Raw genomic sequence first — 72,089 nt, 5'->3', positions numbered from 1 at the left:
ATTCAAACACTGATCTACTTGGATGATGGGACTCAATGATGTTCCGCAAAAACATAACAGAAAACAGTTTTTACCAGCCAACAGAACTGATGTTTGGACGCATTAACCTTAAGCTGTAGATGGTCCACTCATCAATGAGGTCCAGAGTCATAAGATTAGGCAATGTTTTTTTATGGTTTCTGCAGTGTTTGGGTTCCCAGCCCATTGCAAACCCATCATCTTGCTTCTCTCTACAGGATTAGAAGTTGGTTGGGCTGTTGGCTACCCTCACTGGTGAGGTACAATAAGCCACTTTAGTAAAACTGAAATGAAAATTATTGTTTCCTAAGGACTCGTTCACACTTCCATGTTTGAATGAGTGCTTTTATCTGCTGTTGTGTAATGCAGGTAATCGTCTGAACATCTGTGAAATCGATTCTATTTATGCCTCTCATTCACATCATCATGGATTTCCAGTGCATTTTTTTTATAAATACGACATGCTGCATATTTTCCTCACAAAGACACACAAAAGCATATCATAAAACATTGCTGTGTGTTCTCTGTAGGAAAACTTGTTGCAGGAAAGCCACTTAATTTTCCCCTACTGATGTTACCTAGCAACCAGCATTTCCTGTTTCTTGATTCATGCAGATGATGGCTCAGATGCTTCAATATGCCTTGGCACTTCGAGTTTCATTTCTATTTCTGATGCATTTTTCAGACTGCAATGTCCAGGACTGTTATCATAATTGTCGAAGTGAACGTTCTCGTGTCAGTATAAAACACAAATTATACAAATGTCTGACTGTGCAACACAATGGCTATAAAATAAAAAAAAATGAGTGCGGTGTTTTTTATTTCTTACTTATAATAATTAAATAAAGATCTTATGACAGGTAGACACGTGTGAAAATAATGAAAACGCTTACAAAATCAAATAAAACACTTTCCCTCTTGTGTCATTGAAACTTATTTCACAGGAAGTGAAACGCAATTTGTTTCTCAATTTTTTTTGTGAACTAGATCAGTGAATTTCATGGCAAATTAAATTTCACACAAATTGTTTTGCTAATCACTATCCGTTATTGTACATAGGTTATATATGGCTCCATTGATTTTTCCATCAATTATCTGTTTCTGGCCACAGGACCACTGTTAATTTTGTACATGGTGGCCTATTTTCAGTACACCCATACTACTGTCATTTATGGAACCCCAGCAGGGTGTACCTCCTGGCACAATCAAAGCTACACAAACCCTTTCTCTTGCCACCCTTCCTCTACATTGTACATACAAACCACTCATTGGTATACCTGCGTAACTGCCTAAAATAGTGGTGTCTGTCACCGACTGGGTCAATTAACTGAAAAGGGCAAGTATACCTAACAAAATGGACATTAAGATTACAATAGCTACCTCCTACAGGCGGTCATCCATTTCCTGGCATCTCAGTGGAAGATGCTCAGAGAGAAAGGAGGTCATTGAGATGCACAAAAATGTAAAAGCAAACAATATGGATTCCAGTGAATATTTCAGTACTGGAGCTTACCATGCATTGGCATAGATGTCAAAGGCAAAGAAAATATGCCCTTCTAGGATCGTTTACCTCTTAGATTAATTTGCCAGTGTAGATGCTGGGAAAGTTGCCACATGGAGCATTGCCAAATGATGCAGTAGCCAAAGGACCTGCATTGTCACTAATTACACTGATATGTCAAGTGAGAAATGCGGTGTAATGTTTTATTGATCATTGACCTTTTAAACCTTGGCTTACACTCTCATTCCTTCTTTATAGTTAATAGGGTGTCCTTTTACACTACTGACATAACTGCTGGTTTATCACAACTTTTTGGATTCTGCATATTTCATTTTCTTTAACATGAACATTTCCTGAAGATGGCTTACAAAGTCAAATAAATTACAAATGCTTTCAATAGATTTGCAATTGAAGCACAGGCAACTTAGGGCAAAATAATAGAATGCAGGGATTAAATGAACCAGTATGATGCCCTAGCCCAGTATTTCACAACCATTTTTTCCCCATATTAGTTTCTTTGTAAAACACAGGGGGTAGTGACCCACTGTGACCCAATGCATGACCCACTCGTAACCCAACATGACTTGATTCAAAACCCCTCTAAACCCATTACCGCTATACACAATTGTAACCCAAAAGTAGGTCATGACCCAGTGGCTGAGAAACACTGCCCTAGCTCATTTGCCATAATGCCAGCATAAAATTTCAAAAATGTATTTAAAAATGAAGAAACTTTTTCTCTACAGCATACATTTGGTGTAGAATTATTTAGTGTCCATGTAAAAAAAATTAACAGATTTTACAAATAATCCATAAATACCCATGAACATGAGACCATTTGGAGATTCCACCGATGCCATGGACATATCCCAGATCACCTTATTACTTCCATTTGACTTTGTTGTCCTGTATTTGTTGTGTGAAGAGCCCTGCGCTCGTGCTCACTGTGAAAGGAACATCATCAAATAAAGGCTTATTGATTAAATGGTCCTAAAGAACATTAACTCTTTTAGGGCGAGTGACGACATAAAGGGTTGAGGGACAGAAAGTATTAAAAGCTGTAAACATTGATAAACTCACCTGGGTAGACCCTATTTATTAGGAGGACTGATAGAATTGTTGACAATGAATCCCTGCGTGTGGGCAAGTAGCGTAGAGTAAAAAAACAACGTCTAAAATGGCATCAGCATCAGACGAGAGAGTGAAGTGAATGCACAAAGCAAAATACTCTGCATTACGTATTTATTTATTGTGCATTATTGCTGAATTGGACTCTGACAAATTGCACTCCGATTTTGATGCAAGTGATCTGGAGCTTGAAAACAAAAGTCAGGTATCTGCATCAGCTGATCGGCTCCCAGCTGATAATAGTGATGAACACGCTCGTGTAGCGGATGCACCCATGACAACGTAGATCCATGGGAGGCAAACTGGCAACTGGACTTCATCAAGCAACACTGCCTGCTAGTGGACACTGCGGTTTACCAGCTCGACTACTTCAAGCTGTTTTTTTTTTTTTTTTTACAGAAAATGCCTTTCAGCTTATGAGTGATGAGACTAACAGGTTTGTAATAAGTACTGTATATGAATTTACATACTGTAGGGGCCCATAGAACATAAAACAAAGTGACATTTGTCATAAATAAGTATTTTATGTTGACTTACTGTATATATGAAACCATTGCTTTGTGTGCTTTTCAGAAAATTGAGTTGTTTGGAAAAATATTCAGCAATGGAACAAAAGGAATTAAAAATAATTAGCCCTAAAAGAGTTAAACCTCCAGTCTCTGTGAAAACATGGCTTGAAATGTAGAGTTGACAGACCAAAAATATTGTAGAACAGCCCAAAAATACTGCAGTGTCTTACACATATGCCAGAATAGGGCTTCATGGGTAGGACCATAATGAGTCTCATACAGAATGGGCTCCTTAGGTTTACCAGAGAAATGTAACCCTTTAAGATCCTTGAATGGCTCTGTGGTGCAGGAGACCAATGGAGGGAACAATAAGTTGCTTTACTGACCAAGAACCATCCCCAGGTGGGACTTCAAACATGTCTCCTTAAGAAAGCTAAAGATTACAGTACTCATGGCCATTTCCAGCCTTTTTGTGGATCAAAGTGGAGTACTATTTTGAGGCCTAAATCTACAAGCAAAATCAGCCTCAATCATGCAAATAAAAAGTCCTTTGTTAATAAGAACATTAATGCTGCTTGAAATCCTTTCTCCACATTTTCTGTCTTTCCTTTTTATTTGGTTTCCAGTGAATAATGTAGTTTCATTAGGGTCTGCAGATTCTCCATGAAAGAATATGGCTTGGCAACTCTGGGGAAGTGGGAACTTATTGGAGGCAGGGACTGGGAGAAATCATGGTTTTAAAATGCTGCATACAAACATGTTAGATTGAACTTTATTTGTCCACAAAGGGAATTTGGCTTTTTAGAGAGGCTCTTTAAATAATAAATACATAAAGAGTATAACAAATACTCAAGAATGACTAAAAAGGAAGAAAATGTAAAAAGAAAAACCTTCTGACTTGACTAACACAGTCACAGCGAGGCATGATACAGGCATATTCCTTTGGTATAAAGGAGCCCCAGCAGCATTTCTTGACACCCTTCTGCTGAGTAATTTGTTGGCTGAAAATCCTCAGTTGTTAGTGTGGCAGAGAATGAATGTGCAGCATTGCCCACAATGGCTTTCAGTTTGTATTCAATTATTTTCTTTGCTACTACTACCTTCAGGGGGTCCAGAGTACATCCCCTAACAGAGCCTGCCCCTTTACACTGATTATACACATGACAACATTAAAGAATAAAGCCACTAAAATCTAGCCATCAACGCCAAGATAAAGTACTTTATTAATTGTGTACTATAAACAATGCCTTATACACTTGCTGGGGGCATATCCTTGTGTCACAATGCTATCTTCACCCACTTTGACATGACATACACATACAGTAACTCAACTGAATTAAAAAGCCTAATACAACCACTCAGGCTTATTTATTTAGGTTGCCAGATGATATGAGAACAACCCAATGCTTGCATTAAATTGTGTCTGCTTCAAGTCCTGCTCTGCCTAGCACACTTACTCTTTTTGAAATGCTGAGTAATATCTCCTTCCATGGGAAACTGAACATCTACCTCCAAATGTTTGGCATATCAGTTCAATACTCTCTGAACCAAACACATCTTTTTTCAGAAATTTAAATTCTCTCTGAAGTTCTTCAGTAAACATGTCGTCATAACTGATGGCTTAAGCCATGAGTAAAATGAGCTATCATAGAACTGAGAAGATTTATATCGCACTTGCACAGTTCCTAGTTTGTAAGCTTCACTTCATTAATACCGAATATCTGATTGGTCTGATATTAGCTGTTTTAATTAGAATTGATAGGATTGGTGATGTTTAATGCATTGAAGGATATATGCTCCAAAGTACAGTCTACAATAACATGTATACTGCTTTGTCGATGAACTGAAAAATAAGTCATTTTTAAAATACAGGACAAATTAATTTTTTTAAAAAACAAAACAGGACACCAACATTTAGGAAATACTGGACTTCCGGTAACCTTGCCTTTCAGTATAATACATTTCTGTCTTTTCAGGTTTATGATATGGATCAAAACAATGCTTGTCACAGATAGCTACTGATGATACTATGAATATATGAACCTTTTTATAGATTTTAATCCATGGGCAAAAGTTTAATTTACTGATATTTTCAACTACAATTATATTTTTATTTTTTTAAATTACATGAAAATATAGTCAAATTTTCTGGATTTTTTTCCCCTAAACTGCTGTCTTGTTCTAAATAATAATCTGACTTGCTTTATAAATGAAAAATGGAAATATAGTCACAGTTCTTCTCAAAGAATGAAAAAAGTATAATTGTTGAAACCTAACAACTCATTGCATAAGTCCTGAAGTGCAACTGGAAAGAAGGAAAAAGATAACCCTACAGGTCAGAAGAAGAAAAGGTCAGGAACCAAGACACAGCCTAAGGAGATCTGAAGGAGATTTTCCTGGAAAACCACACTGTTTTGGGCAAGTGGACTAATCACCCCATCAATTTCAAGGCCCATCTGTGTAAACTAAGAGTGAATTTTGTTTATTTTTGTTTTAACCTACCAATGTCTTATCACTGCTATGGGAGTTTGGTTGCAGTCTGATATGAGCAGCTAGGCACAGGTCTCGAGGAAACAGAAGGCATATTTATATGAATGCTTATGTAGACTTAAGTTATTTGTTTTGTATTTCACAATGTTTCATCAACTGCACTGCAGTGCCCTCAGGTGGTGGTTCTTTAGGAATATCTGATTAGGAATTGTTTAATGCCATGACACTAATCTACGCCTCTCCATAAATTTATTGTGGAGGTCCAATGAGAGTTCTTTGTATCTGTTAACTGGAGGTGTATTAGATAGATAGATAGATAGATAGATAGATAGATAGATAGATAGATAGATAGATAGATAGATAGATAGATAGATAGATAGATAGATAGATAGATAGATAGATAGATATTAATAGATAGATAGATAGATAGGATACTTTATTAATCCCAAGGGGAAATTCACATAATCCAGCAGCAGTATACTGATACAAAGAAACAATTAACTTTGGTTATGCTGTCACCCACCTCTGTTCTTACATTCCATTTGCTTAACTTAGGCGGTCACATCTAATGGCAAAAAAAGAAGCATTATGGCAAGACGTCTGCATGTGTGAAGCATTGGTGCAGGGATGTTGATGCTTTCTTTAGATTAAGTCTTAGAAAATAGCAGGATTACATACTCAGGATGCAGTGTGCAAATTACTTTGTAAATTACGCAGCATATATAGTGAGTACATCTATGCAAATTACCAAGCAGTGGAGAGACGTGATCAGATAAACCATTCTTCACTAGGGATGACCTTGGATTAAATATTGACACTGGAATTCTGTCCAGTCTGACACACCACAATTAGCTGTGCACTAAACATTCCTTCAAAGCTCCCCATTGTTCATGTCCAGTTACACATGCTGTAGCATTTACTGCTGCTTTGTAAGTGGTCTACTACAGTGCTAACCAAGTTCAGATCTGACGGCATACTGTGGCTGCAGCTTTATGTCCCAATCAACTTCTGCTTTTAATTGGACTTTAAGTTTTTATTTCCAAGTTTCTACTTTGTGTGTGTCTGTCTCTAAAGGGGTTAAATAATGCTTATAACATTATGTGGAATTAACATTCATAATACAGTATTTAAATTTGTCTGGTGTGTTAATGTAGGAACACAAGAAAATGTAAATAAGAATAAAGCATAGGTTAACATTATTCATTTAAAAGGACGTTTTGTTAGCCAGAGTGCATATTGAATGTTTAAAGAACAGTCTGAGCACTGATGGGAGTTATGCAAATGCAAAAGCTTGTATAGTACCATGATTAGTAGACTGCACAAACCTTATAATATAATAAAATAATCGGTATGTATGTGATTGCAATGAAATTTGGTACACATATACTACGTGACGTCTGCTATCTGCTTTTGAGGGTGATGACTGACCTCCAAGGTTATTTTTCTTTTTCTTTTATTTTATTGTAGAATCAACTCTCGGCAGCAGCCAGAAGGGCGATCGTGCAGCGCATGCGTACGGGTGCCGTTCTCACCCCTACCACCTTCGCCGTCACTTTCCCTACCTCTTCATATCTTAAATCATTCTTGAGGCAGATTGAAGACTTTAGTGCCAGCTTAGGTGAAAAATTAAAGGGAGCATACTAAGTAATTGCAATACAAACGCTGACTTAATCAGTTTTAACGTGAAAAGATGCCAACGAAAGAAAAGAAGCAGCAGGCCACTAGGGTGGAGAAAAGAAGAGCTGCTCAGGAAGCAGCAAGTGCATCAACCTCTGAGCAAACGTACAGAGTAAGAGGATGAAAAGTATGAATGCTCAAGTCAAGTGTATTCACGTGCAATGTGTGGTTACTGGAAATAAATAATCAGTGTGTATGTGATTGTAAGAAGATGCAAATTAACTGATTGGTACCTTTTAGTTAGCAGGTCATTGCATCTAGCTATACTGTAATAATCAGAGCTGTTATGAAATAGAGTCTTACAAAGGAAAAAAGCAGTGCAAGGCCTCCAAAAGGCTTCACTGGCCTAGCCAGGTCTCCTTTGCATGCATGCAAAAGGCTTCACTCTAATTGGCTTACTCCCGGCTCTAGTGGCCTGCCTCATACTTAGACAAAAGTGTTTTAATCCTAGAAAGACAAAGACAGAAAATAACCTAGGAACAGAGCAGAAAAATAATTCAAATAAAAAAGTGAATCCACACAGAAAATTAAACTTACAAACCCCACAACAAAGGAATGATCTGAAGTTCCTGAGCCTTCTCAGCAGACTTATACAGACAGAAGGTGGACTTAGGATTTGTGATGTCAGAGTAGCTCTGCCTCTTGGGGAACCACCCACAAAGCACATTAGGACATTTATAGGGGCAGTACACAATGACAGAATTATAATTAATACCAACAGAAGTTACATCAAGACATGACAAATAACTCAAAAAACAAAAAAAATACACACAAATTCAGACTGATACATGACAAGAGTGGTTTCACGAAAAAGTAACAAGACCACTGACAAGTTATTAGTTGTTCACTTTTAGCATGACGAAACTCTTGCTTTATGTACAGCTATATGAGAATCTGTCATGCCATTTACCAGTACTTTTCCTAAATAATTACTTCATTGATGTACTGTATAAAAGATGCAATGAAGCCAACATCTTTGTTAAACTTGCCACTTACAACAACTCCCAGTGTTCACAAGTATTTGAAGTGGCTTAAGAACGAAGAATGTGAACATGGCTCAGCATGGGTCAGGCAGCTTAAGAAGAAAAGATTTAACTCAGTAACTGCTCAAGACTAACCACTACAGATAAATATTGCTGCATGCACATTGATTTAAAACAAACCGGATTGGATATTTTAATTTATTTAACTCAGTGTTTGACATGTCTTCTTTCTCTCCAAAATATAAAGATATGTTAAGGTAAAACAAAGTTTGTTATTACTTCATTTAAAAAAACATAGCATTCACAGACATTAGCATTCTCCAAGGGGTTTATTGTCTCTTTCCTACCTAATCCAGGTCTTGCTGGGACACAAGGAGACCCCTTTCTGCAGCACTAAAATTGGCAGAAAGCTGAGTGAGCCACAGGAAAGGTGAATGAATGTCTGTAAGCCACAGTCCCAGAAGTGTGCAGCACATCACAGCCGAGATTCCAACAAATGAGTATTGCGGGTGTGCATGTAACACAAGGTTAAAAGACCAAGGTGTTGTTTAGAGGCATTTCTTGTCCACTGACTACAAAAGAACCCAAAAGGCTTACATAGTGCCTTTTTGAATAAAAGTAACATACAGACTACGGGTTATATGCATAGTACATGTTAATCACACATGTAGATATTTGGTATGAGGAAAAGTCATTCATGATAAAATAGTGTTAGGTATAAAATTAACACAAACTAGACTAGCTAGGTTAAGTTTTAAATCTGTTATGTCATAAATTGTGTGTTTGATGGGTAACAAATCATTCATCGTAGTTTCTAATATCATGCAAGAAGGCATGACACTGAATAAGCGGTTGTATTTTAGCATTTACTGTTATTTGCCTTGAGGTTTGTGTTCTGCTCATCATTCATTTTCACTGTTCTGCGCAGTTAAAACAGTTAAGCAAAGGAAAATGAATTCAAAAGAAAATGGCATGGAGCTACAACAACAACATTTATTTATATAGCACATTTTCATACAAAAAGTAGCTCAAAGTGCTTTACATAACAAAGAATAGAAAAATAAAAGACACAGTAAGAAAATAAAATAAGTCAACATTAATTAACATAGAATAAGAGTAAGGTCCAATGGCCAGGGAGGACAGAAAAAACAAAACAAAAAAACTCCAGACGGTTGGAGAAAAAATAAAATCTGTAGGGATTCCAGACCATTAGACCGCCCAGTCCCCTCTGGGCATTCTACCTAACATAAGTGAAACAGTCCTCTTTGGATTTAGGATTCTCACGGAAGTACTTGATGATGATGGTCACGTAGACTTCTGGCTTTTAATCCATCCATCATTGTTGGAGCATCATGATGCTTTGAGTAGCGCCACCACCACAAAGAAACCGGAAAAAGAAACAGAAGAGAGAGTAGGAGTCAGTACGGATTTTAGAGCCACCATGAATAGTTATTATGATGAATTGAACATACAGAGTATCAGGATTAAGTTAAATTGAAGTTATAAGAAGGCCATGTTAAAGTAATGTGTTTTCAGCAGTGTTTTAAAGTGCTCTACTGTATTAGTCTGGCGAATTCCTATTGGCAGGCTATTCCAGATTTTAGGTGCAGCAGAAGGCCGCCTCACCACTTCTTTTAAGTTCAGTTCTTGGAATTCTAAGCAGACACTCATTTGAGGAACTAATGTTACGATTTGGAATATAGGGTGTCAGTCATTCTGATTTATAAGATGGAGTGAGATTATTTAAGGCTTTATAAACCATAAGCAGTATTTTAAAGTCAATCCTGAATGACACAGGTAACCAGTGTAGTGACATCAAAACTGGAGAAATGTGGTCGGATTTTCTTTTCCTAGTTAGGATTCTAGCAGCTGCATTCTGCACTCGTTGCAAGTGATTTATGTCTTTTTTGGGTGGTCCTGAGAGGAGTGCGTTATAGTAATCTAGTTGACTGAAAACAAATGCGTGAACTAATTTCTCAGCATCTTTCAGTGATATAAGAGGTCTAACTTTAGCTATGTTTCTTAAATGAAAAAATGCTATCCTAGTGATCTGATTAATATGCGATTTAAAATTCAGATCTGTGGTGGGTTGGCACCCTGCCCAGGATTGGTTCCTGCCTTGTGCCTTGTGTTGGCTGGTATTGGCTCCAGCAGACCCCCATGACCCTGTGTTCGGATTCAGCGGGTTGGAAAATGGATGGATGGATGGGAAATTCAGATTACAGTCAATTACCCCTAAGCTTTTTACCTCCATCTTGACTTTTAATTGTAATGTATCCAGTTTATTTCTAATAGCCTCATTGTATCCATTATTGCCAATCACCAAGATTTCAGTTTTCTCTTTATTTAACTTGAGAAAGTTACTATTCCTCCATTCTGAGATACAAGTCAGACATTGTGTTAGTGAATCAAGAGAATCGGGGTCATCAGGTGCTATTGATAAGTACAGCTGTGTGTCATCAGCATAGCTGTGGTAGCTCACGTTGTGCCCTGAGATAATCTGACCTAACGGAAGCATGTAGATTGAGAATAACAGCGGACCCAGGATAGAGCCTTGTGGAACACCATATTGGATATCATGTGTCTTTGAGATGTGATTTCCACAACTAACAAAGAATTTTCTCCCTGCCAGGTAGGATTCAAACCAATTTAGGACACTGCCAGAGAGGCCCACCCATTGACTAAGGTGATTTCTAAGAATATTGTGATCAATGGTGTCAAATGCAGCACTCAGATCTAAGAGGATAAGAGCAGATAGATGGCCTCTGTCTGCATTCACACACAAATCATTTACTACTTTAATGAGTGCAGCTTCTGTGCTGTGATTTGTTCTAAAACCCGACTGAAATTTATCAAGAATAGCATGTTTATTGAGATTGTCATTTAACTACATGACTGCCTTCTCCAGAACTTAAGAAAGGCAGGTTAGAGACGGGTCTAAAATTTTCAAGAGCCGAGAGGGGTCGAGATTATGTTTCTTAAGTAGGGGTTTAACTACAGCAGTCTTAAGACAGTCTGGGAAGACCCCAGTATCTAGTGACGAATTTACTATGTCAAGAACATTATCAATTAGCATGCCCGATACTTCTTTGAAATTATTTGTTGGTATTGGATTAAGGGCACAGGTGGAGAGTTTTAATTGAGATATTTTTTGTAAATCAGGTAAATCTATCCTAGTGAAAGAGTTTAATTTGTTTATAACAGAATGCTGGGGTTTAGGAGGATCCTTAGTGTTGGGGAGATATACTATGTTATTTCTAATATCATAAATTTTTTGGTTGAAAAATACAGCTATGTTCTCACAGGTTTTACTGGAAGTACTTAGGAGGCATTCCTTTGAGTTACCTGGATTTAGCAGACGATCAATCGTCGAGAATAAGACTCTGGAATTACTAGCATTGTTATTTATAATCTTGAAGAAATAGCAGCGGCTCTCAAGACGGACAGTGTTATTGTGTTCTGTTATTTTAACTTTTAATATTTCATAGTGAATAGTTAGTTTAGTTTTTCTCCATTTACACTCAGCTCTATGGCATGTTCTCTTTAAATCCGACACGCTTTGGGTCTTCCACGGTATAATAATGCTAGAAGATTTTTTAATTGTCTTTTCAGGTGCAACTATGTCAACAGCAGCTCTCACTTTAGTATTAAATCTTTCCACCTAAGCTAAGCATTTAAAAGTATGGAAAAAACACACATGATTGAATTTCTCATAAATCTCACTACAGTATATTTTTGAATGCAAAAATAAGGGAAAAAGTAGTCCAACTAGACAATGTAATCAATTAAAAGTAAAAATAACTGAATGTAAAAATTTGCATCCACAGGGGTGTCCAGTCCAGGACTAAACTTGATAACCACTGGTGTAGAATACTGAGTGACATAAAATACGCCAATGCACATGCTGCACCGGCCCCTGACTCTCTCGGACTCATCTCTGATACTCCTGCAAGTCTGTTGCTGTCCTTCTTAACAGCTGTGCTTTGCCACTCTGCAGATGTGGCACTTGACTGACCTTTGACTAAAAATTAGAAATGCCTGAGGGTCTGACACAGGTATAAATTTAGGTTTTAAAAACAATTACATTATTGTTTACTGCTTGCTGAACTGCAATGCTCACGTCTTTAAAAATGCCATTCTTGCAATATAAAATATGAAACAGCATACACATTAGCTATTTTGCACTAGAGGAAATAAAGCCAAAGAGAAGTTTTCTATTTGTGACATTGTCTTGTTTAATATCGGATATTAACACTGTGCTCCCAAACCTTCAATTTAAAGTTCACTACTGGGGTCGCTAGTTAATAAATCATGTGAAACTTTTTTAAACCTTAATTTTTGACTTGCACATTATTATAAAAGTGATCATACTAAACAGGAGAGTGAGCTGATCACTCTAACCCTACTACAGTCTAAAGTCTTAAAAAAGAAAAGAAAAAAACCTAAATCTCCTTTATACTTTTCTGCATCTTATTGTATTCATTTTATTTTTATATTTTTTTTTCAGTTTCCCCCAGACATTTTCGCTTTCTCTCCTCTGTCTCACCCGTGTCTCATGCTTCCCTAAAATGGTTAGGATGTCCATCCCAAAAGGCCTTCTACCCCCAGCCAGAACCACCCTGCAGACATGTTAAATAAAAATGTGTTATTCATCCAAATGCAGATGTATATTTGCACTTACAGGACATCAAGCATAATGTGGTAACTTCACTATACTAGCCGAACAGAGAGCACATACCACATGATTTACACAGCTATAGTCTGTGTTCAGATTAGTGTGCTTTTTGTAAAGCATTGATAATTGGTGAAAGGACAATACATTCTGTTCTTTCAATAAAAAATGGAAATATAGTGAAGCCCCCAATAACATGCACTGCAAATACCCCAACCTGGGCGACCTTTCTTCCTAAATCACAGTCAGTAGCTCACTCAAACTGAGTGTGGTGGCAAATACCCTGTTAAGTGTTATTTTAAGCAGGAACGAAGATTCTGATAAATTAAACCACTTTTAACTTGTTTCTTAAATTTTAAAGGAGTTTATTACATAATTTGGACCAAATAAATTTAATTAACATATATAAATCTAAACTGACCTGCTTTCCTATATGCATTATAAACGACATTAACCCGAAAAACTATTCAAAATATAATGGTGTAACAGTGCGGTCAGAAAACTGTTGCTCCATGTCCTGCTCAACAGTAACAAAATGGCAAACCCTTCCTTTACTGAAATAAGGCTTGTTGCAAGACAGAACAATGGAGCACCTATCTATTCCATCCAAAGGAATGATTAATTATGCAAAAAATACTTTATATTTCTATACTTTTTGTCTTTCAAACATTTTCAAAGATATATTTTTACTTTAACTATATATATTTTTTCTAGAACATACATTATAGGCAATTCATTTCATAGAAACAATTACACATGCAAAACATTTTTACACAAAAACTAGACAATTACACATTTTAATATGACAGCTGGCGGCACGGTGGCGCAGTGGTAGCGCTGCTGCCTCGCAGTTAGGAGACCCGGGTTCGCTTCCCGGGTCGTCCCTGCGAGGAGTTTGCATGTTCTCCCCGTGTCTGCGTGGGTTTCCTCTGGGCACTCCGGTTTCCTCCCACAATCCAAAGACATGCAGGTTAGGTGGATTGGCGATTCTAAATTGGCCAGTGGGTTGGCACCCTGCCCAGGATTGGTTCCTGCCTTGTGCCCTGTGTTGGCTGGGATTGGCTCCAGCAGACCCCCGTGACCCTGTATTCTGATTCAGTGGGTTAGAAAATGGATGAATGGAATATGATAGCCATCTTTGAAGACAAAAGTAATACTGACATTAAAGAGTTAAATTTTAAATCTGACAAAGTCCATCCATCCATTATCCAACCCGCTATATCCTAACTACAGGGTCACGGGGGTCTGCTGGAGCCAATCCCAGCCAACACAGGGCGCAAGGCAGGAAACAAACCCCGGGCAGGTCGCCAGCCCACCGCAGTCTGACAAAGTCTTACTATTTAAAGTTGTCCTTCAATATACCGTCAATGTTGTACTTATAAAAGTTTTAAATGTATCTTTCCAAGAATAAGGTCTCAAAAGAATGTCTGTGCTGGTCTGCAGTCGAACCTGTCCCACTTGACCCTTCTAATCCATTTTTCCTCCTCTTACAATTCCAGCAAATATTCCTTAGTCCAACTCTTCCAAAATATATCAGCTATATATTTTACTTTTCTTCATATGCATATAGAATAAAGACAGGTCTTACTGAACAGTCCAGGAGACATGGCTACATTATCCTTTAACAGTATCAAATGATTTGGATTTAAAGCTTCCATGTCATTACAGACACTAGAAATTCTAATGACAGAATGACTATTGATGATTACTTCAACCTCACATAAAAATGTCTGTAAACTTTGTGTCTAACAACAGCTGCCTTACAATGAAGTTAAGAAGTTTCCTTAAACTTATAATTTGCTGTTCCCATGCTCATTTGATAATTTGGTGCTTAAAAAAGGGTCAAAGATCCATTTAATGCCCTTAGACAGTAGCCATTTCTTGCATTATATATTTATTTAAATACTGAATAGCCTCACAAAGTGCCTTACAGATATATCGTCTTCTTCTGGCTGCTCCCGTTAGGGGTTGCCACAGCGGATCTCCTTTTTCCATATCTTTCTGTCCTCTGCATTTGCTCCGTTACACCCATCACCTTCATGTCCTCCCTCACCACATCCACAAACCTCCTCTTAGGCCTTCCTCTTTTCCTCTTACCTGGTAGCTCTATCCTTAGCATACTCAGCATTTCTCATTTGCACATGTCCAAACCAACGCAATGTCGCCTCTCTGACTTTGTCTCCGAACAGTCCAACCTGAGTGGACCCTCTAATACTAAACAATTAAAAATAACTGTGTATCTTAACTGAAGTACATCCTTGTATAAATTCAAAAAAATCCAGCCATTTCAAATGGTGATTCATCTGATGCGAGTCTGTCACTGGGGAGATCGGACATTATCTGACTCTCTATAGTTCCATGCAGCAAATTTGTGGTTGTCCACAATACGAAATCCCTAAACTGATTGCACTGCATATCAGCGGTCTCTGTCTTACCCACCTTTACTGCAAATCATGGTACAGTGACCACCTTTATTGGCGACATCCCTGCTTTTGCTACAATGAAAGCAGAATGCAGCTGACTCTGAAAATCCTTTAAAAACAGGTAACTGTGCCATTGCCTCATTAGTAAAATGATGCAACTGAGTTGAGAACATCTTACCAAAGTTAGATACATTCACACATCTATTAAACTTAATTTCTAACAGCTGATTTACGTTTAATAACCAGTTAACCATTGTTAAGCTAAGATTTCATCTTGCATATCTCTTGCAGAATCTGCTTTACTGGAAGAATCTATGATGCTAAGATTGCTAGAGAAACATAAATGAGACTAACCATTGAAAGATTCACCCTTCTTGTAAGTAGCATGGTAGCGCTGCTGCCTCACAGTTAGGAGACCCGGGTTCGCCTCCCGGATCCTCCCTGTGTGGGTTTTATCTGGGTACTCCGGTTTCCTCCCACAGTCAAAAGACATGTAGGTTAGGTGGATTGGCAATCCTAAATTGTGGGTGTGTGTGTGCCCTGTGGTGGGCTGGCACCCTGCCCAGGGTTTGTTTCCTGCCTTGTTGGCTGGGATTGGCTCCAGCAGACCCAACCCCCCCACCATGACCCTGTAATTAGGATATAGCAGGATGGATAATGTGGGATGGATGATTCCACCTACCACTGGACTCCTAAAAGTCTCTCCAAATCTATCCTGGTAAAAGTCTAAATCCTTGACTGAATTGGCTCTATCCAGTTCTTGTAATGGTACTGATAAAAGACTATTTGAAATCCATTTGGTCAATTTAAACTCACCTAAAGTACACAACTTGGATCTTTGATTAAAGTAACTGCATGAGCTTTGTATGGAACCAGCATCTACATAAATGTTCCTCAAAACTGTACCTCTAACTCCTGAGATGAAATTTGAATGCTTGTCGTCATCTGCCCAGTTTCTGAGTGCAACATTTTCACAACTTGTTAATGAACAGAGTTGTAAAAAGTACTTTAAAATGATACTGCAGTAGGTAAGGTACTTCAAATTTTTACTTTCAGATAGAAAACACTTAATTAAAAATATCTATCTGCTTTCAAAAGTACAAGTCCCAAAAGTAAATGTACATTTTATAATAATGAAAAGGTTCAAGGTTGTCTGGAGAACACAATATAGTTTATTTTTAAACAACACTCACACAATATTTTTGCTACAGAAGTGCACTACAGAATAAAGAATCACACAAATGCAGCCATGCCTTTGATCAGTACATACGGGTGCATCTCAATAAATTAGAATATTATCGAAAAGTTTTTTTTATATATATAAAATATATAGTAATTTATTTCAGCAATTCAATTCAAAAAATGAAACTCATATTATATAGATTCATTACACACAGAGTGATATTTCAAGTGTTTATTTCTTTTCATTTTACTGATTATGGCTTGTGACCAATGAAAACCCAAAATTCAGTATCTCAGAAAAATAGAATATTGTGAAAGTTCAATATTGCAGACTCATAGTGTCACACTCCACTCAGCTAATTAACCCAAAACACCAGCAAAGGTGTCCCGAGCTTTTAAATGGTTTCTCAGTCTGGTTCAGTAGGCCACACAATCATGGAGAAGACTACTGACTTGACAGTTGTCCAGAAGAGAATCACCGACACCCTCCACAAGGAGGGTAAGCCAAAAAAAGTCATTGCTAAAGAAGAAGGCTGTTCACAGAGTATCCAAGCATATTAATGGAAAGTTGAGTGGAAGGAAAAAATGTAGCAGAAAAAGGTGCACAAGCAACAGGGATAACTGAAGACTTGAGATGATTGTGAAGCACAGCCCAGTCAAGAATTTGGGGGAGATTCACAAGGAGTGGACTGCGGCTAGAGTCAGTGCTTCAAGAGCCACCACACACAGACGTAGCCAGGACACATTCCTTGTCTTAAACCACTCCTGAACCAGAGACAATGTCAGAAGCATCTTACCTGGGCTGGGGAGAAAACAGACTGGACTGTTGCTCAGTGGTCCAATGTCCTCTTTTAAGATTAAAGTAAATGTTGCATTTAATTTGGAAACCAAGGTCCTATAGTCTGGAGGAAGAGTGGAGAGGCACAGAATCCAAGTTGCTTGAGGTCCAGTGTGAAGTTTCTACAGTCAGTGATGATATGTGGAACAATGTCATCTGCTGGTGTTGGTCCACTATGTTTTATCAAGTCCAAAGTCAGCACAGCTGTCGACCAGGAAATTTTGGAGCACTTCATGATTCCCTCTGCTGACAAGCTGTCAAAAGTACCAATACTTGGTTTAATGACCATAGTATCACTGTGCTTGATTGGCCAGCAAACTCGCCTGACCTAAACCGCGTAGAGAATCTATAGGGTATTGTCAAGAGGAAGACGAGAGACACCAGACCCAGCAATGCATACGATCTGAAGGCTGCTATCAAAGCATTCTGGGCTTCCATAACACCTCAGCAGTGCCACAGGCTCATCACTTCCATGCAACGCCGCATTGATGCTGTAATTCATGCAAAAGGAGCCCCAACCAAGTAATGAGTGCGTACATGGACAAACATTTCAGTAGGCCAACATTTCTGCATTAAAAAAAATTTTTTATTGGTCTTATGTAATATTCTAATTTTCTGAGATACTCAATTTTGAGTTTTCATTACCTGTAAGCCATAATCAGCAAAATGAAAAGAAAAACGCTGTGTGTAATGAATCTATATAATATACGAGTTTTACTTTTTGAATTGAAATACTGAAATAAATTAACTTTTTGATGATATTCTAATTTAGAGATGCACCTGTAACTGCAGTCAGTGTCAAAGTGATGACTTGAGGTGTGGTACTAAGGAGTGTGGATATGAGTTACACTGTGCCTCCTCTATTTGGATACCTGGTAGTAATAGATGAAGTACACTCACTCCAGTGAGAAGAATAATAAAATAAAATGTAAAAATAGGAATACAAAATTAAGCGAACAACTCACAACTTTATCACTTGAATAGATATACAACATAAAAAAACTGAGTGAAAATCAACACATTCGGTTTATTAGGTTTCAATGAAGTAGAGATGGATTTTGGAGGGTTAATTATTATATTAAATAGTAATACAAAAACTTCAGAATTGTTGTTTATCATTAGTAAGAACTCTCTTAAGAAAGCTGGGGTTTCCTTTGATAAATTTGGTACCCAATTATATCTTTAAATCACCTGCTCGGACACTCTTGTAAACTACAGAATTAAAGACAATTACACTCAACGCATATTAACTTTCCAGTGCAACCAGATTTACACTAGTTGGTTGTCTAATAAAATAAATTAATATTTTAATGCAAATTCATATTTTAATGCATCCCCTCCTTGAACCGTCACCTTATCGTGGTGGAGGGGTTTGCGTGTCCCAATGATCATAGGAGCTACAGTATGTTGTCCGGGGCTTTATGCCCCTGGTAGGGCCACCCAAGGCAAACTGATCCTAGGTGAGGGATGAGACAAAGAGCGGTTCAACAAATCTCCGATGAAGAATAAAAACCTTGGACGACGTTTTCCCTTGCCTGGACGCAGGTCACCGGGGCCCCCCTCTGGAGACAGGCCTGGGGGTGGGGCTCAATGGCGAGCGCCTGGTGGCCGGGCCTGCACCCATGGGGCTCGGCCGGGCACAGCCCGAAGAGATAACATGGGTCCTCCTCCCCATGGGCTCACCACCTATGGGAGGGGCCAAGGAGGTAGGGTGCAGTGTGAGTTGGGTGGTGGCCGAAGGCGGGGACCTTGGCGGTCTGATCCTCGGCTACAGAAACTGGCTCTTGGGACGTGGAATGTCACCTCTCTGAAGGGGAAGGAGCTTGAGCTAGTGCACGAGGTTGAGAGGTTCCGGCTAGATATAGTCGGACTCACCTCGACGCACAGCTTGGACACTGGAACCAATCTCCTTGCCTCCGGTGAGAGGCGCCGAGCAGGTGTGGGCATACTTATTGCCCCCCGAGTGGCGGAGCTGTCAACTGATCACCACCTGGTGGTGAGTTGGCTTCAATGGTGGGGGAAGATGCTGGTCAGACCTGGTAGGCCCAAACGTGTTGTGAAGGTCTGCTGGGAACGGCTGGCAGAGTCCCCTGTCAGAAGTAGCTTCAACTCCCACCTCCGCAGAACTTCAACCACGCCCCGAGGGAGGTGGGGACATTGAGTCCAATGGGCCATGTTCGTGCCTCTATTGTTGAGGCGCTGACCGGAGCTGTGGCGCAAGGTGGTCGGTGCCTGTCGTGGCGGCAATCCCCGAACCCATTGGTGGACACCGGCAGTGAGGGATGCCGTCAAGCTGAAGAAGGAGTCCTATAGGACTTTTTTGTCCTGTGGGTCTCTGGAGGCAGCTGATGGGTACCGCAGGCCAAGCGAACGGCTTCGGTTGTTGCTGAGGCAAAACTCGGGCATGGGAGGAGTTTGGAGAGGCCATGGAGAACGACTTTGGACGGCTTCGAGGAGATTCTGGTCCACCGTCCGCGTCTCAGGAGGGGAAGCAGTGCAGTGTCAACACCGTATATGGTGGGGATGGTGCGCTGCTGACCTCACTGACGCTAGGGTCGGTGGGGGAGTACTTCAAGACCTCCTCAATCCCACTAACATGCCTTCCACGAGGAAGCAGAGCCTGGGGACTCTGAGGTGGGCTCTCCCATCTCTGGGACTGAAGTCACCGAGGTGGTCAAAAACTCCTTGGTGGCAGGGCCCCGGGGTGGATGAGATACCCGAGTTCCTTAAGGCTCTGGATGTTGTAGGACTGTCTTGGTTGACACGCCTCTGCAACATCGCATGGACATCGGGACAGTGCCTCTGGATTGGCAGACGGGGTGGTGGTCCCCTCTTTAAAAGGGGACCGGAGGGTGTGTTCCAACTATAGAGGGATCACACTCCTCAGCCTCCCTGGAAAAGTCTATTCGGGGTTCTGGAGAGGAGGGTCCGTCGGATAGTCAACCTCGGATTCAGGAGGAACAGTGTGGTTTTGTCCTGGTCGCGAACAGTGGACCAGCTCTTCACCCTTAGCAGAGTCCTGGAGGGTGCATGGGAGTTTGCCCACCGTCTACATGTGTTTTGTGGACTTGGAAAAGGCATTCACCGTGTCCCTCGGGAATCCTGTGGGGGTGCTCCGGGAGTATGGGGTACCGGACCCCTGATAAGAGCTGTTCGGTCTCTGTACAACCGTGTCAGAGCTTGGTCCGCATTGCCGCAGTAAGTCAGCCCGTTTCCAGTGAGAGTTGGACTCCGCCAGGGCTGCCCTTTGTCACCATTCTGTTCATAACTTTTATGGACAGAATTTCTAGGCGCAGCCAGGGTGTTGAAGGGGTCCGTTTGGTGGACTCAGGATTGGGTCACTGCTTTTGCAGATGATGTTGTCCTGTTTGCTTCATCAGGCCGTGATCTTCAGCTCTCTCTGGATCGGTTCGCAGCTGAGTGTGAAGCGGCTGGGGTGAGAATCAGCACCTCCAAATCCGAGACATGGTCCTCAGCCGAAAAGGGTGGAGTGCCCTCTCAGGGTTGGGGAGAGATCCTGCCCCAAGTGGAGGAGTTCAAGTATCTCGGGTCTTGTTCACAGTGAGGGAAGAATGGAGCGAGATCGACAGGCGGATCGGTGCGGCATCCGCAGTGATGCGGCTCTGCATCGGTCTGTCGTGGTGAAAAGGAGCTGAGCCGTAAGGCAAAGCTTTCAATTTACCAGTCGATCTACGCTCCTACCCTCACCTATGGTCATGAGCTATGGGTAGTGACCAAAAGAACGAGATCGCGAATACAAGCGGCTGAAATGAGTTTCCTCCGCAGGGTGTCTGGGCTTTCCCTTAAAGATAGGGTGAGAAGCTCAGTCATCCGGGAGGGGCTCAGAGTAGAGCCGCTGCTCCTCCGCATCGAGAGGAGTCAGATGAGGTGGCTCGGCATCTGATCAGGATGCCTCCTGGACGCCTCCCTGGTGAGGTGTTCCGGCACGCCCAACCGGAGGAGGCCCGGGAAGACCCAGGACACGCTGGAGGGACTATGTCTCCCGGCTGGCCTGGGAACGCCTTGGGATTCTCCCGGAAGAGCTGGCCGGGGAGAGGGAAGTCTGGGCCTCTCTGCTTAAGCTGCTGCCCTCTCGACCCGACTTCGGATAAGCGGAAGAGGATGGATGGATGGATTTTAATGCATAACTATAGACAATTTATGTTCTACAGAATTTCAACACGTACAAGCATTAAACTAACTTGCATTAATACACTACAATAATTCAGTTTCAATGCAACATAAAATAACAGTTACAAATCTGAGCGTTCTGCTGAAGAATTCTCTGAACATGGGTCAATTCTGTTAAATTTACAAGCTTTCTCCTGAATCGCGTAAAGGACACCTCACACTGTGCAATTCAGGAGAAGACAGAATAACAAATATGCAGTAATTATCCAATAATTTACCATGTCAAAATATACTGTTACTCAAAGCTTACCCTTGCACACAAAACTATAATATTCACTTAAATGAACCAACTAATATCTAGTTCTTGTAATGACATTAATAAAACACTACTTGAAAATTCATGTGGTCAATTTAAATGTCTGTGGCTCTAGATGATTCTGAACGGCATGACAGTTTCATTTGCTTTCCTTCAGCTCAAATACTTTAAGATATATAAAATCATTTTACAATCCCTTCCTTTCAAAGATCCAAGAGGACACTGGGAAAATGACCTCTCAATTTATATATCAGAAAAGGAGTGGAAAGTAGCAATGCAGAGAATTCACTCGAGCTCCATATGCGCAAAGCATACAATTATACAACTCAAAATTATATATTGAGCACATCTGTCTCGACTAAAACTCTCCAAAATGTTTCCAGGGCATGATCCAACCTGCGAATGTTGCAACCAAGTCCCAGCCTCAACAGGTCACATGTTCTGGGCCTGCACCAAATTAACATTATTCTGGACAAACATTTTTAATTTACCTCTCAGACAGCCTTGGACTCACAATCCCTCCTAACCCATTAACAGCTGTGTTTGGGGTTCTTCCAGAGGGGCTTAAAGTGGAGAAGGACAAACAAATTGTGATTGCATTCACTACACTGTTGGCACGCAGACTTATTCTGATAAACTGGAAGAACCCAAACTCTCCTCTTTAAGTCAGTGGGAAACCAATGTGTTATATTATTTGAAATTGGAAAAAATCAAATACTCAGTTAGAGGATCTGTACAGACTTTTTCAAAACATGGCAGGATCTAATCAGTAATATTTTAAAATAAGTTTATAAAGCACAGAGAATTTATTAATTTAGGTATTTTTACAAGCCTTAAATTTTACACCGTTTGGCTTGCTCTCTCTCTCAGGGGTGGGGATCGATCTGTTCTTAACATAATTCTTTTTGTAAAAACTTGATTGCTATGTATTGATTGTAATAAAATTAATAAATAAAAATTAAAAAAAAACCAAATACTTTAAGATAACAACAAAGACGCTTATTTTTGCTTAAATGAAAGCTGACAGTTTTATTAGCTCTCAGATAACAAGGGATCAGGAGACCCATCGCAGGCCACTAGTTATCGTTGGAACCCCAAGCCCGTCTTCTACACTTAAACAGCGACTTTTACGACGAGGCCCTAACTTGCGTTTTAGTAATCGAGCTCGCAACAATATCTTGTGCGTACATAACACGGATATTGTTCAGACATTATATAATATGTATATCCAATATACTACATATGAAAATAAAATTTTACTTAAAGAACGACTTTAAAAAACACTGCTTTTTGGACTTCGCTGGCTTCATATAAGATAGCTTAAGAAGAGGAAAAATTTTTATTTCAACGTGTTTTTTTTAAACTTGAAAGCTAGTTATTGAAAGCAGAAATTTCCTTAGGTACTGTTTGCAAATGCAGCCTTGTGGTATGTACCTACCTTCAGTTTCCACGTCTCAACAGCGAGCACGAAGCATGGGGACGAATCCAGGGTTGCCAAAACCAATGACAGAGGAAAGGCCACTTAATGGCGCGGTGGACCTGACCAATGAATGTTGCTGGCCAGCTGTCGATGTATAGATTGGGTCCCGCCCCCTTTGGAGTTTCTCCACTGTTTACGTTTACTAATATTTTGAACTGAGTATTGGACCCTCGTTTCACGAGTATAAAGTCAGGTGCATATTCGCAGCTACTTTTTCAAACAACTGTACAGTTCTGATCAGTGGCAAAGTTGTTCAGTTCAAAATATTAGTTGGAGCTGCTTTGGGCATTCCATGTCAAAGTACCTAAACTAATACAGCTGTTGCAGTATACCCCCGTATATCAAACTGTCTCATTCGCCTTGTGATCGTCTTCTCCGATACACCATATAGATCTGCAATCTGTCGTACTTTTAAACCGCATAACAGAAGGTGTTCTATTGACTCAGCTGGAATGTCAAAGGATGGACGTCCAGAGCAGGGAACTGCATCACCTGAACTGGAGTGCAATCGAGTCCGTTCCACCTGTTCTTCGATAATTTCAAAAATAGTTTCATCTATATCGGAGTCTAAAAGGGCCACCAACATTGTAATGTTTTCCGATAAATCTTCAACTCTCTCTCTGAAATACGTAATATCTTCGGCAGAATCTATTTCATCGGCAGTAGTAAGCATTTTTCTAATTAATTCTTGTGCTATCAATTCACCAATCAGTAACTAGAAGGCGTGTTAGATCCCACCCTCTCAACTTTGACGAGTGAAAGTGACAGTTTTATTTCAAGTCGTATTTCATGACGGTTTGCAGGAATGTTACGGACAAAATGAAATAAATAAGCAACGAAAAACATATTTCGTGACACATTTATTTATTTATGCTCTCATTTCATGATACATTTATTTATTAAGGCTTCATTTCATGATACATTTATTTATTTATGCTCTCATTTCATGACAAATTTATTTATTAAGGCTTCATTTCATGATACATTTATTTATTTATGCTCACATTTCACAATACTTTTATTTATTTGTGCATTTATTTATTTAATTTTGTCCGAAATAGTCCTCCATACTAAATGAGCAGTTGAAATCATACAATTGCTCTTTTATTTTGAATTTATACGACATTTCTATTGGTTGTGTCTGAGCAACGCTGAACTTTAACCTGTCACATGATTGGTCTCTTTTTATGACTTAATAATACGACATTTTGGTCTGTGTTACGAGTAACGGGGGCAAAGCAAGAAGAGATTATATAAACACGCCTCAGGACTGGGCACACTAGGTTCAATTATGCACAGTTCAAGACATGACAGCATCAGACTGGAGTGTGTAGTTGGTGTAATCAATCAGAGACAGTAGGGCATGTAATATTAATGTGTGTGGTATATAAACTACAACGAGTTCGACATTTTAAATCCCTGGGAATGGGTAAATTGACAGTTATTAAGGTATGGAGAGGAGTGTAAATTTATTCATACATCCATATTCTGTTATTTTAAAGCTATAAGGTTATTTGAGAGCATTTAATTGTAAAACAGAGGTACTGTATTTTGAGTCATAGTTTTTTTTTCCTTTCTACATCACACTCCAGTCCAGTTGGTGGTGGTAATGCACCTTAAGTTGGTTTGCCAACTGTCATTAAAGACGAAAAGTAAGTTTCGAGGAACAAAGACTTGCTAGAAAATGTAGTAAATTAAAAAATATGCTATTGAATCCAATAATGTAGCGGGATAAAAATAAAAAGAAGCCCAAAATTTAATCAAGTAAAGTATCAAAAGCTGAAAAATGTTCTTAAGTAAAGTAACAAACTAGTTAAAACCCATCTTTCCAGTTTGTGCATTTATTATGGTGTCCCTCTGAGTGGCCACAATAAATCACACTCTTTTTTTTACATTTTTATGACTCTCACAGTTTGGGCAAGTTAAAATGCATCTGTCCATTCCTACATTGACTATTATTTACAGATCTCTTAGCAACGTTATCTGTCTATGCTTCCTTTTCTTTATGCTCTGGCACAGACTTCACACTTACAGCAAAAATGTCTTTTGTTTTTTTTTTCCTTTTATACACTGGGCTTGACTTACTAACACCTTTGGCTGTTGCTGGCTCGTCAATATTTCCATATAATGGGTGTGAATCAATTGTAACTTGTTTGTCCACATTCTGACTAAATCTGCAAAATTAGCTTTCCGGCCACTATTTTCCTGCATCTCACAGGCAATGCCAGTGCTAGGTTATTTTGTGACCGAGGTCAAGCTTATTAGTGTGCCCATCGACTATTCGGTAGCTAACACGTGCGGCTGGGTCCCTACTCCAACCTTGCACACCCCTTTATGATCTGCTCCTTAATGGTGATTCTGGCCCTGCTCACAGGCAACACCTCTCTACTTTTCTCTAAGCTTCTCAGCTTGTGTGGGATCTTTGAAATGATAGCCCACATATTATTTTCATCTAAATATTCTGCATTCAATGATATTGTGACAACTAGTGAAAAAGACAATAAATGCTGTTAGAGCTTTCTCATCTTCTTGATTTAAGGTGACCTCCATAATGCTTGGAACAAAGAAACATTTTTCTTGATTTACCCCTCTGCTCCACAGTTTAAAATTACAAATCGAACACTTCAGATGTGATTAAAGTGCACATTGCAGACTTTCATTTAAGGGTATTTGCATGCATTTCAGTCACACCATGTAGAAATGACAACACTCTTTCTACTGTATTTGGTCCACAGATTTCAGGGAGTCATAATGTCTGGGATGTAGCAATGATAGGTATATTAAAGCAGACACGTTTAGTACCTTGTTGTATATCCCTTGCATGCAATGACTGCTTGAATTCTGCGATTCATAGACATCACCAGGTGCTGAGGATCTTCCCTGGTGATTCTCTACCAAGCCTCTAATGCAGTCATCTTCAGCCCCTGCTTTAAGTTTTCTCTTCAACATATGGAAGGAGTGCTCAATTGGATATAAACTGGGTGACTGGCTTGGCCATTCAAGAATTTAAACTTTTTTTAACTTGGAAAAACTCCTGTGTTGCCTTAGCAGTATGCTTGAGATCATTAACTTGTTGTAGGATGAAACACTGCCCAATGAGTATGGAGGCATTTACTAGAACTTGAGCAGATAAGATGTTTCTATACACCTCAGAATTCATTGTGCCACTGCCATCAGCTGTTCCATCATCAATGAAGATACAGTAAATGTGCCAGTAACTGTGGCAGCCATACATGCCCAAGCCATAACACCCCCATCACAATGTTTAACAGATGAAGGTGGTATGTTTTGGATCTTGAGCAGTTCATTTTTATCTCCACACTTTACCTTTGCCATCACTCTAATACAGAGTCATTTTTGTCTCATCTCTCCCAAGACCTTTCTCCAGAATTCTGCAGGCTCTTTTAAGTAATTTTTCCAAACTGTACTCTGGCCGTCCTTTTTTTGTGACTGACTAGTGGTTTGCATCTTGCAGTGTGACCTCTGTATTTCTGTTCATAAAGTCTTCTGCAGATAATCATCTCTGACACACACACATCTGCCTCCTGAAGACTGTTTCTGAACTGTCAGATGTGGAAAAATAATTTGAACCCTGGCTTGGTGAGCACCAAGCGTGAAATAAAGGTGCTGAGTCTAAAGGTTGAACTAACTGTATCACTTCTTGGGTTAGTGCTGAATCTTCTATCCTGGTAAGCATATAGTAATGAGTGAATATGAAATATAATAACAATTTCATGATATATATAAATTTTATATTGTGAGGACCCGGCCCGTACACAGACTGGCAGACATGTTGTAAATCACCACCACACGTTTATTATATACAATATTTACACAAGTTCAAGTGCCACACAAACCCAAACACAGTCCTGGCCACTCAATGCCTTCTCTTCGGGCCACCTCCACACTCTCTTCTGCCTTGTCCTGCTTCCACCCAACTCCAGCCCTGAATGAAGGGAGACGGCCCCTTTTATATGATCCCGGATGAGCTCCAGGTGTTTCCCGGCATTCCCCCCTGGACACGCCCCAGTGTGGCGGAAATGCCGGCTGTTCTCCCGGAAGCTCTCCGGGTGTCCCTCTTCTTCTTCCCCCCAGCACTTCCTGGTGTGGCGGAAGTGCTGAGGTCCAGGCTCCCCAAGGCATTGGGGCGCCCCCTGGCGGTGACCACGGGTCCCTACAGGGTTGGTTTTCCAAGCCCTCTACCCGTGGCCCCCAAAGCAACCAGGATGGCGGCCCCCACGTGATCCCAGTTGGGCGCACGCCCACTTCCGGTCCCTGAAGGCGTCCCGGCCGGGTCGTTGCCCCTGGCATCCTTGACAACTGTAATTGAGTTGGAGCATTCTAGAAATGTTTGGATAAGATTAGCAAAGAGGATTTAAGTTGGGTTAAGCAAATAAGTATGTTATGTCTGAAAAATTTAGAATGTAGCAAAACTAAGCAGCTTAAAAAAGGTTAAACTAGTAATAGTGTAAACTGTTTTAACATTTTGGTAAAAGCCAGCTCAGCTTCAAAATATATAAGAAATTAATTATTCTTTTTCTTGTGGTTTAGTATGTTTCCTGCTAACAGACCCTGCTAGGTTGAACAGGGAATCTGTGGTTAACTGTGCTCTCCCAAAATAAATCTACTGAGACAGTTTGTAGCAAAGTGCTTTAGTATTAATTTTTAAGTCATGTGCACATGGGTCAGTGGAGCTGATGGACTGACAATAAACCTAGTGGACCTGGTCAATTAGGACCATACTAGGTAATTCCATTCTACCATATCCTGTTAGCAACAAAATATAACCAATCATGCTAATGATCTTTGCTGATGCAATTAATTCTTAATGTTGTGATGGACGGCCAGCAGCTCAACCCGGCGGACACACCCAGGACTCTAGATGGCCACTTCCCTGCAGAATAGTGGTGCCCCGGATTCCCGCAAGGCACTATGGGATATGGAGTTCGGCTTCACAGCCCTGCTGGGTACTGTGGGTGCCGCCAGGTGATGCTGCAGGGAGACACAGGGATTTCTGCTTCTCATATAGCCTGGAAGTACTGCCAAGTCATGGGGATGGAAAGACAGAAGCACTTCTAGGTCAAGGACTATATAAAGGACTGGTTGGGACTCAGCTGGAAGCTGGGAGCTGGAAGGAGAGGAGGAGAATTATTGTGTTTATTTATTGTGTATTTGGTAGATGTGGTGCTTTGGAGGCACTATAGTGAAAAAAGGATTAAAAATCTTCTTAGTGCTTTTAAACCTGTGTCCGGAGTATCTGTCTGTTGGGTTGCATGGGGCAACATTGTCCTCAAGTGTCCACAATGTGTAATTGGTAAAGTGTATAAAAGGAGTACGGCATGAGTTCCTCTTTGTAACATTTTCTCACTGCCACTCTGTTTGCATGATACCTCTTTCTAGGATAAAAGACTGAGCTTCCTCCTGCATGTTTCATTAAATGATTGGGCATTTCCAAAGAGCAAACTAGAGTCAGGTTGACCCTAGCTTCCATACAGACAGGCGTTAGGGGCTTTTTCTTTACCACAGTGAGGATTCTTCTGTCATCAGTAGTGGAGGACTTTCTTGGCCTACCAGTTCCTTTGAGATTATTGAGCTCATCAGTGCATTCTTTCTTCTTAATGATATTCCAGACAGTTGATGTTGGTCGTCCTAAAGTTTTACTGATGTCTCTAATTTTCTTATTCTTGTTTTTCAGTCTCATAATGGCTTCTTTGACTTTCACTGGCTCCAAAGGTAGTCTTTAGGTAGAAGCAAACCTAGGTATCTTATGACTGCACTAATGAAGCAATGAAACACACCCAAGTAATCAAACACCAGTGACCCCAATTGTCCCAAACATTATGGTGCCCTGAAATGTGGGGACCATGTAGAAAAAGTGTTGTCATTTCTACATGGTGTGACTGCGATGCATGCAAATACCCTTAAATAAAAGTCTGCAATGTGTACTTTAATCAAATCTGAATTGTTTGATTTCTAACTATAAACTGTGGAGTAGAGTGGTAAATCAAGAAAAATATGTCTTTGTCCAAGACATTAAGGCACTGTAATTGTTGGCCAGCTCAACACCTTTTCAATGCAAGCTGTGGCATTTATATCCATCCATCCATTATCCAACCCGCTAGTTCCTAACTACAGGTTACGGGGGTCTGCTGGAGCCAATCCCAGCCAACACTGGGCACAAGGCAGGAAACAAACCCTGGGCAGGGCGCCAGCCCACCGCAGAGCGTGCACGCACACACACCCACACACCAAGCACAGACCAGGGACAATTTAGGATCACCAATGCGCCTAAACTGCATGTCTGTGGGAGGAAACCAGAGCACCCAGAGTTTAACTTTGAAAGCAAGCTAATAAAATTTGAGATGTTTCTATCAATAAGCATATAGAAAAAAATAACACCTGAGACAACCTTTCTAAAAGTTGTCATTTTTGGTAGACCATTGCACCTTTTAACCTCAATATCTCCAGAGCACAACGTGATAGCAACATTATTTTTATTTCATATGAATTAGAAATTATAGTATAACAATACAACTACATTTCGGGTTTTTATGTTGGCCTGTAGTTAGGATATAGTGGGTTGGATAATGGATGGATGGATGGATATTGGCCGAAATAATTACTGAGAATTTTAAATATTTAAGTACGTTCAAAAGAGCAGTTTTTATGTTCGCTGCTCAATAACTCTTGAGTAATAACAGTCAATCAAATAAAAAATCAATTCCTTCTTTTTTGAATGTTTATTTTATGATGAAAAAGGTCATATTTAATTTTTGTCTTGGACAAATTTTAAGTGAACAAATCTTTCATTTGTGATGAGATCCAGGCTTGAGCTGGAGTAACAAAATACTTGTGAGTCAGCAGACACTTCTTGGGGATCCGTCAGGAATTCTGCTCAGAAAAGAGCAGGGTGTGTGTGCTGCTCAACCCTGATTTGTCTCTCAGCGATTGAGATGTATGTTATGGTTGATTCTATACACTCTGTAACATTTCAGTATTATTACTGAACTATCGAGATATTTTTTATTACTGTTCTCTAAATTGTTCTTGCTGCAAAATTACTTCTGTTTCTCTAAATCTTACACATAATTTCACAGTAAAATTTCAGAAAGGCTGAATAAACTAAGAAGCACTAGATGACAAATGATACTAAAACACATTTCTTTCTGCTGTGACGAAGAGGTAACTAGTGTCAGGTCTGCTTTCATTTATTTTAGGCATGTAACATATTTTTTATTTTATCTCTCTTTCGAGAGAAGCTTGGATTAAACAACTAGTAGGTCAATAAATTAGTCTTTGTGGAATTGATGGAATAGCCAAGAGAAGAATAATTGTGGTGATCAGCAAACAAGTCGAAGAAGGTTTGCAAAAGGTATAGCTGAGGAGATAGAAGCAGCAACAGAGTAATGGAGATAAAACACCAAGTAATGAGTAATCTAGGAGGAGTTCAGAGGCACTTGTTTTTCTATTGAAACCTTTTGAGGTTTTGTATTTTTTCACTCAATTATGCTTCTTTGGAAAGAGAAGACTATAGGTCTTCTGCCTTTATGTTTGTGATCTACTGCCTAAAGCAATATCTTCACTTTCAGTCACTCCTCAACTCAAGGTACATTTTTTGATAAAGACTAAGTTAAAGTTCTCTTACACACACGTTTCAGGAGACAGAAGTTATAGAAAATGAGGATATGTTCAAAACTAGGACCATCTTTCTGACAGTTTAACAGCCATTTTCGTATTCATTAAGATTGTCTGCTTGCATCCACATTTTGTGAGCATTAAAGCAAAGATCATTGAAGCTGGATGCACTTGCTGGCACCAGATTTGCCATTTGATGACATGTTAGAGGGATGGCAACCATATTATAACTCTCGGTTATAGAAGCAGATCAAGTAAAGGACAGGTAAGCACAAATACCCGAAAATAAAGACATAGAGCACATAAGCTTCACAAACAAAAGTAGACGTATGTGACCATCGGTCTGGATGGCTAATAGCTAAGTTGTCCCAGTATCTCATTCAGATTCTTTTTCAAAGTTGTCAAGATTTCTTCTTCCACTTTCTGACATTGAAATTTACTTCAGACTTGTATGATCCTTAATGATGGAGTCAATAAATCTGTCAGGACTGGGTTGGGGCTTTGCCCTTCACCCTTCCTTTTGCCTGCAGGTTGTCCCTGGCCTCTCTTATCAACGTCTGTTGCAGTACAACATTAATCAGGACCTTGTGCTTAAGTGACTTTGATAACCATCCATCCATCCAATCTTCCGAACCTACTCATCCAGAGCAGGAGTACGGGGCAACTGGCACTTATCCCAGCTATCATCAGGTGCAAGACAAGAACAATACTTGAACAAAGCACCTTCATCTGGTACATTTCTAGGATGCCTTGTTTAATAGTTTGTGACAATGTCAAGTCATTGCTTTGGACCTGTTTAGTGCAGTACATGTTTTGTGTCTGATGTTGTTGGTTTAGAATTTTTTTTAACCCATTTTGCTTGATTTTTTTTCTAATCCTTGTTTTTCTGAATACTTCAGTTTTTTATACTCATTTTCGATCATGAACTTAACTATAATTTTCTTTTGATTTTCTCATCACGTCTCTTCAATTTTTGCCTAGGTCTGTACGTAATTTGCAGCACATTGTGCCTGCCAGATAAGACAGAGCATTGTTTTGTTTTCCATCCTTACAGTTTCCTTACAGGCATTGTTGTTGGGACATCACACAGGGAGAGGAACAGCCTTTGAAGGTGAGGTCGGACAGTGTGATACTGACAAAAAGAAAGTTTATGCTACTTAGCAATTCAAATGAAAAGAACTGGAGTATATTATAAAAAACAAAACTTAAAGCTCATCTTCTCTTTTGTTTAGTGATTGCAATTCTCACTGGTCAGTCACATTAAACACAAAACATCACATACTTGTTTCTAGGAAACACAATGTAAATTAGCATCAGAGTTTGTAGAAGGGTATAGTAACCTTTCAGATTAATTAAAAAGACCTTGGTAAGAAATGTTCATGATTTTTAACTATTAATCCAAATGTGCCCAAGAAACTTTTCAGAACAAGCAACAAGGATGACAAGTGGTATTATATTATTTGTTATTTTATGTTTACACAAATTATTGCTTCAGCTGGAATGACAGGTGACAAGTCTGCCTCTGACCATTAGCATTGGTTGTCCAGAACTGATGATCAAGATTGAAGTGATAGATGCAATTATCGATTTGTTCCTGCACTGAGAATTTTATTGTTTTTTGATTTCTTCAGTGCCTTCAATACCATCCAGCTATTTCTGTTAAGGGATAACCACAGAGACATGCAAGTGGATGAGCCTATGGTGTTCTTGGTAATGGACTATCTATCGGGCAGTTTATGATACTCAAGAACTGTGTCTCTGATATGGATGTGAACAATACAATACAATACAATACAGTTTATTTTTGTATAGCCCAAAATCACACAGGAAGTGAATGGGCTTTAACAGGCCCTGCCTTTTGACAGCCCCCCAGCCTTGACTCTCTGAGAAGACAAGGAAAAACTCCCAATAAAAACCTTGTAGGAAAAATGGAAGAAACCTCGGAAAGGCAGTTCAAAGAGAGACCCCTTTCCAGGTAGGTTGGGTGTGCAGTGGGTGTCAAAAGTAGGGGGTCAATACAATACAATATACAGAACAGAACAACACTGGAACATCACAAGGAAAAGCCCTGTGTCACCTTCCCTTTACTTTGTACACCTTGGACTATAAACATAACACCAGGTCATGTCACTGATGTGTATTTCAGAGGGGTTTGTTGTTTATCATGATATAATAATATTTCTTTATTTACTTGAGCTACTGCAAGAAGCAAAATTCCCCACTGGGGTCAAATACTTCATCTATCTATCTATCTATCTATCTATCTATCTATCTATCTATCTATCTATCTATCTATCTATCTATCTATCTATCTATCTATCTATCTATCTATCTATCTATCTATCTATCGCACCATAAGAGTTTGCTCTAGGCAATGCGTCCTCTCTACAAGCTACATGCCCACCACAGAGCATTGCCTTCACAAATGGCTCAGGTTTAAAGCTGAGAAATGAATTGTGGAAAGGTTGCTCCACTCACAGTCTGCCTCGAAGCCACAACAGCAGCATAATAGCCCCCACAACAACAAAAAAATTACAACACAATCACTTTATATTTAGCTTGTATTAAATTTTTTTGGATTGTATGATCTACATCAAGATCTGCGAGGAGACCTCACTGAATAAAAGCGGGGTGAATGCTCCTGTAAGTGGTCAGGGTGCTCTCTTTGTCAACTGAGGGGCTCTCGGTGCACAGGCTCCTGTCTTGTACAGGTGCTGTCAGAACATGCAGGAAAGTCTGTAGAGTGAAATTTAATGGATTGACCACAATGCAAAAATCAGTAGGGCAACAATGCCAAATGCCAAGGTAAACACTTCTTTGTACTATTTTGTACAATAGTATTGTTTTGGTATACTAAACTACTGAACTAAGAGCTTCACCATGAACAAATGCTTAACAAAGAACCTTCTTCTCACTAATAAAAATATCCATCCATTATTCAACCAGCTATATCCTAACTACAGGGACACGGGGGTCTAATAAAAATATAATCACAAAAAAAGACTCTTCAAAGTGTTTCTTCTGGTAGAACCTAAGAAATACTTTCTCACAGACCGATACATGCTAATGAAAGCAAAAAAGCAGGATTGCATAATAAAAAGGAGAAACAATCAATTTAACGTACAGTACTAATAAGTTGATATAAACTGTACATCTTATATAAAAGATAATAAACACATTGTCTTATTGCATACTAGACCACAGAGACACACTGGATATGGTTTACCTTCACAGCTGCCTATATTCTACATTTGTGGTCACAATACCTTTTGAAATATGCATTCAACTCTGCCACCATTTAACACATCAGAGCAATTTTTAAGAGTGCTATTAATATCAAGTCGTGCTTGAAATTGCTGTTCCATTTAACTCAAGTTATGAGCATCCTTCGCTCTCCGATGCACTGGGTCCCAGTTTAGGTGGTTCATCATGTGGTGGGTGCAGCAATGTGCTATCAGCATGTGCTCCCAACCTCACATCCTGTTGTGCTTTCTTTTGTTTTGTCATAGTCAGAATATCTGGTGTTTTTCCACCAACAATCTTTGCCATATGTCTCACAGCTTTGGAATTTGCTCCTGGAATTTACCACCTTCATTACATAGTCTTGACATTTACTCACGGCTCATAGACCCCCTTTACACACGACACTGACATGGCATTTGTAGTGAACCAATCATGATCGGTTAGCACTTCACTACATTAAAAATAGATGTAAGTTTATTTAGAATTGTGATTTATATTATTCAGGCAGTACTCTGAAGTAATCAGTAATGGATAGCAACTACGTCTGACTCAAGTATAAATGCAACTGTCTTTCATGTTAGTGGGAACTGATTTGAATATTGACAGAGAATCTGATGCCAGTGCCCAAATTTATCAAGCATCTCAGAGTAGGAAAAAAGTCCTGACTGGCTCAAAAATCTCTGAGTGATGCAGATCTAGTCCTGCTCTTAGGAGTAGGAATAATATCATTTTATCAGTTTTCCTAATTCAGGAAACTACTCCCAACTTCACCAGGATTTAGGAGAGCTCATGAACTGCCCTAACTCACTAGGAGCTGTCAGAAGATGGAGTTTAATCAGAGGTCGGCACACACATCCAAATAAAGCTGAAATGTTCTGGAAACCCTGGATATCAATTAACTCATTAAGATGTATTGATTGGACAGAGATGGAATATTATTGATAAAAAATCTTGCATGTCACATGATTATTCCATCTGTTAGCTGAAATGAAAATGTTGGTAATACTATGTTTTTTGGCCACAGGGAAATTCAGCTTTTCAATAGCGATGATGTGGGTATGTCACAAACTTTGAACACCCCAGCAACATGTGAGGTAACACGCAGACTCAGACATTCCCCCACAACTCCACATGAGGCAATGTTAAAGCAAACTGCATTTGTGCAAATCACTGGTTTTCCTGGAGTTGTTGGTATGGATTGATAGCACACACATAAAGATCATTTCCTCAAGTGTGGCTGAGCACAAATATGTGAATCACAAGGGACATCAAGGTATCAGCACATCAGCACAAGGTATCAGGTCATGGATGCAAACTGTATTGTAGTAGCCATCATATTACCCTGAAGACAAGTGGGGCACAATGGGTGATTGACAGTGACATGTCCACAAACTCCTGGAACATTCCTGTTACACTTTTCAAGCCTGGGATTGTTCAAGATGGCAAGCAGATTCTCCCAGGGCATTTTATAAATAGAGCCTCACAGAAGATAAGGGCACCACAGAGATAGACAGACACTGCACTTGACTCAGGAAGGCAATGGGAACGCTGCAAGAGTGAATACGACTTCAGCAATGTGAAACAGCACTGTGGCTAGTTGCAGTAACTTGTTTAATGAGGAGTTTCCTCTGGCCTAAAAGGTGAGAAGACGATTCTTCTAGAATTATGGCTGTGAATAATTTTTTCTTAACTAAACCCGACTGTTAGTGAGCTTAACTCTCATTCAGTGTGTGTGTCTCTGTCTTCCCAGCTCGATGATTATCTTCCTCTGCTGTCAGAGGAGCTGCGTAAACTCTGCATTTCAATGGCAACACTCTCTGAGATGCGCAGACCTGGGACTGGCCAGATCTATGTGGGCGGACACACATTTTATTGGTCTGGTCACTCTGATGGCTGTCATACTTGGGGAGTAGCAGTTGCTGTAGTGGATTGGCTCCTTCTGATGGTGTCTGATTCAACAAGTGTATTGTGAAACTCAGATTACGGCACTCCCTGGGTCCTAATGTGACGTGGGAGACCTTCCATGACAAGACCCTGAAGGTTGCTGAGGGCTGTGTTACCTGTGTTCCCTGAAGGAGGTGTTTCATCTCACAGGGCACCATGGATATCATCGAGAGGAGTTGCATTGCACAGCTTGATGGGAACTCTCGTTTGTACTGGGAACTGAGAAGGATGGCTGCGAGGTTCTCTAAGGGCAGATAAGGAGGCATTTGTTAGAGGAATCTGTGAGCAAGTGACACACCATCTGTGGTCTAGCGATACACGTCCTACTTACAGAGGAATCGGAGCATTACGCACATCCGAATCTGTTCTTCGCAGAGTCACAGTTAGGATGGCTGCTGGAACGGTCCTTACGGATGACACTGCAGTTGTGACCCAATGGGGCTGGTTATTCTGAGCAGCTGTTAAAAAATTATCCTCCAGCTAGGACATTGGATATCTCTGGGTCCACTGATCTTGAGGCTGATCCTCCAATTACCTGTGAATCATCCAGTCTCACTGAGATTGCAAAGATGGTGAACCAGCTGAGGGGAGGGAAGGCTGCAGGGATCTGTGGTATCTTGGGTGAACTTCTCCTGGCTGGTGGTAAGGCTGTCCTCCTGGCATTGCAAGCACTCTTTTCTTCCATTTGGGAGACTGGCATCATCCCAAATGACTGGAAAATAGGACTTGTTGTCCCTGTCTGGAAAGGAAGGGTGATCGCCTGGATTGTGGCAACTACATGGGGATAACACTGCTCTCAGTGCCGGGTAAGGTCCTTGCTACGGTCATCCTCGATAGGATCCATGATCACTGGCTCATCTACCAGTGACCAGGGGCCTCATGCATAACAGTGTGCGTAGAATTCACACTAAAACATGGCGTAAGGACAAAAGCACAAATGTGTGTACACACAAAAAAATCCAGATGCATAAATCTGTGCATTCGCCAGCTTCCACGTTCTTCCGCTCCATAAATCCTGGTCAGCGTGAAAAGTAATGCATGTGCACACGCCTGCTGCCCCACCCAAACTCCTCCCAGAATTACGCCTCTTTGAATATGCAAATCAATATACATAGCCCTTAAGCTCAGCGTTCTGTGAAAAGGCAATGGCAAAAGCATAATAGAGGAATTTAAGCAAATACCAAGTGGGGGCAAAGAAAAATGTACTATTTGTTGGTTTTAACAGTGGTATAAACAACAAAAGGAAGTTGATCGATTGACATAGAGTGTCGGAGAAACTCAAGTTCACAAAGTCGCACAGTGTCCGAAATAAAAAAGAAGTTGTCAGATAAGTCGTAGCCCACCGTCTCAGTGTCATATGAAAGCTAATTAGGGTACGAAGAAAAGAAAAAAATAGGGACATAGTGAGAAAAAAGCTTAAAATGTCAACTTTAATCTCGAAATTTCCACTCTAATTACATTACTTGACAGCCCCCCAGCCTTGACTCTCTAAGAAGACAAGAAAAAACTCCCAAAAAAACCCCAGTAGGGAAAAAATGGAAGAAACCTTGGGAAAGGCAGTTCAAAAAGAGACCCCTTTCCAGGTAGGTTGGGCGTGCAGTGGGTGTCAAAAAGAAGGGGGTCAATACAATCTATATATATATATAATTCACTAAGGCAAGACAACCATGGAAAGCACGCCGGAAGGGGCGTGGATTCACTAAGCCGCCGACAAGTGAGACACCTATGGCGCACGCAGGAAGGAGCCACGCCAACCAACTCCAAGACCATTGGATACGACGACAACTCACAGAGTACGCCCACCAACTCGGACGCGACGACACAGAAAAACCGGCGTCATTTATATTCATTTGTCGTAGAGGTCACATGCAGCTCCGACCCACGTTGACTGTTCATAGAGGCATGTTTCTTGCGGAGGTGAATCGCCATATGCGGTGTGTAAAACTGTTTGCGAGGGGTATCCCATGGGATCCTTAAAACATTCTTTTACAACTGAGGTTAAAACACAATGAAGTGAGCAGTCTTTAAAAAATGAGTTTTCGGTTACGACGCACGACCGCGTGCACTATAGCAAACTGTTTTACATGCTACATACAGCAATTCGCATCCGCGACAAACATGCGTCTTCTTAGATACTCCTGCACTTTGTACACACCCCCTTCCCACCTCGCTACCATCGTGGTCAGGTGTCTTGGTGGATTAAATATAGAAAGGCAGCCAAAACCGCACAGAGCAATGAAAAGTCTATGTGAGTCACAGGTGCATCTGGACTGTACAAAGACGACAATGACTCGAGTGACGAGTTGGAGGTGGGCACATGAGCAGGTAGTGTATACTGAACGAGAAATTAGCAGACTAGCATGACGGAGGGAGCAGAGTGGATGTCCTTCTCCTCTCCTCCCGTTCCACCCTGAGCGCCGCACGGACGATTGTTTGTTGGTTCGTTCCGTGCATTGGTTAAAACCCAATGAAGGAAGCAGTCTTTAAAAACAAATAGGCCCTGTGCCTCTGTTTCATTACCGTCTCACCTGCTTCACCAATGCAGGCCCCGCAACAGGCGATCCGGGGCGTCATTCCTATGACCCGCTGGGCAGCCAACCGGGTAACCAAAGTCTTTGGGTTCAGGGGGGAGTATGGTTACAAAGCTGAAACTTAAAGAAATTGACGGAAGGGCACCACCAGGTGTGGAGCCTTTCCCTTCATTTGACTCAACACAGGAAACCTCACCCGGCCCGGACACGGACAGGATTGACAGATTGATAGCTCTTTCTCGATTCTGTGGGTGGTGGTGCATGCAGTTCTTAGTTGGTGGAGCGATTTGGCTGGTTATTTCCGAAAACGAATGAGACTCCCGCCTGCTAAATAGTTACACGACCCAACAGCGGTCGGCGTCCAAATTCTTAGAGGGACAAGTGGCTTTCAGCCACGTGAGATTGAGCATTAACAGGTCTGTGATGCACTTGTATGTCCGGTACTGCACGCGCTACACTGAATGGATCAACATGTGTCTACCCGGCGCGGGGAGGCGTGGGTAAGCCGTTGAACCCCATTCGTGATGGAGACCGTGGCTTCCAATTGTTCCCCACGAACGAGAAATTCCCAGTACATGCGGGTCATACGCTCGCACTGATTCTCCTCAGCCTCCCATGGTCGGGTGACTTGGTGGATTATATATAAAAAAAAAAGAAGCCGGAACCGCAAAGAACAATGAAAAATCAACATGGAAACCAACTGAGGTGGTGTTTGGAAAATTAACAGTCAACGTGACTCACAGGAGCGTGTGGACTGTACACAGACGAAAGCGACTCAGGTAGGGAGTTGGGGCGGGCACATAAGCGGGCAGTGCATACTGAACGAGCGCCGTTCAACCCTGCCCTTCTCTTTGGAAGGAGAAAGCGTGACGGCGCTCCCGGTTTTCAGTCACGGACAATTGTATGTTGGTTCGTAGCGTGCATTGTTGCAATGTTACTTTTCTTGGTGGTTTATTAAATTACGGATTTTTCAAATGTTTATTTTTTCCTCTGTGCTTAAAAATCATTTAAAAAGCGGCCTGATTATGCGGCGTATGCTACTCCGCGGGTTGGCTAGTACAATATAATACAATGCAATACACAGAACAGAACAAATCCTCAATACAGTATACAAATACAAATTTTAGAAATACGGAGCAGAATTTAACAGTAGACGATATCACATAATATGATTTGGATTTGTTTACAGTCCTGGAGACCTCATCCCTTAAGCTGCCTCCCCCATTTGGCCATTCCACGGCTGAAACAGTGCTGGGCCAGCCAATCCGATGAAAGGACCCCTCTTCCCCATGATTCTTGCGATCCTCCATCAGGGATGACTTTACCTTAGGCAGGCAAAACAACTTGGCAGGAGGGTACCGAGTACCGAGTAGAGAAACAGAATAGGTGAGGGTTAGTATCCAATTATAACTATAATGTTACTTATGTTTTAGTGCTAATGATTAACAACAGAGATGCAGTCTGTACAGTTAATCAGCAGCTCTAGTTAAGATATGCTAAACTGAAGTAGTGAGCCTTCAGCCGGGATTTAAAAGCTGAGACCAAAGGGGCATCTCTTACAGTAGCAGGCAGACCATTCCACAGTTTAGGGGCCCTGTAACTAAAAGCTTGACCTCCCAATGTTATTTTATTAATCCTTGGAATCCTAAGCAGACCGGCATCTTGAGATCTTAATGTGTGCTCTAGTTTGTAAGTTATAAGTTTAGAGAAGTAAGCCGGACCATGGCCATTTAATGCTTTATTTGTTAAAAGGAGAATTTTGAAATCTGCCCTAAACTTAACCGGGAGCCAGTGTAAGGATTTAAGAACTGGAGTTATGTGTTCGTATTCTCTTGTTCTTGTAATAATTCTTGCAGCAGCATTTTGGATTAACTGGAGGCTGTATAATGAACAGTTTGAACAGCCAGTGAACACCGCATTGCAGTAGTCAATCCTACTAGAAATAAATGCATGAATTAATTTCTCAGAATCCTGTTTATTTAGAAAGCACCTTAATTTCCAGACATTTTTAAGATGGAAGAAATATGATTTGGACAACTTTGTAATATGCGCTTTAAATGACATGCTAGAGTTAAAGATTGTGGGCTGATTCAGTGAAATTAATGGGGATTCCAACTGAGTTAAATGATGACAAAATATTGTTGTGATCAACTTCATTCCCTCCGACAATTAACATCTCTGTTTTACCTGTGTTTAAAGACAAGTAGTTCTCATCCCTCCACTCCTTTAATTCACTAACAAAACTAATTAAAAAAAAACATTGGAGAAACTTCATTTGATCTAAATGAAAGATATAACTGGGTGTTATCTGCATACGAGTGAAAATTAACATTATGTTTCCAAATGAGAGATCCCAGTGGAAGCATGTAAAGTGAAAACTGTAAAGGTCCCAGTACTGAGCCCTCCGGGACACCATATTGAACTTCTGTGTATAATGATGGAGTACTGTCAGCACATTTCTGTACATATTGGAATCGATTTGATAAATAAGAACTAAACCAAGCGAGCGCGGTGCCTGTAAGCCCAACATCATTTTCTAGCCTGTGCAGTAAAATAGAATGGTCAATGGTGTCAAACGCTGCACTTAAGTCTAACAACATAATTACAGTGGAGTTTTCTTCATCAGAGGATATCAGAATGTCGTTTACAACCCATGTTAGTGCCGTTTTTGTACTATGACCAGTGCGGAAACCAGACTGGAATTTCTCAAATAAATTGTAATGCGTAAGGTGTAACTGAAGTTAATTGGCGACTACTTTTTCTAGTATTTTAGAGAGAAAGAGTAAATTTGAAATAGGCCTATAATTATTTAGTATGTGTGGGTCTATGTCTTACTTTTTAATTAATGGTTTAATGACTGACACTTTTAATGCATCAGGTAGTGTGCCATGCAATAATGAACTAAACGAGCCCGAAGTCTACCATCGACTGCATTCTGACACTGAGGGTTCTCATGGAGTGCAAACGCAAATATTGGCAGAGTTTCTTTGCAGCCTTTGTCAATTTTCATAAGGCGTTTGACTCAGTTAATCGAGCTGCCCTATGGGACATCCTGAGGGTTCACGGCATCCCCTCAAGGTTGCTGGATATCATGGCTGGCCTGTATTCTGGTACTGTGAGTGCTGTGCAGAGTGGAGGCAGAACCTCTGTGTTTTTCCCAGTTGATTCTGGGGATCGTCAGGGTTGTGTTCTTACTCCTACTCTGTTCAGTGCTTGCATGGGCTGGGTGTTGGGCAAGGTCATGGTTTTTCAGTGGCTGTGGGGCATCTGGTGGTGAAGAAAGGTTCACTGATCTTGACTTTGCTGACAATGCTGTGGTCTTCGTGGAGTTAATGGAGGCTGTGATCGGGGCACTGAGCGAGAAGTCTGAGTGTCTGGGCTTGCAGGTTTCCAGGATAAAAACAAGATCCAGGCCTTTAATGACCTCTTGGGCACAGCCATCAGCAGTGTGTCTGTTTGCGCAGAGAATGTTGACCTTGTTGAGAGGCTTACTTACCTCGACAGTGACATTCATGTCTCTGGTGAGTCCTCCTATGAAGTCAGTAGATGGATTGGGTGAGCATGGAGGGTCATGAGGTCGCTGGAAAGGGGTGTGTGGTGCTCCCGATATCTATGCAAAAGGACGAAGGTCCAAGTCTTTAGAGTCCTGGTGCTTCCTGTCTTGCTATATGGTTGCTAGACATGGATGCTATCCAGTGACCTGAGACGAAGACTGGACTCCTTTGGTACTGTGTCATTTCGGAGAATCCTTGGGTACCGTTGGTTTGACTTTGTGTTGAATGAGCTGTTGCTCACTAAGTCCCAAATGAGGCACATTTCCTGCATTGTGAGGGAGCGTCAGTTATGACACTATGGCCACACTATATATACAGTACCAGAGGATCACCAGGGTTAATTTAAAGTAAGCGATACCACACTGGCCGGAGAGGAGGTGCTGTCGCCAGGAGTATCATCTCTTCCACCACCTGCAGCAGAGAAAAGATGGCCAGCAAGGGCAACTGACTCCTCACCTACCTGTCAGATTCCTATAAAAGCCCAGATGCCCCAGAGAGAGTCATCTCATTTTGAACCTGAACTATAAACATATTATAACTCCAAGATAAGATCCACTCTACTGAGCTGTTAGATCACAAAAGTCAAAAAGAATGCCTTGTATTTTTGTTGTGTTTGTTAATTTTAATTTTAATTTTAATTCTTTAATACTTTGAGATTAATGAGGCAACCCAGCTAACACGCCAAAACTTCCCTAGATAGATAGATAGATAGAACTTTATTTTTCCCAGGGGAAATTTGTTTTTTACAGAAGTCCTTTAAATAAATAAATGTGCAAATAGGTAGAAGTAAATACATAAATGTACTCGCACACTTTTCTCAGAATACACACTAGAATGACTATAAGGCAAGAAAAGTTCTGACTTGGCCATGGGTGCGGTAGTGATAGATTTAAAGGCAATACATTTTTGGGACACCATCGGGTCGTCTCTTTTATTAAAAGATAAATAAAAATAAATATGAAAAACTCAAATGTGAAAAGTACATCTTTACACGTAACAGACTCCAAGCTTTAATAAAAAGCTTTAGTGTTAAGTCCTGCTCCATTTCTTGACACAATTCTGCTGATTATTTTGTTGGCTGAAAGTCCTCAGTATTACTGTGTCGCAGAGAGGATGTGCAGCATTATTCATAATGGTACTCAGTTTTGTTTTAATCCTTTACTTTGCTACGACCTCCAGGGGGTCCAAAGTGTGTCCTATAACTGAGCCTGCCCATTTAATTAGACTGTTGATTCAGTGGGCCTCTCTTGAAGTGATACCAGCCCAGCACACCACATCTTAAAAAATCACACTGGTCATCACAGACCTTATAGGAGTGAACCACCTTCTATAGCCACTCCTTGAACTTGACATAGAGACTCTTTGGTGCTGCAGATTTCAATAACCAGTTCTTTGATTTTTCTTATATTAAGATGTAGACAATTCTGTTTGCCTTAAGAAAAAAAGTTTCCCACATGACTCCTATAATTTGTCCCACCCACTTTATCAATACAGTCCATAAGTGCAGAATCACCTGAGAGTTTGACATGACCTGGTGTTATATTTACAGCCCAAGGAGACAGAACTGTTTCTTGTGGTGCTCCAGTGTTGCTCACATCCGTATCAGAAACAGTCCTTGAGTCTGACAGACAGCATATATATATATATATATATATATATATATATATATATATATATATATATATATATATATATATATATATATATATTGTAGGAGGCACACAGGATTGACGAGCACCCCAGCCAGGTGTCCAGAAGATCCCTTGCCCAGACGGGAGGCCCCATGGGAACGTAAGGGCCTCCTGGCCAAGCGAAGGAAGAGGTTGCAAATGGACTAGGCAGCCCTAACGGGTGGACGGACATCCCCACCATAATAAATGGTTCATTACCCAGGCGGGTAAGGCAGGATTTGTTTCCTGCCTTGCACCCTGTGCACCCTCCAGCAGACCCCTGCAGCCCTGTAGTTAGGATATAGTGGGTTGGATAATGGATGGATGGATGTGTGTGTGTGTGTGTGTGTGTTTGTGTAATTTGTTTAGTTTGAATATTTTCAATATTAGTGAATATTTGTGGGCTTCGTCCTTCTTTAAAGAGGAGAAAAGTAAATAACATCTTCTTCTTCATGGGATCCTTTACAGGAAATAAGCAATGAATGGATTAATCATTTACCTGGTTTAAGATTTCCTCTGAGATTAATGTGTCCATTTTCATAGGTTTATTTGTAACCTTTAATGCCAGTACTTGATGTTTATCCCCACCTACAAACCTCCCATTATATATACACTTGATGTTTTTTATGGATTGCATGATGTTTTTCTGTTGGATGCCTAACTATCATTTTGATGTTGTATTTTTTTTTTTGTGCATGTACATGGAAGTGCCCTTGCTGAGAGTAAGTTACCTTGAATTTGCATTTCAAGCAAAACTATGTGAGCTAAGATTTCTTCCATCTTGTGCTCACAGTTATTTGGCTTCCTCAAACTTAGATATAAATTTGGCCTTCAATCACACACCCCTGGAACTGTGAGGACGCAAGATTTGTCAAAGCAGTAACTATCACAAGCTAGAGGCCCAAAAAATATGAATTAGATTCCTCCCAGTACCAAAGAGATGGGCATCATTTGCATCAGAAAAGTACATCTTTTGCGGTTTAAATTAATGTACTCAAAAAAAAAAAAACCCTAAGAAGACACAGAGGATGGCAGGAGATTCACTGGCATGTCACTAGATGGAGACACAAGCCTGAATTTCAAGGAAAAGACAAAATGGCACACTGACTGGTGAATTCAACTACTTTATATTTTGAAAGGCGTGTGAACAACATCATTTTAGCTAAGTATAATGTGGAACTTAAATGGAAAACATTGATATGAAAAAAGTAACTTTTCTTATGTTTGACTCATACATTAGATTATGATTCTTACTTCAGTGTCCCTTTTTTTTCTTTAGAGCCGCATGGGCAGCAAGACACCAGTCCTGGATGGAGTGACAATCCATCACCAGGCTCCATCATGCTGGGCTCACTCACAGCAATCAAATGGCACAACACCGGGTATCCTAGCAAAAAAGTTTCAATAATAATTCTAAGAGTTTCATATTAAAACTTTATGGATACTCAGGACTCAGACTATGTAATAAGCACTAAAAATTAGTGAGAAATTAAAATGAGCATATTAGCGAGTTTTTACTATTTACATTAAGCTTACACAGCTAGCTGACAGAACTGTAATTTTGTGGTTTTTCTAAATAAAATGATCAAAATCTGTAAGACTTTTTAGAAAAAAAAATATATGTCCAACTTTATTGTCTCAAACATCTGGTGAATAAACAGCAGTGTAAAAGCTAAAAAGGCTTACAAAAATTTCCTTTAATAACCACTGGTAAGAGGACTCATTCTGCTTTTTAAAGTTTACAAAGTTTTCATTCTTCAGTTACTCTCCAAAACCTTCTTGATCCAGTCCCTGTATGTGTACACATTTGTGAAGACTGTGGCTTGTCCCCTTATCACAGATGTGAAGGATACAATACCCGATGCTAGTCCTCTGCACACCAAGGGACCACCGGAATCTCCCTGCAAAACAGAAGCCTTAGGTTATAAACTTTGGTTTCAAAGCCTGACCCCCCATCTATCATACAGAAGGCAGGGCTGGTGTACATCTCATCTTGATAGTCTATCTCCAGTTGTGAATTATACCATGGCATTTGGGGAAGATCTACATGAAAAGACATAAATCATTTGCAACGAGTGCAGAATGCAGCTGCTAGAATCCTAACTAGGAAGAGAAAATCCGAAACACATTTCTCCAGTTTTGATTTCACTACACTGGTTACCTGTGTCTTTCAGAATTGACTTTAAAATTCTTCTGATAGTTTACAAAGCCTTAAATAATCTCGCTCCATCTTATATATCGGAATGTCTGACACCCTATATTGCAAATCGTAATCTTAGATCATCAAATGAGTGTCTCTTTACAATTCCAAAAGCTAAACTTAAAAGAAGTGGTGAGGCGGCCTTCTGCTGTTATGCACCTAAAATCTGGAATAGCCTGCCAAAAGGAACTTGCCAGGCTAATACAGTGGAACTCTTGTTTCTTTTTCCGGTTTCTCTGTGGTGGCAGCCTGCGCCACCACCAACCCACTCAAAGCACCATGATGCCCCAGCATTGATGGACTAAAAGCCAGAAGTCCACGTGATCATCATCAAGTCCTTCCGTGAAAACCATAAATACAAAGAGGACTGTTTCATTTATGTTAGGTAGATTGCACAGAGGGAATTGGGTGGTCTCATGGCCTGGAATCCCTGCAGATTTTATTTTTTTCTCCGGCCGTCTGGAGTTTTTTTGTTTTTTCTGTCCCCCCTGGCCATTGGACCTTACTCTTATTCTATGTTAATTAATGTTGACTTGTTTTATTTTCTTACTGTGTCTCTTATTTTTCTATTCTTCATTATGTAAAGCACTTTGAGCTATAAATGCTGAAAATGTGCTATATAAATAAATGTTGTTGTTGTTTGGGTTAACCTGATACCAGAGTAGGCAAAGCAGGACATTTAAGGCAGGAAAGGAGGACAAAGGAGGACACAGAGGTTTTTGGGATGGGTGCACAAAAGTTTATTTCTAGTAGTTAAGCCCAATTAATGGATTGATGTATAAGCCCGACCTTTTGCAGGTTTTTTAGCAGTGCCTGCTGGAAGGAGGACATGAGACCTAAAAGAGGTTGGCCGGATATCTAACAACCCTAACCTTGACCATTTTGGAGGTGGTGATTTTAATTTACTTTAAATTATAATTTATATTGTCAATTTTAAAACTTGTAGAGCTCTTCTGATCACAAATTCATAAGTGATGCTTTCAGGGGAGCTTGAACCTCATTTGGGGGGGGCTGCGCCTCTTCTACATTTCGCACCATGATCACCTCTCCCAATAGCGATCTCCAAAACTTGCGTTACACAAATAGACTTAAGGAATTAAAAGATAAACCTGCAGTATTCAAAATGATCTGTTGTCAGCTTGTATAAAAGCGATTCTTTCTTATCTAAGCATCCAAAAATACAGACTGTGTAATTAGTGCTCTGAAAACTGTAGTATACCTCATAAGCCTCGTGTTCTGCGTTTCCCGCACAGAGCATTTTGTAGGTGAAAACCTTGCCATATTGGTCCTTGCACTCATCCCAGTTCAGCAATGTCACGTTGGTTTCCTGTAGTCTGCCATTTTGCTGGACTGGGAAATGGCTAGTAGCACCCCAACCAGCAATGGAGCAGATTGTGCCAGGTGGGATCCTGAAGTACTTTGGAGGAATTGGCAGCAGGGTGACATTATTATTAAGGGTGGCATTCTTTTCCAGCTACAAGAACAAAAAAAAAAAAAAAAAGTAAATTAATCATTGATTATCAGATGCTATCAATTGCAGAGCATCACAGGTTGGTAATCAGGAGACCAGGCAGTGGGCAGTGAGAATTGTTTTTACCTTCAGCAGCATAATGTCATGATTCAATGTGCGATACTTTGGGTGAAGGACTCTCTTTATCACATTTATCACCTGCTGGGATTCTTCTTGACAGGTAATACAATGACCCCCAAGGACAACTTTGATATTTCTGTGAAAAGCAGCACAAACAGTGAATTGAGAAATGTTTTACAAGCACAGGACAAACACACACATTTCAGTTAATGCTTTGGATGCTTCATTTGCTACACTTCTGTCACACAGAGGATTCTGGACCTGCATACTGTAACAATGCTGACAAGTTGCATTAGCTAGAGATGAGTCTCCCATAGTATGAACTGGCAAATGACCCTCATCAGAGATGATTCAAGCCTGCAATGTTAAATGAAAGGTTAAATCGGCTCATAAGCCAGTCATCATCATGGGCAAAAAATATACGACTGGTCCAAAAGGCTCATTTTCTTCATATGTGACCATTTGCCATTTGCCATTTGTCTTCAAACAGTGCAAACAAGCCATGTTGTGTCAAACCATTAGACTATAAATGGGCTGCAGGTCATGTGATTTAGAGCTTTCTGTACGCGGGGAGTGAATCACGTCTGTGTATTTATGGTGCTTTGGTTTCTGATCCTTAGAACCGACAACAGGTAATCGATATAAAAAAAAAGAATCTTAAGTGAAAATACACAGCATTGGCCTTCTTAAAAGGAAACTACAAATGAGTGTACATCACATTCAAAATTTTTGAGTCCTAATGTTTTTCATATCAATGCACATTATAATAATGACTTGGTAATAGGGCGGCATGGAGGTGTAGTGGTAGTGCTGCTGCCTCGCAGTTAAGAGACCTGGGTTTGCTTCCTGGGTTCTCCCTGTGTGGAGTCTGCATGTTCTCCCTGTGTCTGCGTGTGTTTCCTCCTGGTGCTCCGGTTTCCTCCCACAGTTCAAAAACATGCAGGTTAGGTGTATTGGAGATTCTAAATTGTCCCTAGTGTGTGCTTGGTGTGTGGGTGTGTGTGCCCTGCGGTGGGCTGGCACACTGCCTGGGGTTTGTTTCCTGCTTTGCGCCCTGTGTTTGCTAGGATTGGCTCCAGCAGACCCCCTTGACACTGTAGTTAGGATATGGCAGGTTGGATAATGGATGGATGGATGGACTTAGTGAAATATTATACAGATGAGTTATCATTTAGCTGGTTTGGCTGTACAGTAATCCCTCCTCGATCACGGGGGTTGCGTTCCAGAACCCCCCACGATAGATGAAAATCCACGAAGTAGAAACCATATGTTTGTATGGTTATTTTTATACATTTTAAACCCTTAGAAACTCTCCCACACTGTTTATAAATATTCTCTGCACAGTTATACAGTAAACCCTCGTTTATCGCAGTTAATCTGTTCCAGACTCTACCGCGATAAATGAATTTCCACAAAGTAGGATTCTTTATTTATAAATCTAATATTTTCGCAGTTAGAGCATAGAAAACCTGTTTACGACCTTCTAAATATGTTTTTTTAACACTATTAGAGCCCTATAGACATGAAATAACACCCTTTAGTCAAAGGTTTAAACTGTGCTCCATGACAAGACAGAGATGACAGTTCTTTCTCAGAATTAAAAGAATGCAAACGTATCTTCTCTTCAAACGAGCGCCGTCAGGAGCAGAGAATGTCAGAGAGAGAGAGAGAGAGAGAGAGACAAAGTGAGATAAAAGTAAACAATCAAAAATCAATAGGGCTGTTGGGCTTTTAAGTGTGCGAAGCACCGATAAAGTGGCCGCAAGGAAGGGATCAATGTGAAGGTAGTCTTTCAGCATTTTTTAGAAGAGCCTCCATATCTTCTAAGCAAACAGCCTCTGTGCAAACAGCCCCTCTGCTCACACCCCCTCCGTCAGGAGCAGAGAATGTCAGAGAGAGTGAGAGAGACTGAGAAAAGCAAGCAATCAAAAATCAATACGTGTTGTTAGAACTTACCGCACAGGAAGCATATCGTATATCATTGATGAGTTTTATTTAATATGTAATACATGCTCTGATTGGGTAACTTCTCAGCCATCCGCCAATAGCGTCCCTTGTATGAAATCAACTGGGCAAACAAACTGAGGAAGCATGTACCATAAATTAAAAGACCCATTGCCCGCAGAAATCCGCGAACCAGTGAAAAATCTGTTATATATATTTAGATATGCTTATATTTAAAATCCACGATGGAGTGAAGCCGCGAAAGTCGAAGCGCGATATAGCGAGGGATCACTGTATTCTTGTAATTCATCGTTAGTGCCATCATTTCCCAGTTTCACTATGACATTCTCTACACCTGGACGGAGTTGCCATAAATATATGCTTGTTCTCTTGTCAATTTTTATTTTATTAATACCAGCAAGTGTGTGGGAATTTCCATACACACATTTCGAGCCTCTTTTTGTGTGTATGCAAGTTTTATAAATCTGACTCCTCAAACACAGCTTGCAGCATCAATTCAATAATTGAAAACATTTGCAGCTCCACACAAGTAGGTTCAGCTAGTTGGACATCTCTTCTGTACTTTTATGGCAGTGCAGCGCTCAACATCCCATCTGTGCCATCTGACAACAAAGCACTCAAGAGTCCTGCTGATGCGCTTTTGTTACCAGCTGCATGACTGCAACAGAAACCACCCCGCAATTATTGTGTGCCATTTCAAGGAGTTGGAAGTGACCAGTGGGAGTAGCAACTTCAAAGGAATGGCTATGTTATGACACTGACAAGTTTCACCAAGCAGAAATGTGTCACCCATAGTATGAGCTGGCATTCAATCGTGAAAATGAGCAGCTTCACAGCTAACTTCAGGGGAGCCTATAAAAACAGCAAACTTGCAAAGTCGTAAACAGAATTCCATTTAGAGTGGCAATGTTGACCAGTCCATGTAAGGATAGTGAGCCACCTAAAAGAGCCATGTAAAGAGCAGAGAACCCATTCTGGTGCCCTAAAACCATACTGGCTGACTGATAAATAGTTCAGCTTTGTAACTAGGTCACTTAAACTCTTACCCAGCATCACAGTGGGCTGCAGTCAAGACAAAGTCTTCACGAATGAGAAATCCCCCACATTGTTCAGAATTCTCTCCCTTTTGTAAATACAAGAAGGCCATGTAAGGGTGACTGTGGGGCCTTGCTTCATGGCCACCAATGATTTTGTCTCCACCTGCACAAAAAAAAAAAAAAATTAGGGGATATGTAATTCACCACATAGTAGTACGACACAGCATGATCCCCACTTCAAGGTCCTGCATTCTAGCCAATTGTAAGAAACTGTTTGCATAAAATTTTCATATTCCTTTTGCAGATTTTAATAGGTGTCCTTAAGTTTCTCCCTGCCTACCAATTTAGATTATCGTATATATACTCACTTATAAGTTGAGTCTTGAAACCTGAAAAATGGATCATAAAATCAGACTCGACTTATAAATCTGTTCGAAAATGCAACAAAAATGCCTCCTCCAATCTCACATCAGTTTCTCAGACACATCAAATTTTGTTGCAGTAGCATAGTTACCAATTTCTTTCACTACTTCAATGACATTTCATTTAAAACTAGCTTCATATTTGCTTCTGATTGAACGCTCCATAGTAGATAAAGGGATGCTCTTACGATAAAGGTGTATGAGGGTGTGAGAAACAAAAAACACAAATCAGTGCAAACGTTGCTTCGGAATAGTTAAGGTATTACCGTGTGGTCACGTAGGCACAATACTTAGAAAAAAAAGGCAGTGTGCTCCGTGGTTACTGTCTCAGGTGGGCATTAGCATATCATAATCCCTTGTACTAATAGCGTGAGCTTTCCGCATTCGACTTATACGTCCGATGTTATAAAATACCAGAAAATTATATGGTAAAATCAAGTCCTGACTTATCCGCGGGAGAGCTTATTCATGAGTATATATGGTAATTGTCAACTCCAATTTGACACAGCATGAGTGTGTCCTGTTATGGCGACTGTCTTTCAACCATCAGCTAGATTAGCAGTGCAAGAAATGGCCAACATCCTTACTCAACCGGGTTGCCCAGGAGGTGAAAGGATGGTGGAAGGCAGCTGCTTTAAGGCACTACCTCCACGGAGCACTAGATGGCAACTCCTCTGGATTACACCGGTGCCCAGAATTCCCACAGGACATCATAGAACATGGAGTTCTTTGACTCAGCCCTGTTGGGTTCCATGGATGCCACCAGGGGGTGCTGCAGGAACTGGGGAGACCTACTTTGTTGAGTTCCCATCTCACCCAGCAGTGCTCCTGGGCCAGTTCTTTGGGACAATAGAAGTACTTCATAAAAGAAGCTGACTGCCTCAGTTCCAGTGAGCCAGAATCGGATGTAAGGAACTAATGGATGGATGCATGGTTGTACTATCGGATGTTGATTTCCCATAGATGTGGTGTTACACTCAGGAGTTTGTCACATTCATTTTAAAACGCTAATGAAGAAAATTGGAAGGTGAATTTGAGTCGAAATAAAGTTAGATTTTTTTGTCAGTCCCTGTACCTGATTTGTTATTGACATGTGTGGTGTTCATAATGTAAGATCTATGTGTGTCTGTGTCTATTGAGCTTCAAGACCCTGAAGCCAGTAGTAGTCTTAATCGGGCCTCGGATGAATGTAGGAAACTATATCACTATATCATTCTAAAGTAATAAGGAATGGGCGTAAAACAGGAGAGCAAACACATTCAAATTTCACCTGATGCTCATTCAAGGTAGACCATGTTGTTAGGTGAAGTTTGCACCCTAGTATGTCTTCTCCCGATATTCTCCAGTTTTCAGGCAGATTAGAACAATTGTGATGAGGACAGAGCATTCAGCCTAACAAGCTTGGCTTGTCAGGATGAATAAAGATCCTACTTTGGTATGAATGAGCAAGGGCATGCATTGATGTGTCCTGTGATAATAGGAATTTTAACTTGCATTCATTCCTGCAAGGTTATTCTTGAAACTTTATAAAAGAAATACATAAGATAATGCAGACCTAACACAATTAACTTTTAACTTATCAACAGAACCTCCTTTATTAAATAGATCCAACCAGAACAGTCTGACAGCCTTTCTGCAATCATTGACACCAGTATCATCTCAGTGTCACATCCATAGTGCTGATCAACCCATTTTACCAGTGTTTTACAACTTTTCTGGTGCCACGATCTACTTTTCTCCCCCTAAAATGCACTTTTAAAAGTAAAGGTGCTAGAGTGGTTCTTCAAAGTGTTGCCATAGGGGAAACATTTTTAGGTCCCAAAAGATCCATCCACATGAAGATTCCACAAAGAACCTTTATTTATTTAGATCTACAACAGGCTCCATATAGTAAATTATTATGAACAGATGGTAACAGATTGGTGAAATCCCAAAGGGTACCTGATTTTAAACGGACTCTTACTGCATTCAATAACACAGGCTACCTCCAGGTTTTCTTCATTTGTTATTCTACTGCTAGGTACAGTAACATACATGATAGATTTCTATTTTGCCCTCCTATTAGGAAGATTTTCAAATCACAATGAACCAATTTCAGATGCAAAGGTCTCTTTCCAGAATGAAATGGTTCTTTGTCAAGTATGTTCTATGAGGAACCACACAACCCAGTAAAGAACCATAAAGTGCGATTAAAGAACCATTATTTTTAAGATCATGTCTTCGAGATGCATCACACCCCATTGGTGATTCAAGCACGAACATCACAGGGGTTGTTGATCAAGCACAATCTCCATTTACATTGGGTTTGCAGCTCGAGTGCAATCATCAGAGTGGCGACCCACATGTGACCCACAATAACCCAGTACCATTATAAACAAAAGGAACTGAAGACCCTCCGGCAGCAGCCCACGACCCATAAGTGTAGCAGAACCCAGTGTTTGAGAAATACTGCTTTCGATGACTTGTAGGCCATCTTCTGGGAGTTGCTGATTTTTGCTTTGTGCTCTACATGCACCTCATACTCTTAAGAATGCAAGCCTTCATTGGCCTCAAAGTAAGAAAAATATTTGTTCTTTGAGCTGAAAATGGGCTGTTGGCTCATGAAGAAGAAAACGGTTTATTGTTATTATAATAGTGACAGCATTATAGGCTACAGATCTAGTGATAGTCATACTAAGGTGATGATTTAGTGTAAATGGTAAATGCTGAATGTGCATGGTTAAAAAGAGCTTTGGGCATCTTTAAAAGATGTCATTGACTAATCTGTAGCTTGAATTCAGATGTATCCTTTATAAATGATCCCTTACAGAATATTACATCTTTTAATAAATGATGACAGATAGAAATGGTGACTGAGCTAATCAGACAGAAATTCATTCAGCACTGCACATTGTCAGGATTTCTTGCACTTGTTGTATGTAATGACTCTAAAGCCAGCCTATTCAAATGGTGGCCCAAAAGTGTCCTCTGAGTAGCCCAGCCTGTGATCCTGCCAGAAATGCAGAGAAAAATTGAGAAAAACACAATTTGGTGAACCTTCAGAAATTCATACAGTAGTACAGACCATGAACGCAATACTCTGCTTCGCTTAACAAAATTCAACCCATAATGCAGTGCATGTTGTGTGTCTACCCATGGCGGTAATAGTCTTTGATACTCTGGCGGCATATTAAAGGACCCACTTCTCTGGGGGAATCTCTTCACTTTTTCACTATTCACTCCACTCTCACCCTGATCCTGTCACTCAGCTCTGTCTATGGAATTGTCCAGAGCCTGCACAAAATGCTCTCCCCAAGACGTCACTGCCCCACAACTCGCGCAGTAGGGAGACACGTCACAATATCAACACACGTAGGGTGATTTAAAACAAACCTATGTTCCCTCAGTGTGCTATAGATGTTGCATTCATGTGTGGTAGTTACTGTTGTCACTTGTTATGGGTTTGTGTGATAGTTTTTTTTTATTCTGTTGAATGCACTTTGTGATTTAACTGGGTTTTAAATATATATATTAAATAATACATATTAAAATATATATATATATATATATATATATATATATATATATATATATATATATATATATATATATATATATATATATACTGCGGTGGGTTGGCACCCTGCCCAGGATTGGTTCCTGCCTTGTGCCCTGTGTTGGCTGGGATTGGCTCCAGCAGACCCCCGTGCCCCTGTATTCGGATTCAGCGGGTTAGAAAATGGATGGATATATATATATATAAATATATATATATATATTGTCGTGGATGCCAGGGGCGATGACCCGGCCGGGATGCCTTGGAAGACCGGAAGTGGGTGTGCGCCCATCTGGGACCACGTGGGGGTTGCCTTCCTGGTTGCTTTGGGGGCCACGGGTACAGGGCATGGAAGCTCCACCCTGTAGGGGCCCGTGGTCACCGCCAGGAGGCGCCCCAATGCCTTGGGGACTTGTTACCCCAGCATTACCGCCACACCAGGAAGTGCTGGGGGGAAGACTTAGGATGGCACCTGGAGAGCTGCCGGGAGGACAGCTGGCACTTCCGCCACGGTGGGGCGTGGCCAAGGGAGGAATGCCGGGAACACCTGGTGCTCATCTGGGAACCATATAAAAGGGGCCGTCTCCATTCATTCAGGGCTGGAGTCGGGAGGCGGAAGGACAACGCGTGAGGAGTGTGGAGGTGGCCTGAAGAAAGGCATTTGTGGCCAGGACTGAGTATTGGGGCTGTGTGCACTATCTGAACTGGGTCTTTGTGACCATTGACTGGGTCTGAGTGACCAATGATTGTATATAGTATTGTAAATAAACGTGTGGTGGTTTGATGAACAACATGTCCGCCTGTCTGTGTCCGGGTCAGCTCCACAATATATATATATATATATATATATATATATATATATATATATATATATATATATATATATATAAACTGCTCAAAAATTAAAGGAACACTTTGAAAACACATCAGATCTCAATGGGTAAAAGAAATCCTCCTGGATATCTATACTGATATAAACTGGGTAATGTGTTAGGAACGAAAGGATGCCACATCATTTGATGGAAATGAAAATGATCAACCTACAGAGCCCTGAATTTAAAGACGCCCCAAAAATCAGAGTGAAAAATGATGTGGCAGGCTAGTCCCTTTTGCCAAAATTTAATTGCAGCAACTCAAAATTGTACGCAGCACTTTGTATGGCCCTGTGTTCTTGTATACATGCCTGACAACATCGGTGCATGCTTCTAATGAGATGACAGATGGTGTTGTGGGGGATCTCCTCCCAGATCTGGACCAGGGCATCACTGAGCTCCTGGACAGTCTGAGGTGCAACCTGGTGGCATTGGATGGACCAAAACATAATGTCCCAGAGGTGTTCTATTGGATTTAGGTCAGGAAAGTGTGGTGGCCAGTCAATGGTATCAATTCCTTCATCCTCCAGGAACTGCCTGCATACTCTCACCACATGAGGCCAGGAATTGTCGTGCACCAGGAGCCACTGTACCAGCATAGGGTCTGACAATGGGTCCAAGGATTTCATCCTGATACCTAATGGCAGCCAAGGTGCTTTTGTCAAGCCTGTAGCGGTCTGTGTGACCCTCCATGGATATGCCTCCCCAGACAATCATTAACCCACCACCAAAGTGCTCATGCTGAATGATGTTACAGGCAGCATAATGTTCTCCATGGCTTCTCTAGACCCTTTCACTTCTGTCACGTGCTCAGGGTGAACCTTCTCTCATCTGTGAAAAGCACAGGGCACCAGTGGTGCATCTGCCAATTCTGGTATTCTATGGAGAATGCCAATCGAGCTGCATGCTGCTGGGCAGTGAGCTCAGGGCCCATTAGAGGACATGGGGCCCCTGGGTCACCCTCATGAAGTCTTTCTGGTTGTTTGGTCAGAGACATTCACACCAGTGGCCTGTTGGAGGTCATTTTGTAGGGCTCTGGCAGTGCTCATCCTGTTCTGCTTTTCCCAAAGGAGCAGATAGCGGTCCTGCTAATGGGTTAAGAAGCTTCTATGGCCCTCTCCAGCTCTTCTACAGTAACTGCTTGTCTCCTGGAATCTCCTCCATGCCCTTGAGACTGTCCTAGAAGACACAGCAAACCTTCTGGCAATGACACGTATTGATGTGCCATTCTGGAGAAGTTGGACTACCTGTGCAACCTCTGTAGGGTCCAGGTATCACCTCATGGTACCAGTAGTGACACTGACTGTAGCCAAATGTGAAACTAGTGAAAAAGTCAGAAAAGATGAGGAGGGAAAAATGTCAGTGGCCTTCACCTGTTAAACTATTCCTGTTTTGGGGGTCATCTCATTGTTGCCCCTCTACTGCACCTGTTGTTAATTTCATTAACACCAAAGCAGCTGAAACTGATTAACAACCACCTCTGCTACTTAACTGACCAGATCAGTATCCCATAAGTTTCATTGACTTTATGCTATACTCTCATTAAAAAGTGTTCCTTTAATTTTTTTGAGCAGTATATATATATATATATATATATATATATATATATATATATATATATATATATATATATATATATATAATAAAAAAATCTTGGAAGGAGACAAGACATGATTTTCTCAGTGAGACACTTTCACGTCCCAAGAGACAAGTCTTTGAGCCAAGAGATTTAACCAGGCCCGGGGCCGGAAATAAAACAAAGAGTAGATGACAAAGTAGAACGTTATAAAGAATTCAGAAACTTTGTTGCGGTACTCATGCAGAGCAGGTTAGAGATAAAGGAAGTATGAAAATTTGAAAGTCTCAAAGAAAGGATAGTAAAGATTGCATTAGCGCAAACAAACAGAAATTATTACTCTGTGAAATAACAGGACAGTGAAAAGAGATTAAACTTTAAGTCCGAGACTTGTAGATCATCTAATTCATGTTGCCATCAGGGAAAAAAAAGTACCATTTCTTCCCAATGAAGAGGCGTATCCGTGAGAATTAAAAGATCCCAGAGCCTAGGACTGCAGCACTTTCACCACACCAGGAAGTGCTGCCGGAAGAGCGTCAGGGAGCACCTGGAGCACATGCGGGTGCATTATGAAAGGGGCTGCCTCACTCCATTCGGAGAGCCGGAGTCGGGAGGCAGAGGATGGAGCTTGCAGGAGAGGAGTGGAGGCGGCAGTAAGAGATAGGAAAGAAAAGAAAAGGAAAAGGACTGAGCGTTGTGGGTTTATGCACTGTGTGTGCTGTGAAGAAAATAATAAACGTGTGTGTTTTTGGGACTTGTGAGTCTGACTGTGTCAGAGCTGAATCTTCCACAGGTCGTTATATCTGTGCAGAACGACATGGCTTTATGGACAGAACTAGTCATAACTTGTTTCTTTATCTCCTTGTGGCAGCACTGCTTCATTTTTTTGAAGGCTGCATCCCTTACTGCTTGGCATCAACACAATACATCATCAACGCTTATTTTTCTATAGTTGCTGCCAATTAAAATCATTTGCTGGGTAAACGATTTCAAAACTGGACCCTCAACAATAGAGAACGATAATCCAGCCTCAATAACTAGACACGCTTCAACACTCTTCACAGCAGCTCTATCGTCTTGTGAAATATTTGTACAAGGGACCCTTCTCATGAACTGATCAATTGACATTTGCCTTCTTCTGGTGGCAGCACATGACTTCATATGATCTGCCATATTTATTGTTCCATACTGTTTAATCGTTATGTCAACTGACCTTGACTCACACAGTATGCAGCTCGAACAGCTCACGCAGGCCGCCCAGCCAAACATCTGCTCACTGTTTGCAGTTTCATCCAATCAGCATCATTTTCCAACATTCCGCTTTGCCATCAGCATTTTCTTTTCAGAACAACAGAACCATCTTGAATCGCATTACGCAAACTGTCTGACGTCCATGATTGAGATGGTTTACAGTCATTTTTAGACATCTTGACTGATATTTCACTACCTTTACGCAGCTAATGTAAAAATTAGTATTACTGCAGTGATCAACAATGTGATGTCATGACGGTCATGTGAATATAAGATTATGTAAATAGAGAAATAAAGTGAATTGATTGGTCAATCATTCCAGAGATAAGTAAGTAAATAGGCCTAATAATTCTGCAGCTATTTTCGTTTTATTACATTACAGGACAAAAAAAAGTAGTATTCTCAGCATTCTATTAAAATTTTGAACTGCTACAGGTAAATTGTATCATGGGACAATGACCCATATGACACGTCCAATATTGTTGACTCATTTGACCCATGGCCCATGAGCGACTCTCTATTACTCACAATCCCAGTTGCTATTTCTGTGGTTTCTGCTGCTATCCATACACCTACTGCAAATTCACACTTTACTTGTTGTTTTTTCATAGTTCTGTTCAGTTTAGTCAATTCTTAAGTGTTGACATCACTTCTTAGGTTTTCTGTGGTTCCTCAGCATGCCAGTGGAGAGTCCTGAACAATGATGGCTCTGTACATAATGGTGTTATAGTGTATAGACATCACAGTCATTATTAAGTTCTGTACCATTCAGAAAGGTTTTAAAGAAAATATTGCCCATTTAGACGGAATACACTGTAAAGTCATTATGATCGAGTCCATAAGCATTATTTATGAAAACTTTCATATCACTTCCATTGTTTGTTTGTTTTTTTTTTTTTTTTGGTCAGGCACCTCTTGAGTTACCAGTACAATAAAATCCCCCATAAGATATTCTGTTCGACAGCTCTTGGGGTCTCTCCCACCCCCACCTCTTTTTGGACCTCTAGACCCATAAAACAATCATTCTCAGGCTATTTGTAGACCATATTGTGCGCAGCAGGAAATTGCACCGTTATGATAAAGAGTAAACCAATAGGTATGTCCTCAGCAAAAATGATCAGAAGGACTTGAAGTTGCGCTTGCCACATCAAAAGACCCCAAGGGTTCACCTCATGACAGATTTGCAGGGTCAAAGTTACTCCTTTTCACAAATCTTTCAAAAAAATTGGGATTAATAATAATGGCTAACATGCGGGGTATCATTTTATGCTAAGGTTGCTTATCATGAATGTAATATTTTTGATACTTCATTCTTTACTGATGGTCCTAGCCCTCTAAGAGCCACATTCTAGAAAGTTAAAAATGACAGATTTCAAACATAGGCATGTGGAGTGTTATAGACTATTGAAATGTCAGTGCTTATAATTATGATGTTATTTTGATTCTTTGCTGGGGTTCTAGCCCTCCATGGACCTCTCAAAGGGTGAAAATGACACAATTCTGTACCAATCAAGGATATTTAGACTTTACACATTTACATTGCGCTGTTGCCTCACAGTAAGGAGACCTGGGTTTGCTTCCCGGGTCCTCCATGCGTGGAGTTTGCATGTTCTCTCCGTGTATGCGTGGGTTTCCTCCGACACCAAAGACATGCAGGTTAGGTGCATTGGCGATCCTAAATTGTCCCTACTGTGTGCTTGGTGTGGGTATGTGTGTGTGTGCCCTGCGGTGGGCTGGCGCCCTGCCCAGGATTTGTTCCTACTGTGCGCTGTGCGCTGGCTGGGATTGGCTCCAGCAGACCCCCATGACCCCGGGTTAGGATATAGTGGGTTGGATAATACAATACAATACAATACAATTTATTTTTTGTATAGCCCAAAATCACACAAGAAGTGCCGCAATGGGCTTTAACAGGCCCTGCCTCTTGACAGCCCCCCAGCCTTGACTCTCTAAGAAGACAAGAAAAAACTCCCCAAAAAAACCCTTGTAGGGAAAAATTGAAAGAAACCTTCAAAGAGGGACCCCTTTCCAGGTAGGCTGGGCGTGCAGTTGGTGTCAGAAAGAACGGGGTTCAATACAATACAATACACTAATTTGTGAATTTCCCCTTGGGATTAATAAAGTATCTATCTATCTATCTATCTATCTATCTATCTATCTATCTATCTATCTATCTATCTATCTATCTATCTACACAGAACAGAACAAATCCTTAATACAGTATAAAAATAAAAATTTTAGAAGAATGACTGACTGACTGACTGACATTTACATTGAAGAACACATTTTAACATTTCTAATACCTGAGACAACTTTTCTTGTTTATTATATACTTCTACTTCCATCCATCCATTTTCTAACCCGCTGAATCCGAATACAGGGTCACGGGGGTCTGCTGGAGCCAGTCCCAGCCAACACAGGGCACAAGGCAGGAACCAATCCTGGGCAGGGTGCCAACCCACCGCAGGACACACACAAACACACCCACACACCAAGCACACACTAGGGCCAATTTAGAATCACCAATCCACCTAACCTGCATGTCTTTGGATTGTGGGAGGAAACCGGAGCGCCCGGAGGAAACCCACGCAGACACGGGGAGAACATGCAAACTCCACGCAGGGAGGACCCGGACTTCTACTTCATGACTTAAATCATTACATTTCTTATGAGCATCCTGAATAAGTTTTATGCTAATTTAGACTTTTTAATCCAAACAGGCTGTAATGAGTAACAGCCATGAGGTTTCTGGTGATATTTCATTTGAGGATATCATAAAGGTGTTTGCAGCAAGGAAGACCAGGACAATAAAACTATAAATAGAAAAGTTCTCATTTTCAGGTCAGTCTCTAAATTCTGTTAAATGTCAGCTTTGAAAGCGCTTCAGCTATTGTGGTATGCTTAACCAATATATTGCATAATATACATGGTCCCAGATTAAACATATTTATTTAATTTACGCCTGTGGTGGGCTGGCGCCCTGCCCAGGGTTTGTTTCCTGCCTTGTGCCCTGTGTTTGCTGGGATTGGCTCCAGCAGACCACCGTGTCCCTGTAGTTTGGATATAGCGTGTTGGATAATGGATGGATGGGTGGATTTAATTTACTCTTACATCATATATTTTTGATTGTTTATTTGCCAGAAAACACCTGTTTAAAATAATGATGATTATGATGATGATGATTATTTATAACTAGGGGGGCAAGCCCCCCTGGCGCCTTTGGCGCCCAACCCCCAGTTTCGGCCAGAATATTAGTAAAATCTGTAAATGTACAAAAGAAAAATGATTTTTTATTGGAGTCCAAATCACGAAATTCTATAAATATGTAAAAGAAAAACTTAATCATTGTTTGAAGGAGAAAAAATCATGAAATGAGAATAAAATATCTACTCTCTTACCAATTGGAATATTCCCGTTAAACTGAGGTCCACTATGCTCGATGAGCATTTATAAGAGACTAAATTAACGATCCATTCGTTTAAACTGACATTCGTATAGTTAAAAAAAAAGAACTTTAAAAAAATAACTACTCATTTAAATCATGTGAAAACTAAAGTGGTATGCAATGGGTCATCGTAACTCGACCTTCAGCTAACTAAATCACCGAAATACATACATTGGTGTTATGAATTGATTTTTTTTAATTGTTTGTTCCTGTGAAAGAAAGTTTTTTCGATCAAAAATACAAACCACGACTTTCTTGATATAAAAAACGGAATAAGAATCTGAAAATCTACCAACATCACATTAAAGTTTGATAAATTCTGAAAAGAATGATACCAAACATATATATGCAGGTTTTAAAATAAGCCCGAATAAAGTGTGAAAAATACGTCACATAAAAACGTTGCACAAAATCGTTGCACTTTTAGGCTTAGGATTTTATATAGAGAGAGATAATCTCGCGTGCACTTTGCACATGTTTAGTTTGTCGTGGGGCAGCGCAGTGGGTAGCCCTGCTGCCTCGCAGTTAGGAGACCCGGGTTCGCTTCCCGTGGAGTTCGCATGTTCTCCCCGTGGGTTTCCTTCGTGTGCTCCGGTCTCCTCCCACAATCCAAAGACATGCAGGGACGGTGCATTGGCGATTCTAAATTGTCCCTGGTGTGTGTGCGCGCCCTGCGGTTGGCCGGGATTGGCTCCAGCAGACCCCCGTGATCCTGTAGTTAGGATATAGCCTGTTGGATAATGGATGGATAGTTTGTCGTGGTTTATTTTATTAAACGAAGGTATCATTAATTTTACATCCTACTTTTTTTTTGTCCTCAAGGACCTCGACCGGCACTGTACTGTACACCAATATATACAGTACATTAGTTAACATGGCTCACAGTGCTTCAGAATGATCACCGCTTTGTTTCTGTCTGGCTCACTCAGTTGTGCGAGGGTTCTTGATGCGCAGCAGGACAGCAGAAGCCCCCTGAAGTCAGCTGTTTTTTTTTTTCCAAAGTGAGCAGCGCCCTGAGCTCGCTTCGTGTAACTGGTCATTTCCTATGCGGTTTATACATTCTTCCTGTATAGTTACAGTTTCTTTCTCCGGTACTTTGGCTTTCCTTCCACAGCCCATTGCATATCAAGTAAGCCGATCTGCGTATTTGGTTTATTAAAAAGAAGTTCTGTATTTTAATGCACGCCGACATGTTGAATGTTAGTCGAACATGCAAGTTAAGAATTATCTGTACTTTGTGCACGTTACACCACCATCACCACTACAATTACTATTTATAGAAGTCCGTAGGAAACTACAGAAGACAGGCAATATGTTAACACAACGGCTTTTTTTTGTCTTGTTTAACCGAGCTATCATTTGTGAAGAAGATGAGGTTAAAAGCCCCGATTTAGCGCTACCCACAGTCTTTTTGAATGGGCGTGGCTTACAGGGGCAGTCTGGCAGCTGATTCACTGCTCACGTTGGCTTGCGCGTCTGACACAGGATTTAGGATGGAGGAGAACAAAAAACTCACTTTAACACCAAAAAGATTACATTTAAAATTACTCAGTAAAAAACTCCATTTCAGACATCGGCATGCAGTTTAGATTGAAATTCAAAAACTTAAAGAAATGCATGTATACTCATGCAAATAATTATTTACCTGCAAGCTGGAAGCAGACTAGCAAAATACAAAAAGTTGCATAGGTCTTCATTGTAAAGCAGTGCTGTTGGAGTGAGGGGTTGTGGACCAGCGACATCCTTTATAGCAGATTAGGAAGTTGTCATCAACCACAGAGCCAAGTGACAGTGTAAAGGGTAACAAAGTAATGGAGACTCTGGAAGTTAATACTAGCTGACACTCTACAGTTATTTGTAAGATATACACTACAGTCTGCAGCCGCAACAGAAGAAGATAATTCAATCAGATAAAAACAAAAGGCATGGTGATACTTCTCATTTAGTATGGGGTGAGTGTAAACACGTGTTAACACACCCAGGAGCCTGTTATTCATGAAGCTGGTGGCCAATGCAGTGGTTTTGTGATTTAGGTTCCCCCAAGCTCTCCTAACAGGAAATTGTGACTTTTATTGTGTCTGCCAGCACAGTAAACCCTTATTTGCTTTATTTCTTGCAGAACTAGCCTGAGCAGTAAATCTGATTTCCACTCTTTTTTCTTAATAGCACCCATCCCTCTGCAACTAACGGCTCCTTAATGGCACTTTACTGGGTTGTCTGGTTCCTTAAAGAACCCTTGCTTGACAACAAACGTATTCAAACATTTCTTCAGATGTACATGTAGTCAACATAAAACACAAATACAAGGGGAAAATGAAATTCATTTTTCTTAAAATAGAAAACAATACATTTTGGTTCATACCTGGGCATAAACATTAGACTTATAGACAAAACAAATGCAGAACGTACAGGAGACAGGCTTTAGCAGGGAAAAAGAAATGAAAGGAAAAAACTAGTAAATAAAAACATAAGGCAGCATCCTGTCATCTGTCTGGGTCTGGCCACATCACCTCTCCACAAACGATGCAATGGGGGAAATATCATCTGATATTCCTTATTTATATTCCCTCCATTGCCTGAAGAAGGGGTTTGTGTCTGTAGGGCTAGCGATCGAATACCTTCCACCTCCATGGAGAGAGAAACTCTTCAATGGAGTCCTCCTCATATCCTCACACCTCTTCCTCTACCTCCCTGACCAATATTTGCCTCCAGTTTTGTCCAAACCAAAAGAACTAACCTTCTGCCTTTGTATGGTGCTCATACTCTGCTATCTTAGAAAAGGAATTAGCAATACGTGTTTTCACACTTGAGAATTAGGTGTAGGCAATTGGCCAATGAGTGTGCCATTTTGAATAGCAGCATTTTCTAAATTACAATAAATTAACAGAGAATTCAGTGTTGCTAATTGTGTCTGATGTAGAGAACTGTGTGTAATGTTTTGAGAAATATGCATTTTAAAATTGTAAACTGAGCGCTAAGCTATAAATGCACTTGGTTAAAAGAACATGAATAAATTATTTCACTGATTGTGCCTCTGATGCCAGCTTTGAAGCAGAAACTTTGACATCCTTTAAGAAGAATCTAAATGACATATTAGGACTGAATGATCTCCTCTTGTTTGTCAAATTTCGTTTGTTCTTATATTTTTTAACGTTTTAAGTATAAGAAAAAAACTTAAAATAAATTGTATAAATGGTTATGATCACTATTCTGATTTCTCATATCAAGCAGAGTTTTCTTTTCTACTCTTCTCACAAGCAAACTCTCTGCATTTCCAACATGTACCAGAAGATTAGGAAAATTATGTATTTGTTGAATATCCATCCATCATCCAACCCACTACTGTATATCCTAACATAGGGTCACGGGGTCTGCTGGAGCCAATCCCAGCCAACACAGGGTGCAAGGCAGGAACAAATCCCAGGCAGGGCGCCAGCCCACCATAGGACACACACACACACCAAGCACACACTAGGGACAATTTAGGATCGCCAATGCACCTAACCTGCATGTCTTTGGACGGTTTGCAGTTTTTTTTAAATCAGTTAGACACTGATTTTGTTACCCTTAAAACTCAAACCCTTTCTTCGGTTTCCAAAATAAGCACATATTTCCCAAAACTCTAAACACAGTTCTCTGTTTTTGACATATGCTTCAGATTTGCTGAACCTTTTGTACAAAATCCCAAGCACAAATCCTTCCATAAAGCACAGGTGACACAATGTTCTCATTTTGAAAGTGCTTCACCTCGATATAATTGCCTCCAAATTATGTTAACCTGAACTCAATAAACACACAACTCTCCATGTGTGAACATTAAGAAACAAGATTCTATTCGCGTAGTTCAGAACATTCATCCATCCATTGTCCAACCCGCTATATCCTAACTACAGGGTCACAGGGGTCTGCTGGAGCCAATCCCAGCCAACACAGGGAGCAAGGCAGGAAACAAACCCCGGGCAGGACGCCAGCAGTTCAGAACATTGGGAGGAATAAACAGGGACACAGATTTGTGTACTTTTCAAGGATGGGTGCCAATGCTTGGAGAACACTGAGAAGAAGGCTAGGATGAGGCCATGGGCGAGAATGAAGACGAGGAAGAGGAAGGACATTTGTATTGGATGAGATCTAGGCAAACTAGAGGACCATGTTCTTGTTCATGGCATGTTCATGAGAGGCTGGTGAGGAGTTCCGCCATATTTGGGTAGATTTACCATTGCCTCAATAATCAAGATGTTCTGAAAAGAAAACAGATTAGTTGCTACTGTAGATGGAAAAATTGGTTGTCTTACTTCTAGCACATGCACTGCAGTGTGTGTTGTACACTGTTTATTCTGTGTCAGTGGCGCTAATTGTGAGAATACATTACGGTAGTAGATGTTGTACATAGTGCTCTGCAGTGCTGGACTGTACCACAAGTGAGCCATAGTTCTAGTACTGCACTCACATTACTATTCTTGGCAGAACTGAGAGAAGACCAACAATTGGAGGCAGACCACAGCTGTAGTCAGCTAAGCAGGAGATGGCCATTATGAACATGGAGGTTGCCAGAAATACAATCTTACTTTTGAGAAATTCAATCCAGAATTGTAGAAGACCATGCTGTATTTCCTGGAATAGACAATCAACTTTGAAACCATTGACTGCATCCTGAAACATAATTGTATGAGGATGAAGGAAGTGTTCCTTTTGAAAAGAAATCAAAAAGAGTGAAACACTAGTAGTTAAAATATTTGATAGTAAGCCCAGACATACATTAGACGGTCTACTTTCACACGTATCATACTACATTACTGAAATGTGCAGAATAATTTGCCTTGTATTGTATTTCTACACACTTGCAAGTTATATTTTATTCAGTTATGTCCTTTTGTAAAGAATATTTCATATTAACTCAGTGAAACACCCCGCAAGCTCATTTTCTTAGCCAAGGCAAGCTTCAACCTCACTAAGTGACAGAGAAGTGAGACTGGCTTGGAACAGTCAGGTGAAAGCACAGATTTCCCTGTATCGTCTCCAGTCAAGAGCGAAAGTGGGAGCGTATGTGCAAGTGATTCAGGTCACGATAGGTTGTCGATTCCAGAAGATCCATTGAAACTGGAAATGGCTATGCCGTCCTCGTTTTCATCTACTCCTCGCGCGCCGGAACAGGAATTGCCACTTCAGCCACGGAGCATGAAGGCCGAAACGATCTGTCCGAACTAAAGGTAATGATCGCTGTAATGGCCACAGCCACCGCTCAAGACATAAAGGAGCTCAAGAAAGATATAAAGAAAGAAATAAATGATATGCTAGTAACAAACGAGAAGCTGTGGCAGGATATTAAAGAGCTGGGAAAACGTGTAAATAATTGCTTTGAGGCAGCTTTTAAAGCAGGGGTCCTCAATCACAGTCCTGGAGGGCCGCAGTGGCTGCAGGTTTTTGCTCCAACCCAATTTCTTAATAAGAAGCCCTTATTGCTCAAGTAACACTTCCTCTTTATTTTTGTTGTCTCGCTTGTTAAGATTTTGAACCCTTATTGCTCATTTTTGTCTTAAACAGCTGTATTCTTGGTTTTTAATTGTTCCTAATTAGTGTTAACATGCAAATGACAAAAGAGATCAGCATTTCTCGATTTAGCTTGTTACCATTTACACTGTGTGTATTTATCATACACTATTGGGTTTAATCAAATACTTGGAAGGAAAGTGAAGAGGAAAAAGTGAAGGACTGAGAATTACTCATCCATTTTAGCCTTCAAATCATTTGGATGATATCCTTAGAAAGAGCAAGAAAATCTAGGAGATGAGAATTAGCTGACATAGCAGAGTTAAAACACTAACAAGCCATGAAATTAAATTATTGTCAAGAATTGCTTTCTAATTAAGCAACCGGGTTAGAACAAAAACCTGCGGCCACTGCGGCCCTCCAGGACTGTGACTGAGGACCCCTGCTTTAAAGGTATGCTAAATGACAGAGAAGAGGACAGAACGTCATTGACCATTCTGCAAGCCCCTGGTTGGCATGAAGGCTGACCTTACGCCACCTTAGGCCCATACAACACAACACATCATCTACATTTCCTCAATCATCAGTGCAACAATATCTTTGTTCTGAAACAAAGCTCCTTATTCAGTGCCAGGACATGTTATTATAGTGGTGTTTTGAGTTGGTGACCAATGTGCTTTAGCGTTCAGTAGTGTATGTGGGCTTCATAGCGCAGATTTTGATTTACATGAAAAACAACAGAGTTTTGACACAATTATTTAGTTTTGCAATGCTGAGTTTGAGGTTTGTACAGTGTCAGGGATGCCAGGGGCCATGACCCGGCCGGGACGACAGGAAGGACCGGATGTGGGTCTGCACCCACCCAGGATCACGTGGGGGTTGCCTTCTGGGTTGTTTTGGGGGCCACGGGTACAGGGCATGGAAGCCCTACCCTGTAGGGGCCCGTGGTCACCGCCAGGAGGCGCCCCAGTGTCTTGGGGACCTGTTACCCCAGCACTTCCGCCACACCATGAAGTGCTGGGGGGAAGATTTATGACGGCGCCCGGAGAGCACGCTGGGGCGTGGCTAGAGGAGGAATGCCGGGAACACCTGGGGCTCATCCGGGTCCTCTATAAAAGGGGCCGTCTCCATTCATTCGAGGCTAGAGTCGGGTGGAAGGAGGACGAGGCAAGAGGAGCTGTGGAGGCGGCCCGAAGACAAGGCATTGTGGCCAGGATTGTGACTGTTTGGGGTTTGTGCACGTGATTAAGGTCTGTGTGACCATTATTATTATTGTAAATACTGTAAATAAACGTGTGGTGGTTTGACAACAGCATGTCTGCCTGTCTGTGTCCGGGCCAAGTTCACAACAGACAGGTGTATAGTTCAGGCAAATAAAACAGAAATAAATATTACTTCTAGAGAATTAAAAGCACATTGAAACAAATAAGTCTTTAAAATTATCTTAAAAGTAATCACTGTGGCAGAGCTTTGGTGAGACTGTGGGAGCTTACTTCATTGGCGAGGCCCAAAAGAACAAAAAGCTTGTTGTGCACAGTCTGATCTGTGGAATGCCCAGGAGGTTTGAGGACCCTGAGATGTAGAAGTGGCAATTCAGGCAATACATTAGTAAACTAATCTTCAAATCGATCCTCTCTTAAATAGATAACCAGTGCAAGGATGATACATTTGGTGTTATAACAGTACATTTATGATTTTTTTGTTAGAATATATGCATGTCTGTTTTGGACATACTGTAACCTCTGAATGCTCTTTCCAGGGAGACCAACGAACAATGAATTACAGTAGTCAAGACGAGATGCGAGGAAAACATGAGCTAACTTCTCAGCATCATGTAAATGTAGAAAGTGTCTAATTCTTGAAATACTCTTTAAATTTTGTGTGGACATGGACAAAATGTGACTTTGAAATGAAAGTGTAGAATCTAATGAAATCTCAAGATTTATAACCAAGGAAGAAACAGGAATTACGGTAAGTGACCATCAATGCTGGTGTGCTTTATGTTGGATTTTTTTCCCTGACAAGAAATATCGAAAAGTATAGTTTCTAACATATTGCTTTGTAACTGCAGGTAGTTGTTATTCTTCCAGATCTGAATATCATTAAGGCAGCAAGTGTCTTGAGTTTGTAAAACATGGGCATTGGGGATGGTCTGGAGAGAAACTGTCAACATAACACCATTTCTCAAGTCAAGTCAAGTCAATTTATGAAGCTCATTTAAAATAACAGGAGTTGACCAAAGTGTTGGACAGCTTCTTTCATTTCACAAATACATATATTTATATAAACTAAATACACCAAAGCTAATTAAATAAATAGTACAAATAATATAAATAGAATAGAAAGTTTTAAAAGCTAAGGCAAAAAGAAAGGCTTTCAGGCAAGATTTAAAAGTATCCAAAGTTGCTGCTGACCTAATGTTAAAATGCAGACTGCTCCAAAGCTTAGAGGCAGCAACTGAAAAAGCACAGTCCCCCCTTAGCTAAAGTCTAGATCTTGACACGACCAATAACTTCTGGTCAGAGGACCTCAGTGACCGTGAAGGAGAATTAGGATGTGAGAGATCAGTAAGATAAATGAGGGCTAAACCATTCAGAGACTTAAAAAACAAACAGTAAAATTTTAAACCTGATCCTGTAACAAAACAGGAAGCTAGTGAAGAGAAGCTACAATGTGTGTGATATGATATAATCTGAGTCCAATAGGCATTTGAAAAAATGCATTTTTATGGCCTATTACCTTGTGTGTGTGTCTCAGTCTGGTTCTGCTCTCTGTCTTTCGTGCTTCTGCACATTATCAGCATCTATCTTGCAGCTCTATGAGTTCAGTTCATTTCTTTTGCCCTATTTCTGCATTCTAGACTTGATGAGCTGTGATAAGACTGAAGCCACAAATTTATTAGAACAGAGAGTTTTTGTTGGTTTGCTCTTTGATAAAACGTATGCAATATTAATAAGTGCAGGTTGTTATTGTCATTAGTCTGCTCTCAATATTACTTTATTGTATTGACATTTTTTATTGATTTATTTATTTCCAGTTTTAATTGTGTGATTTATCTAAGGAGATACAGTTTGCCAGATATAATCACACAGTTTCACTGCTTGTTTAAAACTGAATGTGCAGTAGGCAAGGTGGTAGACTTGCTACAACTGCCTTGTAAGTAGACACATGCCTGAGTCAGGCTCCTGAGTTTCTACCTTGTCCTGTTACTCACATGGTCTTTCTGCCAGATATCGGTGTGTGTGGTTTTTGCATTAAAAAAAAAAAGAAAAAAAACAAAGAACAGTATGGTGCTTAATAAAGCTGTTTAACATCTCCAGGCATCTTGGTGCAAGTCACAGCCCACGTGGAGTTTACCTGCACTCCCAGTGTCTCTGTCAGTTTCCTCCTGGTGCTCTAGGCTTCGCTCTGTTTTTCTATAGGGGGCACTAGCTCCCTGGAAATACATTCGTTTTGTACTTGCGGCGTCTTAAGTAACTCGAAACTATATAGAAATACACTCACCTAAAGGATTATTAGGAACACCATACTAATATGGTGTTTGACCCCCTTTCGCCTTCAGAACTGCCTTAATTCTACGTGGCATTGATTCAACAAGGTGCTGAAAGCATTCTTTAGAAATGTTGGCCCATATTGATAGGATAGCATCTTGCAGTTGATGAAGATTTGTGGGATGCACATCCAGGGCACGAAGCTCCCGTTCCACCACATCCCAAAGATGCTCTATTGGGTTGAGATCTGGTGACTGTGGGGGCCATTTTAGTACAGTGAACTCATTGTCATGTTCAAGAAACCAATTTGAAATGATTCGAGCTTTGTGACATGGTGCATTATCCTGCTGGAAGTAGTCATCAGAGGATGGGTACATGGTGATCATGAAGGGATGGACATGGTCAGAAACAATGCTCAGGTAGCCCGTGGCATTTAAATGATGCCCAATTGGCACTAAGGGGCCTAAAGTGTACCAAGAAAACATCCCCCACACCATTACACCACCACCACCAGCCTGCACAGTGGTAACAAGGCATGATGGATCCATGTTCTCATTCTGTTTACGCCAAATTCTGACTCTACCATTTGAATGTCTCAACAGAAATCGAGACTCATCAGACCAGGCAACATTTTTCCAGTCTTTAACTGTCCAATTTTGGTGAGCTTGTGCAAATTGTAGCCTCTTTTCCTATTCGTAGTGGAGATGAGTGGTACCCGGTGGGGTCTTCTGCTGTTGTAGCCCATCCGCCTCAAGGTTGTGCGTGTTGTGGCTTCACAAATGCTTTGCTGCATACCTCGGTTGTAACGAGTGGTTATTTCAGTCAAAGTTGCTCTTCTATCAGCTTGAATCAGTCGGCCCATTCTCCTCTGACCTCTAGCATCAACAAGGCATTTTCGCCCACAGGACTGCCGCATACTGGATGTTTTTCCCTTTTCACACCATTCTTTGTAAACCCTAGAAATGGTTGTGCGTGAAAATCCCAGTAACTGAGCAGATTGTGAAATACTCAGACCGGCCCGTCTGGCACCAACAACCATGCCACGCTCACAATTGCTTAAATCACCTTTCTTTCCCTTTCTGACATTCAGTTTGGAGTTCAGGAGGTTGTCTTGACCAGGACCACACCCCTAAATGCATTGAAGCAACTGCCATGTGATTGGTTGATTAGATAATTGCATTAATGAGAAATTGAACAGGTGTTCCTAATAATCCTTTAGGTGAGTGTAATATAAAAAGGCGATACTCCTCCCTCAGTGATACGGCGGTAAGAAATCACATGGGAGAAATAAC

The 72,089-nt window shown here is 40.7% G+C and overlaps 1 protein-coding gene across 1 annotated transcript; it reads right to left on the bottom strand.

The window, feature by feature from the left end:
* Window positions 1-45,526: 45,526 nt before the first annotated feature.
* LOC120537596 (mast cell protease 1A-like) lies at window positions 45,527-63,655 on the bottom strand. Its single transcript, XM_039766651.1, has 5 exons — window positions 63,465-63,655; window positions 50,728-50,881; window positions 47,723-47,852; window positions 47,345-47,599; window positions 45,527-45,826 (listed from the first exon to the last, which is right to left on the bottom strand). Exons 1-5 carry the CDS (start codon window positions 63,559-63,561, stop codon window positions 45,683-45,685), a joined length of 780 nt encoding a protein of 259 aa, XP_039622585.1. The 5' UTR covers window positions 63,562-63,655; the 3' UTR covers window positions 45,527-45,682.
* Between the last annotated feature and the right edge of the window lie 8,434 nt (window positions 63,656-72,089).

Source organism: Polypterus senegalus, chromosome 10 (genome assembly GCF_016835505.1).
Source record: "Polypterus senegalus isolate Bchr_013 chromosome 10, ASM1683550v1, whole genome shotgun sequence".
NCBI lineage: Eukaryota > Metazoa > Chordata > Cladistia > Polypteriformes > Polypteridae > Polypterus > Polypterus senegalus.
The sequence above is the reverse complement of the archived record's forward strand: the minus strand, read 5'-3'. Positions and strand labels throughout refer to the sequence as shown.

Coding starts and splice junctions, on each gene's coding strand:
- LOC120537596 (XM_039766651.1), bottom strand. CDS start 63,561: ATGTCGCTGGTCCACAACCCCTCACTCCAACAGCACTGCTTTACAATG. Junction 50,882..63,464: donor AGTCTGCTTCCAGCTTGCAG/GTAAATAATTAT, acceptor TTTTTTGTGCAG/GTGGAGACAAAATCATTGGT. Junction 47,853..50,727: donor GCAGCCCACTGTGATGCTGG/GTAAGAGTTTAA, acceptor TGCTTTTCACAG/AAATATCAAAGTTGTCCTTG.